Here is a 72,089-nt window from a genome sequence, read left to right on the forward strand (position 1 = left end):
CAGTCCCTAAAGAAAGTGAACATACACAGGGACTAGCAGGAGTGTCCCAGTCCCCGTCACTTGCCTGCTCTTGCCTTGATTCAGCCCCATCTGGCCCGATTGTTTCACCAGCAATTTTGCAGGCAATCCCCAAGAAACGCCAGTCTGGCTGCATTTACAAAGAGAGAAAATAAACTGCTGGATCCCAAATGTTGCTTGGATAGGGTATGAGATTGCAAAACACTGTGTGTGTTTGCATATGGCATGGGTGTATAGGGTGATTTTGTTTGTGTGTGGGGATTTCTGTGGGTGTGAGCAGCCGCACCGGACATAACTGACTCACCAGTCCAGGGACAAACTTAAAGCCCAGGCGGAGTAGAATGGAGTGATGTGGAGATGTGATGTTTGATGCAATGCACTGCTACACGCCTCTGAGCTATGCAGCACAATATTAAGCAGGTGGGCAGACCAGGGGAGATCGCTTCCTGTTTACCAGGTGCATCTTCAAAGGAGAACTGATCAGACAAACCCCTCCAGAGCCAACAGGCTGACTGGGATGTCTCAGTTAGGGTTAGATACAGCGAGTCACGTTGTGGTCTACTCCAAATATACAGCGGAGGTGCTAGTTCACATGTATCGTAAAGCTTGATTTTAGGGATCTTTAAAAGAATGCACAGTACAGTTTAGATGGCATACCACTCTCAGCAATAGCTTTCCAGGTTTGTGGAAATAGCTGGATGGGTTTGCTGATCCAGACCACAGCGCACAAATTCTGAATAGACAGATGTGATAATGCACACCCGGATTATATTACCACTCACACAGACCTACTACGCCCTGCTCACGCCCTGAATCACTTTCTACACACACGCACACGCACACACACGAAAACGTCCAGCTGCATGAGAAGAGTTTAACTCAGCCAGTCAGAAAAGGGGTGTGGTGAAGGAGACTGAGAAGGAGGGATAGAGAGAGAGGGGGCAAAGGAGAGAGGCCATATGAAACCAGCAGAGCATAAACCACGCTTTATCCTGCCAGTCTGTCCCGCTCTGCGAGGAAACACGCGACACCCCCAGCCCTCACTCACTCATTCATCACGCTCTTTCACACACTTCTACAGACACACACACACAGCGGCTCACAAAGGACTGGAGGATGGCTGTGTCCATGAGAAGAATGAATGGGTCCTGGAGAGGGATGGCTCTAACCCTGGTTCTCTGTACTCTGCTCCTACACAGTGAGTACTACACCTCTTAAAGCCTCCCCACCTGGCTCTGTGTCTTACATGCTCAGTCTTAAACTATGGTTGAGTCAGTAAGCGAACTCTTGTAGTCCTTTGTCTTCTCTTTGAATCTGAGAAGCTAGGAGAGAGTTAGAAGGTGGCCAAGGCAGAGTACAGGGGAGAGAGTTTGTGAGCAAGCAGGATGACGCAACATGAACTCGTAACTTAAACTTTATGCCAAGATGTGAATGTGCCAATCAAATGTACCATGATGTAATTCCCAGCACCTTATATAGCATGTGAGTTTTCTCACAAGTGTGTTCAGCAATGCTTGTGTTATTATGTGACATGAAGCAGTTTGGAGAGTTATGGGGCTGGTGAAAAGTTCTAGCGGTGGCCAGCTGACAAAGGGGCCTCATGCAACTGCTCTGGAGTGGAAAGCTGCCGTTGAGAATAATTGGAGACTACATCCTGAGAAGGGTTTGTGTGTGTGTGTGAACATAAAGATGTTTCATTGTCCCATGCACCGGATAGGCGCAGTGAAATGTGTTGTTTTACAGGGTCAGACAGAGTAGTACTGCGCCCCTGGAGCAAATTAGCGATAAATGCCTTTCTCAAGTGCACATTGACAGCTTTTTCACCTTTGTCGGCTCGAGTATTTCGAACCAATGCTCTAACCGCTGGTTTAACTGCCGTGTGTGTGTGCGTGTGCGTGTGCGTGTGCGTGTGTGTGTGCGTGTGCGTGTGCGTGTATGAGTGGAGAGCAAGCTTTTTCCAAAACAGGCTCCGCTCATTTCTGAAACATGGAGGTCCATTAAGGATATTTTATTCAGACGTAATCTTTTTTTTAAATAGGGAAATATACTTCTGGGAGTTCAATCGGCATCTCTGCAGTGTGTTTTGGGGGTCTTTCCATCTGCGTCCAGAAGTTTAATCGGAGAAGGAAGCTGATTTCCTGCTTGTCCTCTGAAGATGCAGGATGTGTGTGAGATGGGGAAATGCCCGTATCTGTTGATTCAGGTGTAAAGATAGGTCCCTTAAGGGGTTGGTGGCAACCGTCAAACTGTATGTGTGGTGGGGATTTCTGTTTGAACCGGGACCTCTTTTTCCCTCATGTTGGGAAGGTGATGGTAGAAGGTTCAGCAGTCTGGTCCAAATCACACCGTTAAGTCTGTTAATATAGATGATAATTGCAGAGTGTTGTGGCTTGGAGAGTTTAGTACCGGCTCATCTGGGCACAGGGACAGTAAAACATTAATTCTCTGGCACATTGTGAACACTATGTCAGGCCAACCAGGAGGAGGAAAATAACTGGTGTAGGGCTTAATGTTACCCCGAAGTGGACCAGAACGCGTCCCGAAAGAACACGCTCTATACGCACGGCACATTGGAAAGGCGCATGTGTCACGAACCGGCTCGAAGTTCGTAACAAAAAGGGAGACGACATGGAGATAAGGAATAACACAATGTATTTATTAACTAAAGTACACTAAACACAATTAACAATGGTGTGTGTAGTCAGTAATCAGCAGTGCGAGTGAGTGGTTGCGTGTATAAATGTGATAATGAGAGCTGTTGAAAGGTGCCAACGCAAACAAACAAACAAACAAACAAACAAACAAACAGGCCACAACCAAACTCTATCAGTGTGTCTGCATGGAGAGAGTCTCCTCAATGAATGGGGACGAGGTGTATTCATCCCGGGACACACCTGTGCCCAGGTGTGTCTGCATGGAGAGAGTCTCCTCAAAGAATGGGGAAGAGGTGCATTTATCCCGAGACACACCCGGGCCCAGGTGTGTCTGCATGGAGAGAGTCTCCTCAAAGAATGGGGAAGAGGTCCATTTAACCCGGGACACACCCGGGCTCAGGTGTGTCTGCATGGAGAGAGTCTCCTCAAAGAATGGGGAAGAGGTGCATTTATCCCGGGACACACCCGGGCCCAGGTGTGTCCCATGGCGCCGACATCCTAATAAGGAAAACAAGAGCAAAGAGGTAGAATATGTCAGACAGAGTGGGAGGGAGTGGGAGGGTCGTCACCCGAACAAATGGTTAGATGTTCAACTTAACTATCAACTATTTAGGTTTATATAGTGTTCTGGTTGAATCAGAACACTACTGTACGTCAGTAAAATGTTACCATTCCCGTTGCAGCTTTTTCAGCTCTTGCTTTTCAATAGCACAGGGGTGTTGCCACAAGTCCTCCCTATCTCCTCCCCCATTCCAGACACAGCCAACCACGCTCCACTGGTCACACTCACCTGCAACATAGTTGACACTTGTGCCAAAGGCACCGCTATGTGAATTTGCCAATGAATGCTCAGCATTTGGAACATATTTGAAAAACCTCTGCCAAACCCAGAACATAACCCGCTGTAGATTGTTGCCAGGGTGATTCAGTTCTGTGTGTATGGCCGAGGTCATTGGCATGTTTTGTAGAAGCTGGTGGTACTGCTTTTGAAATGTAAAGATATTCACACCCCTGAGGAGTCTCTAGAGAGGCCATGTGTTCCATATCAGCCCCCTGTTATTGACACTTTTCTGTCCCTCTTCTAAACTACATGAAGAGGTTGGATGTTAAGTTCCACGAAAATGACATATTGTCAAAGAGAAATACTATTTTAATGTTTCACAGTGAATTAACATTGTATCTATATTGAGGAGGGTTTTTATCATGTCTTGGTAAGTTGATGAATCCAGCATCAGTCCAGAGGACAGTTGTGGTCTTGTTCTTGAAGGGTATTTGCTGTGGATAAGGTTTAATCAATGACACAGTGGAATTAGGGCCAGTGATGTAATCAACCCTGGGAGGAGAGGCAGCTGATTCCAGAGTTCTATTAAATAACCTTGTTTGTGCTTCTACTCAAAAGAGCCAAACATGAGCCATTACAGTACAGGCCTCTGGCTATATCTGGAAACTAATAAACTCATACCCCAAGGGCCACTGGGCTTATCTTTCATACAAACATGCATGTTTGTGGATAGTCTGATGGCAGCATAGCATGGAAAGCCTCTGGGGAGATATCATTGAGGTCAACCACATGACCCCCCCCGCCAGGACACTGGAGCTCCACTGTGGTGAGTTACAGTTGGAAGCTACAGTTAGTTGGACCGTCATCTGCACCAGTTGCAGCGTGGCTATGGTGACTCAAGGTTTATCGTGGGTAACTGAGATGGGAGTCCTCTGTAACTGTAGTCATTAGGGCTCCTAAGCACCTGACCACAGAAGGCCATGCATTCCAGTGGTAGATGCAGGGCTCAGATGTTACAGCAGGAATGCCAATGCAAACCTTTTTAGAGGTGTCAACCACTGAGACCAACAACCCAACCAACCAAAATTGGTTGTGTGAAAGTTCACACAACTTTCATTAGGTCGCGGCAAGTGTTTTTTTTGTAACTGTCCAGTTGTGCTGATGATAATATAATTTTTGTACCAAATATTTGCCTGATGTTCTAAGAATGTTCCTAGAAAACATTTAATCTGTTCTTTTAAGGTTCCCAGAATGTTTCATTAAGTTGTGGGAAAAAATATGTTCCCAAAACACAAAATCTGTCCAGTTGTGTGGATGATTCTAAAATGTTTATTTTCGGGGTGCAAAAAACATTCACCTGATGTTACAAGAACGTTAGCAGAACGCATTTAGTCTGTTCTGTAAAGGTTCCCAGAACGTTTCTTTAGCTTGTTGGAACATTGTGGGGATATGACGAAAGAAAGTTTTTATTTTTTTATACACACTAATAATTCGATAATCATAATAGTCCAAATGGAATACGGCGACTTTAAAACATCTGATTTTCTGAGCAGTCTTTCAGATGATCAGGACAAGTAAATGGTTTAATCGTGTTCCCGCGGTGTATTTGAACTACGCAGGTGCCAGCACCAGCAGCACCAGCCCCCCTCTTATGCGCGAGTGAAGTGAGCTCAAAATATACGTCTTTAAAATAGTTTTCACACACAAACTTCATATGTCCGTTTTTTGGGGGAATAGGCTTCTCAAAAATAGCATTGGTTGCCGTGGTGGAACGTTTTTCCTGCATTTATCAAAGTCCTATCAGGTAGTCTGAGTTCAGATGTGTCCATATACACAGGGTTATTAGTGAAAGCGTTCGTCTTACAAAACATTCAAATATTTAAATAAAACTATATTAATCTGAATATTCACAATTATCATTTTATTGTGTGCATGTAACCAGTGGCGGCCTGTCATCCAGGGCAGGTGGGGCTCCGCCCTTACTGTTTTGAGACCCACATTTTTAGCAAAGAAATATACTTTGGGGGGGGGGCTTGCCTGTTTTGCATGTTATTTTGGCATTAATACATGTCACATCAGTTTGCAAACAATGTCAAAAATATACATTACATTACATTTAAGTCATTTAGCAGACGCTCTTATCCAGAGCGACTTACAAATTGGTGCATTCACCTTATGACATCCAGTGGAACAGCCACTTTACAATAGTGCATCTAAATATTTTAAGGGGGGAGGGGGTGAGAAGGATTACTTTATCCTATCCTAAGTATTCCTTAAAGAGGTGGGGTTTCAGATGTCTCCGGAAGGTGGTGATTGACTCCGCTGTCCTGGCGTCGTGAGGGAGTTTGTTCCACCATTGGGGAGCCAGAGCAGCGAACAGTTTTGACTGGGCTGAGCGGGAACTGTACTTCCTCAGTGGTAGGGAGACGAGCAGGCCAGAGGTGGATGAACGCAGTGCCCTTATTTGGGTGTAGGGCCTGATCAGAGCCTGGAGGTACTGAGGTGCCGTTCCCCTCACAGCTCCGTAGGCAAGCACCATGGTCTTGTAGCGGATGCGAGCTTCAACTGGAAGCCAGTGGAGAGAGCGGAGGAGCGGGGTGACGTGAGAGAACTTGGGAAGGTTGAACACTAGATGGGCTGCGGCGTTCTGGATGAGTTGTAGGGGTTTAATGGCACAGGCAGGGAGCCCAGCCAACAGCGAGTTGCAGTAATCCAGACGGGAGATGACAAGTGCCTGGATTAGGACCTGCGCCGCTTCCTGTGTGAGGCAGGGTCGTACTCTGCGGATGTTGTAGAGCATGAACCTACAGGAACGTGCCACCGTCTTGATGTTAGTTGAGAACGACAGGGTGTTGTCCAGGATCACACCAAGGTTCTTAGCGCTCTGGGAGGAGGACACAATGGAGTTGTCAACCGTGATGGCGAGATCATGGAACGGGCAGTCCTTCCCCGGGAGGAAGAGCAGCTCCGTCTTGCCGAAGTTCAGCTTGAGGTGGTGATCCGTCATCCACACTGATATGTCTGCCAGACATGCAGAGATGCGATTCGCCACCTGGTCATCAGAAGGGGGAAAGGAGAAGATTAATTGTGTGTCGTCTGCATAGCAATGATAGGAGAGACCATGTGAGGTTATGACAGAGCCAAGTGACTTGGTGTATAGCGAGAATAGGAGAGGGCCTAGAACAGAGCCCTGGGGGACACCAGTGGTGAGAGCGCGTGGTGAGGAGACAGATTCTCGCCACGCCACCTGGTAGGAGCGACCTGTCAGGTAGGACGCAATCCAAGCGTGGGCCGCGCCAGAGATGCCCAACTCGGAGAGGGTGGAGAGGAGGATCTGATGGTTCACAGTATCGAAGGCAGCCGATAGGTCTAGAAGGATGAGAGCAGAGGAGAGAGAGTTAGCTTTAGCGGTGCGGAGCGCCTCCGTGATACAGAGAAGAGCAGTCTCAGTTGAATGACTAGTCTTGAAACCTGACTGATTTGGATCAAGAAGGTCATTCTGAGAGAGATAGCGGGAGAGCTGACCAAGGACGGCACGTTCAAGAGTTTTGGAGAGAAAAGAAAGAAGGGATACTGGTCTGTAGTTGTTAACATCGGAGGGATCGAGTGTAGGTTTTTTCAGAAGGGGTGCAACTCTCGCTCTCTTGAAGACGGAAGGGACGTAGCCAGCGGTCAGGGATAAGTTGATGAGCGAGGTGAGGTAAGGGAGAAGGTCTCCGGAAATGGTCTGGAGAAGAGAGGAGGGGATAGGGTCGAGCGGGCAGGTTGTTGGGCGGCCGGCCGTCACAAGACGCGAGATTTCATCTGGAGAGAGAGGGGAGAAAGAGGTCAGAGCACAGGGTAGGGCAGTGTGAGCAGAACCAGCAGTGTCGTTTGACTTAGCAAACGAGGATCGGATGTCGTCGACCTTCTTTTCAAAATGGTTGACGAAGTCATCTGCAGAGAGGGAGGAGGGGGGGGGGAGGAGGATTCAGGAGGGAGGAGAAGGTGGCAAAGAGCTTCCTAGGGTTAGAGGCAGATGCTTGAAATTTAGAGTGGTAGAAAGTGGTTTTAGCAGCAGAGACAGACGAGGAAAATGTAGAGAGGAGGGAGCGAAAGGATGCCAGGTCCGCAGGGAGGCGAGTTTTCCTCCATTTCCGCTCGGCTGCCCGGAGCCCTGTTCTGTGAGCTCGCAATGAGTCGTCAAGCCACGGAGCGGGAGGGGAGGACCGAGCCGGCCTGGAAGATAGGGGACATAGAGAGTCAAAGGATGCAGAAAGGGAGGAGAGGAGCGTTGAGGAGGCAGAATCAGGAGATAGGTTGGAGAAGGTTTGAGCAGAGGGAAGAGATGATAGGATGGAAGAGGAGAGAGTAGCGGGGAGAGAGAGCGAAGGTTGGGACGGCGCGATACCATCCGAGTAGGGGCAGTGTGGGAAGTGTTGGATGAGAGCGAGAGGGAAAAGGATACAAGGTAGTGGTCGGAGACTTGGAGGGGAGTTGCAATGAGGTTAGTGGAAGAACAGCATCTAGTAAAGATGAGGTCGAGCGTATTGCCTGCCTGGTGAGTAGGGGGGGAAGGTGAGAGGGTGAGGTCAAAAGAGGAGAGGAGTGGAAAGAAGGAGGCAGAGAGGAATGAGTCAAAGGTAGACGTGGGGAGGTTAAAGTCGCCCAGAACTGTGAGAGGTGAGCCGTCCTCAGGAAAGGAGCTTATCAATGCATCAAGCTCATTGATGAACTCTCCGAGGGGACCTGGAGGGCGATAATATATAATATATAATATATGATATATACATCATTGAGTTAATAAAGCCGCATACAAACATGGTCTCTTTTGTTTTCTGGAGTAAGGCAGCTCCAAAATGCAGGGTTTTCAGCCGAGCTCAGGGCTTTCTGTGGTGGTGGGGCAAGCCAGCAGAAAATAGGAGCGATTGGCTTAATGTTCTGTCACTCATGGGGACACTATGTCACCACCAAGTGTAAGTCCTTGGTAAGGGTAGACATTGAAAGTTCAAGCCCTCTGGGTCAGGCATAGTTACATTAGTAGTGCCCTTCCAAGAAGGCTCAAGGTCATCGGCCACAGATAAAATTACATCAAATCACGTTATATGTACAGTAGCTTTGATTGGACTGATGTCAACATCTTGGCTAGCAGTCATCATGAATCAAGTCGACAATCTACTGTCAAATCCTTTTAAAATTATAGATAAAATATATTGGTGCTCATCGGCCATTGGACATAAACATTACACAACAAGTCACGAACTCAACAATGAGTGGTTTGAAAGGAATCGGTGACAGTGGCTAACGAGCTCCGACTGGGAAAATCAGTGATGAACAGTCATCCAACTCGGAATTGTAAATCCGGCCTCTTTCTCTTTCGTTGATGAAATGAAGGACCGACGCACATTTCCATTTAAAAAAAAATGTAACCTTTATTTAACTAGGCAAGTCAGTTAGGAACAAATTGTTATTTACAATGACAGCCTACCCCGGCCAAACCCTCCCCTACCCCGGCCAAAGCCAGACGACTGTGCACCGCTCTATAAGACTCCCAATCACGGCCGGATGTGAGCCAGCCTGGATTCGAGCCAGAGACTGTAGTGAGGCCTCTTGCACTGAGATGCAGAGCCATAGACCACTGCGCCACTTGTCAAAAATGTCTTATATGCTGCTGCATAAATGATGTGATATGCCAGGGAGATATGTATACGGTAGCTAAGAAAGTAATACTAAGTGTATGTTGTGTAGTAAGCTGGGTTAGGCTTAGTTATTGACTACGTCCATCCTGGCTCGCTCATTAATGTCTTAATCGAAATTATGGATTGCCTCTTATCCGCTTGTCGTCCCCTTATACCATAGTTTGTACATCTCAATTGTCAGTAGAAACCATATTTTGTTTAAGCAAGTCAGCCATAGCAGCTATGGTTTTTTTAAAGGCCGTAAATGAGGCTGAATGAACTGTTTCGCTGCCAGACAAGGCTCTGCTGATAGCAGTGGTAAGATGTTGGGACTGCTGTTGGGACAGCTTTATATATTCCCTAACAGTTTATGGGCACCGTTTGTCTAGTGTTGTGGCTTTGCTGGCATGCATCACACGTTGTTTGTTTTTTGCCTCACCATGACATACATGCTCAAATCGCCACTGCATGTAACCGTACTCTGAATCAACTCAATGGTGTGTTTAATAAGCTAACCCGACGTTCTCTTCATATCCAAGCCTGCTGTTTAAACTACGCACTTTCCTCACAAACACTGAAATCGTTTCTTTCCGTTTCCCACTGCTTCGATTCAGCATCTAGACAGTGTCAAATATGCATCACCGAAACGGACTGGGTCATAAATGCTGCATGATGTCATATCAACGCCTCTTGGAATACATGAACGCGAGGAGCCGTGGCGTCTGTAGAGAGGGGGGAATCTAGCTCTTACCTTTACAGCTATATGGAGAAGAGAAAATTACACTTGAACGTGTTTTAATTTCACGGTTGGGTTGGTACTCCAGTAGCTGCTAAATGTGTCACTAACTCAGTGCTTGTGGCACAGTGGAGTGAGCCATTGCATTCCAAAGTATTTGCATCCATTCCGAACGGCTGAAGTGGGACAGACACAATGTGCATTCCTATCATTTGGGGGAATTCCAATCCTGTGCTCTCCTCACACCACCGTCCTTTTACACGTCTGACTATTTTGTCTCTATGACAACCGCTTGATTGATGTTTTGACAGCCCGGCTAGACATTCAGGGTGGCGTGAAGCATAAAGTCTGGACAGAAATATGGACACCCAAAGCAGTAGAGTGAAGACCAACACAAAGAGGAGTGATGGCTCTATGTTTGAGCCGGTTGGACGCCAGAGTACCCGTAGTTGGAGTGGGATCGGTTCTGAATCTCGTTTCTGTGATATAAACTAACGGACGAAATACAAAGTTCAGTTTAAGGAGAGGCATTCCATTACCAATGAGGAGATAAGATTGTGCCCTTCAAGTCTCCATGCTTTGACTCTGCAATGCTCTCAGACAACATCTCCAGCCAACATAAACAAGGGCAGAATATTGGCACATTTTCTCATGGCCCTCGGATATTGACTAGCATTCCATCAGTCCCAAGTCAGAATGGTTAACGTTGGACTCACGTCATCCAGAGTGGGGTGTGGGGCTTTTTTATGTAACCGGCTGGCAGATAACAGTCTTATGACCGAGTGAGAGCAGGGTGTTGGGTGTGTGTCCTCTTTGGACTAGAGCTGGATGACAGTTAACTGGCAGTTTCCTCAGTGGTTTTGTAAAGACAAATATGTACCAGTCAAAATGAAATTGAAATCATCTTGTTTGTCGGTGTCATTTCTGGCTCGAGGGCCCGACAGGAAATTTTCTCACAAACAAACACAAACGCTCCCCTTTGTCCAGTCGATCACCTCGAACTCTGGACTATATCAACACACGCGCGCCATATCAAAGACCTCCTCCAATAACAAAGAGCCGTTCTCTTCAACAGAAAATCTCCATTTGGCTTCTATCAAAACTTAAACGAAGGCAACAAACCCAAGGTTAAGCACAATCACTACTGCCGACAATTGCCTTTGTAGGGCAAGGGACTGGACAAAGACAAAAGACTGTAGACTCTAGCAACAATATTTACCCAGCTAAACAGTCTTAATGAATTAGAGACGGTGTGTTACCATTCAAATATTGCTCTCATCATTATGACTGTTTCTAGCAATCTTTTTTGTTCCTTATTCCCCTGGCACAGTTTTACAACTGTTGTGGCTTTAACAAAATCTGCATCCCAAATACCACCCTCTTCTCAACATGGTGCACAACTTTTTAACAGAGCCCTATGGACCCTGGTCAAAATGATTACACTCCACTAGGGAATTACGGTGCCATTTGGGATTATACCAAGGAGCAACAACATTCAACTCCTCTCCGCCACATTCTCTTTCATTTCAACTCACCACCGCAACCTGCCAGAGAGCAGAAACCTTTTGGGAGCTTCTAGACAACACTCCTCCAGACTAAAGTCAGTGAATCTAATGAACAACCATGAAATTAGGGGACATTTCAAAACACCGACATGGACTCACGCTGTGTCTGTGTGTCTTTCTCCAATGCTTACATGAGCTCAGCCTCTGTGTTGAAACCTTATCACAAATTTAACTCGTGGTCATTTGACGTCACAGATTGTACGAATAGAAAACCACCGTGGGTTTACAAGAACAGTAAGTGTATGGCAAGTGTACATCGAAGGCAAGACATGCTTGTCAATAGAAGGCAGAGTGAGGCACGGCTCTCACGGGTGTTTAGTTTAGCCTGGGGAACAAAGGATTTTTAATGAGGGTTGGCTGAGGCCCTTTCACTGCTAGAGTAATTGCTCCTGGTAATTAATGTTCAGCTAGAAACTCGTTGGGGCCCTTTATGCTGCTGGCTAATTTGAAAACATAAGATTACATCCTGTTCCTGCTTTTAATGGAACTTTCTCTCTCTGTGTGTGTGTGTGTTTCTGTGTCTGTGTCTGTGTCTGTGTCTGGGTCTGTGTGTGTGTAGGGGCCCTGGTGTCTGGGAAGGTCTCAATGTGCGGGGTAATCAGGGCGTTTAACCAGTCAGTCTTTTATTCTTCACTCCCTAAACCACTGCATAAAGCCATCCAGTGGAGGAGGACTATAAATGTAGATATCCTAAACACAGCCTCTCCCCATTCTCTTCCCACTCTGATGTCAAAAAGCTGTGGGAACTCATCCAGCAAAATCTGCACTCAGCAACAGTAACAGCCCAGGCAGCTTTGGTTCTGACAGTGGGAGCTGTGAGGCGAGGAACAGGCCTGTCAGAGCAGCTGGTATTTGGTCTGTATCCCAAATCGCTCCCTATTCCCTACATAATGCACTACTTTTGACTGGAGCTCTATGGGCCTTGGTAAAAAGTAGTACACTATGTAGGGAATAGGTTGCCACTTGGGATGCAACTTTGGTGTAGAGGAGCGAGGAGCCGGCCCAGTCCTATCCTTCAGTAATGAGATGAATGGACTATTTAGGAAACAGAGGCTTAAGTTACGGAGGGGCTGCCTGCCCAAACTATTTTGATGAGAGCGTTGTTAGTGCTGGAAAAATACCATGCCCATTTATTAAGCTTATAACAAAGCCTCATCCACATTCAGGCCTTTATGCCCTAGAATTGATTTCAAAAGCAGACTTATGGAAATCGATTCTTGGCATAGTCCACAACCTAGTTGTGACAGTCACAATATATAGAAATATGCCTGTAGCAGTATAGAACCTTACATGTAGCCTATGTGTGATGGCTCTCTGTCGTTATGAGGTAAATGGTGAACCTGCTGTGTGTGTTTCTATGGGAGGCCTGCTGGGTATTATCGATGGCCCCAGCATACTCACCTCTGAGGCTTAGTGAAGTCTCAGCATGCCGTGTGCCGTGAGAGCCATATCCTGTCCAAGGATGTGCATGGATCATAACATTCCACCGTCGGTCGCGAAAAACACTAAGATGTTGCCACAGTGGATAGCAGCCGTTTTACAGGCTGCTGACCAATTCTGCTATTGGTTTCTTTTGTTGCTGATTTTAACTTGTTCGAGACTATCCTATCAATGGGACGTGAACTGTAATGTTCTTTGTTTCAATGAGTTGTCCACACAGTGACCAGTACAGATGGACTTGGTTGACTTGCTGACTAGTAGGAATGGGATCCCTTTTCAGACTCTGTGGAAATCCACCCTGGCCTGGGTCTGAGGCGGGGGGGGGGGCTCTATTAGGAGAACACGAGACTTCAGTTTTATAGCGCAATTGAAATTGAAAGGGAATTACCAATTGAGCCGACATACAGCATCAGTCAAATGTTTGGATACACCTACTCATTCAAGGTGGACTATTTTCTACATTGTAGAATAATAGTGAAGACATCAACTATGAAATAACACTTATGGAATCTTGTTGTAACCAAATAAGTGTTAAAACAAATCAAAAATATATTTTATATTTGAGATTCTTCAAAGTTGCCAACCTTTGCCTTGACAGTTTTGCACAAAGAATATTCCAAAACATGCATTCTGTTTGCAACGAGGCACTAAAGTAATACTACAAAATTGAAAATAAATTCACTTTTTGTCCTGAATACAAAGTGTTATGTTTGGGGCAAATCCAACACAACATATTACTGAGTACCAATCTCCATATTTTCAAGCATAGTGGTAGCTGCATCATGTTATGGGTATGCTGGTAAATCATTAAGGACTGGAAAAATCTTCAGGATAAAAAAAGAAACAGAATGGAACACAGTCAAAATCCCAGATGAAAACCTGGTTGTCTGCTTTTCACCTTTCACCAGGACAATAACCTTAAACAGAAGGCCAAATCTACACTGGAGTTGCTTACCAAGAAGACAGTGAATGTTCCTGAATGGCCAAGTTATCATTTTAACATACATCTGTTTGTAAATCTATGGCAAGACCTAAAAATGGTTGTCTAGCAATGTTCATCAACCAACTTTGACAACTTGAAGAATTTTGAAAAGAAGTCTGGGCAAATGTTGATCTTAGACTCACTGAGAGACTCACGGCTGTAATCGCTGCCAAAGGTGATTCTAACATGTATTGACTCAGGGTTGAATACTTATCTAATCAATATACCATATATTAATGTGTATTTTTCTTCCCATGTTTTCTTCTCCTTTTGACATTACTATTTTGTGTAGATCATTGACAAAAAAAGTGACAATTAAATACATTTGAATCCCACTGTAACACAATAATGTGGGAAAAGTCAAGAGGTGTGAATACTTTGAAGGCACTGTATATGTACTTATTATCGCTAATAATGCTGTGTGCCTTTAAAAAAAATCTATAACTGTGGTTCCTGTTGTTGCAGGAACTGCCATCTATGTCAGTCTGCTTGTGGAAATGAGTTTGTGGTTAACAAAATGTACCTGTTAGCGTGCATTAAGGCACATCACCCGAGGGAGGGGGAAATTCCCGAGCCCAGAAAATAAATATTGGTTCATAAGCTTAGCCAAGTGTGCCTCCTTTGTGAGTGTCTCCAGAAGCTGACGATGCATTGACAAACGCATTCTGTCCAAGAAGTATTAGTGCACTGTATTGACGAAGTAACTGCTGTGTTAATGAAGTACTGCTAAATAGTCTTGCCGTCCTAAGGAAGTTCTGTTTGTGTATTATTTGAGTCCGCCTCCCCTTCAGTTTGGAGGTGAGCCCGAGGGTGTAGGCCGAGCCTGAGGCCTGTCTGTCTCTGAGTGGCTTCTGACGTCAAGGGGCTCCTGATCGTCTGCCTGAGACTAGGCAGGGCTAGGGAGAGAGACAGACAGGGATTCCCCAGGGAGACTGACATCTGCAGTGCTGAACCCCACCCTGTTGGAGGCCCCCAGGACCCTACCCTGCTACAGGCCAGGCCACATCCACAGCCCTCCCCAGGCCCTAATTACAGAGGGGTTAGAGAGGCCATGCTCTCTGCGTGACCCTTTAATTCAGTGTGGAGATGTTTGTTTTGGTTCAGTCTCTATTCTCCTTCCCCACCCTGCATCTCTTACACTAGGATAACAAAAAGGGTCAGAGATGGCTATCGCAATGGGAAAAGGTTTCGGAAGGAAGAGTAGAGGGAGCGAGGAAGAGACAGGGACATGTTAGAGTAAGTGCGAATAGCAGACATCTTCACAATAAATCATCAAAAACGCGTAATAATATTTACATGACATTTTAGTCATTTTCAGACGTTGTAATACCAAAAGCAAGCATCTACAAAAGAGCCCAGTAAATCATGGTTTAATGGTCTGTAATTGAGGCATTGTGTTGGGCGACGAAAGCAGACAGATACGTGGCATGGCCAGTGGTGCAGAGTAAACATGATGCCACACAGTTTGTTGATCTCTCCACACGACATTCCTCCTGGCTGGGCTGGGGAGTCGGCCGCGTTCAGCTAGATCGTTTACAGCAGCCAAATGGCAAAAGTCACTCAAACCTCAGTCGTGTGCTCCTTAGACCCTCCTGGGGATATGGGGGGGACACTGGGTCATTTTCTAGTGCAAGGTCACACACACGGATACCAAACGCACACATGAAGATTCACTGGGGCTTGAGGTGAGTGGACATGTTCCACTGTTCTCCATGACCTCTTCTATTAGGCGTGCTCATCAAGACGTCTCTCTGTTTCCGTTCAAATCAAATAAAAGTGTACTGGTGGCGTGCACAGTTTAGCTGATGTTATAGCGGGTGCAGAGAAGTGCTTGTTTTACTAGCCCCTAACAGTGCAGTAAAACAAGTACACAAATAATCAACAATAGAAATCAAGAGATGTCAATGAATCCAGTTAACAGCTCGAACACTATCAGTAATCCAAATGCAATCTATGCGTATATACACCAAAAATATATACTAAGATTGGTTCTTGGATGTACACAGAGAGCAACATTAATAATATGCATGTCAATCTCTCCTGGCTCAATGTGGAGGAGAGATTGACTTCATCACTGTATGTGTGAGAGGTATTGACATGTTGAATGCACCGAACTGTCTGTTTGAACTACTGGCACACAGCTCGGACATCCATGCATACCCCACAAGACCTGCCACCGGAGGTCTTTTCACAGTCCCCAAGTCCAGAACAGACGATGGGAGGCACAAAGTACTACATAGAGCCATGACTACATGGAACTCTATTCCACATCAAGTAACTCATGCAAGAAGTACAATTAGATTTAAAAACCAGATAAAAAAATACACCTTATGGAACAGCAGAGACTGTAAAGCAACAAACACAGACACATGCATACACACACATAGCATACACACTATACACACACACATGAACACATGGATTGTGTATGTGTGCCATTCAGCGGGTGAATGGGCAAGACAAAAGATTGAAGTGCCTTTGCACGGGGTATGGTAGTAGGTTGTTTCCTGTGTGTATCATGAATGGCCCAGCACTTGACACTGTGGCATTGGAGTCAACATGGGCCAGCCCCCCTTGTGGAATGCTTTCGGCACCTTGTCGTCCATACCTGACTGAATGGAGACTTTTCTGAGGACAAAAGGGGGTCCAACTCAATATTAGGAAGGTGTTCCTAATGTTTTATTCACTCAGTGTATGTACAGCAGTATATATTTCCGTGAGATATGTCAAGAATCCAGTAGATGAATAAACAGTGTGAAAACAGTATAAAATAAATGGTCCAGTGTTTTAATGTCTTTATATACTGTACACGGGACATCAGCGTACCGGCCTGGTAGACAGCTTGTGATTCCTGTTCAACAGTCTGATGGCCTATCGATAGAAGCTGTTTCAAAGCCTCTTGGTAACAGCTCTGATGCACTTGTACTGTCTGCTAGACTGTAGCAGAGTGAGCAGTCCGTGGCCCGGGTGCCTGAGGTCCTTCATGACTTTCTTGGCCTTCCTTCGACACTGAGTGCTGTAAATATCCTGGAGGGCAGGCAGTGTGCCCCGATAGCGTGCCGGGCTGACCGTACCACCCTCTGAAGAGCCTTGCAGTTCAGGACTGTGCAGTCGTCGTACCAGGTGTTGATGCAGCCAGCTCTCAACTGTGAATCTGTGGACATTTCACTTCTTCAGCCGCCTGAGGTTGAGGCACTGTTGTTCCTTCTTCACCACGGTGTCGATGTGACGGGACCATCGACCACCGTTGGTCCTGCTGTGATCAAACAGTTTTTACCCCGAGCTGTCATCATCTCACCTGGCATGGGTCCTGTCACACTCCCTGTGTGTGTGTTTTCCAAGTGGGTTAGGTATACTGGCTGCCCCGTTCCTGACCCACAGACTCACTACACTGCTCTGCCATGTGCACTAGCAGTGCGGAACAAACAAATTATCCTCTTGCAATCTTTCCCCTCTGCGCTCTTGCAAATCTGGCAACCAAATGTTATGCGTTTCGTTTTGGAGACCCGAGCTGCTCAGGAGCACAATCTGTTCCGCTGGTGCCACGATGACATCAGAGTGAGGAGACCGGAAACACTCTCCACAGAGCTGGATAGGGCCTGGACCCTGTCTGAGAGGAGCTGGCGACACATATACACACACACACACACACACACACTGGACTCCTTTCTGCACAAACACAGACACACCCACAGTCACATCTCAAATACTCACTGTAAGAGTCTGTCCTCAAATGCAACAACTATATCCGCTTGGATTGTCTGATCTTTTGGTTTCATTGTCTGTGTACCGCTGTGCATATGTGCAATGAATTGAACCGTAAAAACAGCAGCCATCAACTATTACGGGCGAATAGATTCATGTGTATAACTCTCTCTAGTCCCCTCGATATGCAACTTTTCAGGGAAGCCAGGAAGCAATACACACAGTCAGTTAGGAAAGCAAAGCTTTTTCAAACAGGAATTTACATCCTGCAGCAATAATTCCAAAACGTGTTGGGAAACTGTAAAGACTATGGAGAATAAGAGCACCTCCTCCCAGCTGCCCACTGCACTGAGAAGGAAACACTGTCACCACTGATAAATCCATGATAATCGAGAATTTCAATAAGCATTTCTCTACGGCTGGCCATGCTTTCCACCTGGCTACCCCAACCCCGGCCAACAGCTCTGCACACCCCGCAACAACTGGCCAAAGCCCCCCTGCTTCTCCTTCACCCAAATCCAGACAGCTGATGTTCTGAAAGAGAGGCAAAATCTGGATCCCTACAAATCAGTTGTGCTAGAAAATCTGGACCCTTTCTTCCTACAATTATCCACCGTCATTGTTGCAACCCCTATTAGTAGTCTGTTCAACCTCTCTTTCGTATCGTCTGAGATTCGTAAAGATTGGAAAGCTGCCACGGTCATCCCCTCTTCAAAGGGGGAGACACGCTTGACCCAGACTGTTACAGACCGATATCCATCCTGCACTGCCTTTCTAAAGTATTCGAAAGCCAAGTGATCAAAGGGATCTCTGACCATTTCTAATCCCACTGTACCTTCTCCACTATGCAATCTGGTTTCTGAGCTGATCTCGTATGCACCTCAGCCATGCTCAAGGTCCTAAACGTTATCATAACCGCCAATCGATAAAAGATAGTACTATGCAGCAGTCTTCATCGACCTGGCCAAGGCTTTCGACTCTGTTAATCACCGTATTCTTATCGCTAGACTCAACAGCCTTGGTTTCTCTAATGACTGCCTCGCCTGGTTCACCAACTACTTCTCAGATCGATTTGACACACTGAACTCTGAAGCCCTGTTGTCCGAACCTCTGGCATTCTCTATGGGGGTGCCACAGGGTTCAATTCTCAGGCCAACTCTTTTCTCTGTATATATCAATGATGTCGCTCTTGCTGAGGGTGATTCTTTGATCCACCTCTACGCAGACGACACCATTCTGTATACATCTGGTCCTTCTTTGGACACTGTGTAAACAAACCTCCAAACAAGCTTCAACGCCATACAACACTCCTTCTGTGGCCTCCAACTGCTCTTAAATGCTAGTAAAACAAATTGCATGCCCTTCAACCGATCACTGTCCACACCCGCCCACCCGAACGGGAAATCGCTACTCTGGACGGTTCTGACCTAGAATATGTGGTCAACTATAAATACCTAGGTGTCTGGTTAGACTGTAAACTCTCCTTCAAGACGCACATTAAGCATCTCCAATCCAAAGTTAAACCTAGTATCGGCTTCCTAGTTTGCAACAAAGCCTCCTTCACTCATGCTGCCAAGCATACCCTCGTAAATCTGACCATCCTACCGATCCTTGACTTCGACGATGTCATTTACAAAATAGCCTCCAACACTCTACTCATCAAATTGGATGCAGTCTATCACAGTGCCATCTGTTTTGTCACCAAAGCCCCATATACTACCCACCACTGCGACCTGTGTGCTCTCATTGGCTGGTCCTCGCTAAATATTCAACGGCAAACCCACTGGCTCCAGGTCATCTATAAGTCTTTGCTAGGTAAAGCTCCGCCTTATCTCTGCTCACTGGTCACCATAGCAACTCCCACCCGTAGCACCTCCTTTGGCCGCCTTTCCTTCCAGTTATCTGCTGCCAATGACTGGAACGAATTGCAAAAAATCACTGAAGTTGGAGACTTTTATCTCCCTCACTAACTTCAAGCGTCAGCTTGAAGAGCAGCTTACCAATCGCTGCAGCTGTACACAGCCCATCTGTGAATAGCCCATCCAACCAACTACCTACCTCATCCCCATATTTGTTTTTGTTATTCTGCACACCAGTATCTTTACTTGCACATCCTCATCTGCACATATATCACTCCAGTGTAAATTGCTCAATTGTAATTATTTCGGGACTATTTCACTATTGGCCAATTTATTGCCTACATTCTTACTTCATTTGCACACACTGTATGTTTGTTTATTCCATGTGTAACTCTGTGTTGTTTCTGTCGCACTGCTTTGCTTTATCTCGGGCAGGTCGAAGTTGTAAATGAGAACTTGTTCTCAACTGGCCAACCTGGTTAAATAAAATAAAATAGTCCAGACACAATCCCCCAAACTCAATCGCTCAGCATATGCGTGTCAGGATTAGTGTAAAGGGGAGGGCCCATATATCTCAGATTTAACTAGAAGGACCAAATGGAGGTTGCCTGGCTGGTTGGGAAGCAAAAACAACTGTGGGATCTGGCTTTCATACAGACATCAACACACATAAATTAATGATAAGAGACATCTTCCCTCCCGCTCATAATCCTCTCCCTCCACTCCTCCGTGGTTGATTTACCCAGAGCAGCAATGGGAGGACTTGGTCTCTCTCCAGGCCAGGAGCAGAGCCCATGGGGCTTCTAACATCTGCTATGGTAACCTTGTTTGCTATGGCAACAGGACCAATAAAGAGAACAACTCTCACTGTTTTTCAGTGAGTGTTGTATCAGCTCCAACAGGGGAGCTACATGGGAGAAGAACCTATTATGTGTTCGTGGGGCTTATGAATGTACCATAAGTTTTTAGGTCTGCACATTTGGGTGTGTGCGTTCATAGTGATAGTGGTGGTGGCTCATCGTTAAAATGACCTGCGATTTATAAATACAATTTATTTCTTGTGACCTCCCTTGAACTCTCAATATAAAAAAACAAACGATTGTGTACGGTCGTGAAATACACACTTTTGGGGATAGTACACACGTATTTATGGATATGTAGATACTATAGACAGTCACGTTGTACATATGTCAAGTATGTCAAGTCAGTGACCTCATCCAGTGACATACACCGCTCCCCTAAGACAATATAACCATGGAGTCAACCTCCTCATCAGCCCATCAGAAATATCTACAGACATGTCTCTGCAGTCTGTCAGGCAGACCCATGGCTGTCCTCTCCTCTTACTTGGCCATAGAACCTTACTACTAACTACTGTATCATGGGCTAACAGTGTAATTGCGGTTGATGGGTCAGGCCACAGCCACGCTGTAGAGGCAGACCACAGGGACCAGGCCCCTGTCACGGCCACACTGCAACCCATGATTTAGTGGCCTATGGCGGCCATGCCTCATCATCGCACTGTGATACATGCTAAAAACAGACAGGGTAGCATTGGCTGTGGATGGCTGAGTGTATTGAAGAGATTGTGGCCAACGCCTCACACTAGGTCAATGGTTTGACTTTCACTGGTGTTCAGGCTCAATGCTCCAAGACCTCCAAATCAAAACATACTCATACTGGAAAGAAGAAAATGTGTGTGTTTATGTGGAGTGTGATTTTTTTTAGCGCACTTGTGTGTGTGTGGGGGCTGAGAACAAGCTCTTGTGGTGGTCTGACACGGTAGTGGAGTGTGGGGCTAACGGAAGGGCTTGGCTGTGGGGTAGGTAAGATTTCTCAATCAGACCTCAGCTGTGCAGTGTCCACTGAAGCCTCGCTCCTAGACGTGCTTACACATTCCATGCTCGCTTCAAGGCAGACGATACTGAGCCATCCAGGAACGCTCCGGACGACCAGGTGTTTTCGCTCTCCGAGGCCGACTTGAGGAAAACTCTCAAAATAATAACTACTCACAAAGCCACCAGCCCAGATGGCCCCTTGCGTGTGCTCTGACCAGCTGATGGGCGTCTTCTCAGAAGGTTTCAACCTGCCCCAGGCTGCTGTCCCCACTTTTTTCAAGGAGACCACCATCGTCCCAGCGCCCAAGAAGACCAAGGTGACATGTCCAAGGTGACTAACCCCGGGAGATCCATTTCCATCGCTATTCACACGGCCCTAACACATCTGGGCAAGAAGAACACCTATGTGAGAATGCTGTTCATTGACTACAGTTAATTATTCCAAAATTCCATCCCACCAAAACAGGCTGAAATTTCAAGCAGTCTTTTCAAACAGCTCTTACACTAAAAGGGCATTGTCAATTTCACGGTATTATTCCAACCTCAGTGTGTAAATGTGTATATAAAACACAGGAAATTCACATTTTTGACTGCACTGAGCCTTTTTAAACATTGCGTTCATTCCCAGCTAAGCCAATTAAAATGTATAACCTGCTCTGCACAATGTCAAGATTGAATTGTAGCACATTTTACAGGGCTTAGTGTGCAGTTCTGTACACACGCTATCACTGTGGCTACTTGGCAACTATTAGCCAAGGAAAATATTGAGGTAATGCTTTAAACTTGTTGACAATGCTAGCTAACTAGAACTAGCTAACTTTCTAAACCTTTACAAAGAGGTTGGCTAACATCCTCATCTGTGGTTGGCAGTATGTTCAATTCTTAAATTCATCATCGCAATAGAAGAAAAAGGAAGTTATTAAGATAAATAACATGTTGTGGTGTGCTCATAAACTCTGATTATGCCGCAGCTTTGGGTAGATAACTGTTCCAGTTATAGATAGGGCTTTACAAACCACACTTGTTTCCACCCACATCAGGAAGTGTTTAAACTGTTAACTTGCAGTATAAAGTTAGTGCCGGTTAGCCATACACAGATGTTTTTATTTATTTGATTTTATGTGTGTTTTACAAAACAGTGTTTTGCTAACTTTTTAAAGGGTTGTGGCCAGAGAAATGTATGTGACATATGCTAAGTTTACCTCTTTGAGCCAGTGCCCAGAAAACAGTGGTTATCTTCATGTACTGTACCATATCTCAGTAAACCTGCTTTTAACAACTTGTACACACGGCGACAAGCACAAGGCCTCCGCTGTGTTAGGGTAGAAGAATACGTGTGCCTTTGTAAATGTAACTAGATATCCCAGCTGAGGGGTATTGACGGTTGTGGAGCACGGCCAGTCCTTTCAGATGGAGCGTTAGCCTGCATTCTGGAGCCTGGGTAACGATGAGTTTGTACTCTAGAATACCAGCTCACACACTAGCCTGTTTGTGATCCCTCCGTGCGCCAATCTCTTTAGCGGGGTCAATTTGACAACACCCAGTGAAACTGCAGAGTGCCAAATTCAAACTACAGAAATATCCACATTCATGATAACTGAAAATATAAGTGTAATAGATCAAAATAAAGCTTCATTTCTTGTTAATCCAGCCACAGTGTCAGATTTCAAAAAGGCTTTACGGCGAAAGCAGACCATGCAATTATCTGAGGACAATGCCCCGCACAAAAATACATGAAAATAATTTTCAACCAGGCAGGTGGTAACACAAAAGTCAGAAATAACGATATAATAAATGCCTTACCTTTGAAGATCTTCTTCTGTTGGCACTCCAAAATATCCCAAAAACATCACAAATGGCCCTTTTGTTTGATAATGTCCTTCTTTATGTCCCCAAAATGTCTATTTATTTGGCACATTTCATTCAGAAATACACCGGTTCCAACTCGCACAACATGACTACAAAGTATCTAATAAGTTACCTGTAAAATTGGTCCAAACATTTCAAACAACGTTCCTAATCCAACCTAACGTATCCTAAAATGTCAATAATCGATACAATTTAAGATGGGATATACTGTGTTCAATACCGGATAAAAATAACTTGAAGCGCGTTCCAGTTCACGCGCACCAAACAGAGTCACTTGGCTTGACACTCACAAAGAACAGCAGTACTTCTTCATTTCTCAAAAGACAAACATCAACCAATTTCTAAAGACTGGTGACATCTAGTGGAAGCCCTAGGAACTGCAACCCCCCCCCCCCCGGATGGTCTGCCCTCAGGGTTTCGCCTGCCAAATCAGTTCTGTTATACTCACAGACATTATGTTAGCAGTTTCAGAAACTTTAGAGTGTTTTCTATCCAAATCTACTTATTATATGCATATCCTAGCTTCTGGGCCTGAATAACAGGCGGTTTACTTTGGGAACGCTTTTCATCCGGACGTGAAAATACTGCCCCCTATCTCCAAGAAGCTAGCTCATCTGCCCATTGTAACAATGCTGAAATTGCTCAACATTTGGACAGATAAATAATATCAAATGATTTTCAAAATGTACTTGCTCGTTATGAATCAGCATTCTAGGGTAGGCTTAAAGCAACATTTGTCAGTTATCTTGTAAATGTCCACTCTGGCCCCAATAGCAAGTGTAGAACCAATAAGCCTATAGCAACCGTAGACTCCAACAATAACAAAACATGATGAAATAGGCCTAAATAAATTGACCTCATATAAACTCACATGGATAAAAAAATTATACAGTTTCACTTGACTTTACCAACATCCAGGCTTGCCTGCAACAGCTAACTAATCTTATTTTATAAATGTGATTTTTCCCTGATGATCGGTGTAGAGTCAGGGGTCCTGAGTTTAGAGGGTAGGGTTTGTTTGTGCAGTCTGTAGAGGCTAGTACCACACACTTTGACCATTAACTACCTAGGGTTACTGAGCAAACAGCCAAAATCAGTCCACTGTTGGGGCGGTCAGTGGGCTGAGGCGCAGGGTGGCAATCACAGGGGGCCAGGCTGGGTTAATCTGCCTTCCACCCCTGGACCACATTCACACAAACACACCACCCACGTGCTAAAAAAGTAAACTCACAAATTAGCCATCTGAATCTTGGTGTATATAGCTGTGTTAGCATTAAGTGGTGACACATAGACCTACACCTACAACTGGGCTACCACAGTAAGTAAGTTACCACAGACAATTTTTTTGAGAGTGCCGAGCTACTTTATGAAAGGAAAGTAACACTAAATAAAAAGTGTTTGAGCTCTCCCTTCTGTGAGGTATACAAAGGCCTTGGATCAAGGCTACATACACTATATACACACCAGTATGTGGATACCCTTTCAAATGAGTGGATTTGACTATTTCAGCCACATCCATTGCTGACAGATGTATAAAATCAAGCACACGTCCATGCAATCTCCATAGACAAACTTTGGCAGTATAATGGCCTTACTGAAGAGCTCTGTCACCTTCAACATGGCACTGTCATAGGATGCCACCTTTCCAACAAGTCAGTTCGTTCAATTTCTACCCTGCTAGAGCGGCCCCGGTAAACTGTAAGTGCTGCTATTGTGATGTGGAAACATCTAGGAGCAACAAAGGCTCAACCGAAAGGTGGTAGGCTACTCAAGCTCACAGAATGTCACCCCCGACTGCTGAAGCGCGTTGCGCGTAGAAATTGTCTGTCCTCTGGACTCTGGAGCAGTGGAAAAGCGTACTCTGGAGTGATGAATCACACTACCTGCTCCAATGCATAGTACCATCTTTAAAGTTTGGTGGAGGAGGGATAATGGCCTGGGGTTGTTATTCTAATGAAGGGAAACCTTAACGCTACAGCATACAATGACATTCTAGATGATCCTGTGCTTCTAACTTTGTGGCAACATTTTGGGAAATGCCCTTTCCTGTTTCAGCATGACAATGCCCCCAGGCACAAAGCGAGATCCATACAGAACTGGTTTGTCGAGATCGGTGTGGAAGAACTTAACTGGCCTGCACAGATCCCCGACCTCAACCCCATCAAACACCTGCGTTATTAATTGGAATGCTGACTGCGAGCCATGCCCAATTGCCCAACATCAGTGCCCGACCTCACTTATGCTCTTTTGGCTGAATGGAAGCAAGTCCCCACAGCAATGTTCCAACATCTAGTGGAAAGCCTTCCCAGAAGACTGGAGACTGTTGTAGCAGCAAAGAGAGGACCAGCTCCATATTAATGCCCTTAATATTGGAATGAGATGTTCAACAAGCAGGTGTCCACATACTTCTGGTCATATAGTTTATCTTAGCAATGGTATCAGGTCTGCATGTTGATTCATGTTGGTTTCTCTCACCCAGATGAAGTTCACTGTCAAGATTCCACTGATACACCTTATACATCCGATGCCAAAGATGCCCCGGGTGCTGCACCCACAGACGCCCCGGGTGCTGCACCCACAGACGCCCCAGGTGCTGCACCCACAGACGCCCCAGGTGCTGCACCCACAGACGCCCCAGGTGCTGCACCCACAGCCGCCCCAGGTGCTGCACCCACAGACACCCCGGGGGCTGCACCCACAGACGCCCTGGGTACTGCACCCACAGACGCCCTGGGTACTGCACCCACAGATGCAACAGGTAAGATCCCTGACCAAAGTCCACATCAATCCTTTGAAGTCAGTAGTTAGGCCTATAAGCTATGGAGGATCCAAGAAGATGACAAAGGATCATGATTTTAAGATGGGCTTTTACTGCGCATATTAAAATGATAGGAACATAATATTGATAGAAGTAGAGACTTTGTATAGCTCTGGATAATGACTATAGGGTAGAGAAATGAGTATAATACCTTTCCATTAACCAATGGTCAATCATCTATAAGTGAATTACATTCCACCCATTCGTAATGCATTTAATGACATTTATAACCTCAGCAGAGCTACTAGGCCTAGTGCTCAGAGTTCTAACGATCACACTGCTCTGCCGGTTTAGGAGTCGCAGCCCATGCAGACGACACTCAAGGTACTGATGTTTATTATTATTTTATCTGATAGTCCTCTTACTTTTTGTTCTTCATTTCCTTCTCTATTTAAAGAACATCGAACTAGATACGAATTGTGTTGACAAAGAAAGATGTCGCTAAAACCGAACACAACTCGTCCCCAATAACAGTCTTCCTCCCAAATGAACTTCAATCCACTTGACCATTCGTTTGGTCACCTCCCTTTCACAACTGTCGGTTTGTTATTATACGTTGTCCTGTCCACCTGTCCAGTAAGTTTGTCTCTACCAGTACCTGTTGCATGTTTGTTTGTTTACTTCTTCCCTTCCATCAGGTGACTGGGTTAGGATAGGTCAAAAACTAGGGTTGTGATGGGGCATGTGGGTGGGATTGTGAGGATTCCGGAGAGTGGTCAAGGGGACTGGGTATTCAGAACTGTATGTTTTCAATTTTAAAAAACGTTTAAAAAAACAGGTACTGATGCCACTATCGAACCCCAAGCCCCTGTAGACGACAAGGCCACAACTGTCGCTAACTCCACAGCTGACAACACTTCTGGGACCAGTACTCCAGTACCAGACCAGGACACTACCTTCACTCCAGTACCAGACCAGGACACTGCCTTCACCTCCATGGTGCCAGATCATGACCCCTTAGCCACCTCTGGCACCACAGCTGGACCTGGTGTCGACACACAGGGCACTGAAGCTACTGATGACCTGGGTGCACCTGTTGTGCATCAGGCCCCTGTTTTTGTTCTTGTGAGTAATACCCAACTACATCATGGTGGGGAATGCCTACAATGCATTTAGATGCTGTATCATATTAACGTGCTAAAAGAAGGCTCAAGACAGTACATTTCTTTCAAATTTCCTATATCATTATTCAATGTAAAGGGGCTGCTGCCAATATACATAGACTTGAAATCACTGGCCACTTTAATAAATGGAACACTAGTCTCTTTAATAATGTTTACGTATCTAGCATTGCTCATCTCATATGTACTGTATATACAGTATTCTATACTATTCTACTGTATCTTAGTCTATTGCTCAGATATACCATATATTTATATATTCTTAATTTCATTCCATTGTGTGTATTGGGTGAATGTTGTGAAATTGTTAGATATGACTGCACTGTCGCAGCTAGAAACACAAGCACTTCGCTACACCCAATAACGTCTGCTAAACACCTGTGACCAATCAAATTTGATTTGATTTGAGGGAATGTAGCAGATGATTAGTGAATGGAGAGATACGTTTACAAAACTGATGTCAATTACTGAGTTGAAAGCTGCCGTCTCTGTCTCTGCAGCCCACTGTTGAGTGTGTGGACAAGGAGGCAGTGAAGGACAAAGACACAGTCAAGGTGGAGCTTTCTTCAGAAACTAGCTGTGTGAGTATCGACATGTTTTACTGTTGTTATGAAATACATCCTATTAGCCTCTATGGTGTACCACATGACCAGGTCTCATCTGTTACAGTACAGTATAGTCTAAGCCATTAACAAGGGTATCTCTGGTACAGTTACCCTCCCCCGTCCTCTAACAGTGTATACTGTGCTGTACTCTTTTCCCAACCACAACACTAACAGAGATATCAACCTGTACCAACCAGCTACCTGTGAGACCGACATAGACAGAGATACAGACAGGAGGAAAAAGTTGTGGCCCCTTACCCCTCAATCCTGGTGCCACATTCCTTTATACCCTGGCCCTTATCTGGCTCCCAGCACCTTGGCCCGGGAGGAAGTCTCTGTTTCATTCCACTTAGCCACGGGAAGATTAATACGTCTCAAACTGCTCATTGGAAATATGGGGCCTGATAAAGGCAGATGTTTTCTCAGATATTCTTTAGGAGTTCTAAATCATCCGTCCATCTGTCGTCATAGGAGATAAATGAGGAGGGGGACTGGTGTCTCCTCCCTGGACGCCTCTGTGGGCTTTAGGGGTCTAAGGTCAGTGGAAGAATAGTAGGGGTGTAGCATGAGTCGCTGGCAACTGACTAGGTATTCCCCTTTCCCTTTCCATTAAACGAGATCCATTCCAAAGAAGAGGAAAATCTCTCAATGAGAAAAGTCATGTAATGTAATCTAAAAAAAATGTGCCCTGTACATTCCCATGAGAAGCAGTCCCTTTTTCTGAAGAATCAGTCAACACTCCCTATAAATAGCAGCACAGAATAATAACACAATTGTTATAAAGAACAGACACATTAGTCTCACTCAAATGTCAATAGAAAACAGCACTGGCAGACCTAGAAATAGAAATGCAGACATGGAGTCGTGGTTTAAGAGTGAGGTGCGACGGAGAAGGGTGACATCTTATGAGTTCCTACCCGACTTAGCTATTTAGTGACTTTTTTGTGTTTTATCTATACTTTTTTGTACAGAAAGTTCATACTATAATTACATATGTCAAAGCACTACTTCTAGACATCAGATTACCAACCTCGATTTCGACTTCAAATCCGACTTCAACTTCTACTAAGCTGTTCCCTTGTTCATGTATGGCCTTAGCCCAAATGACAGGTGATTGGCTAAAGAGTATGGATGACAGGAAATTAGTGGGTACAGTGTTGTTAGACGTTAGTGTTTCTTTCGATGTAATTGATCATGTGCTATTGACAGGTAAACTCAAGTGTTATGGATTCACATCCACTTCTCTATCCTGGATGGAAAGCTATCTATCCAGAAGAACACAGATTTCTATGAATAGAAGTTTCTCATACAGTATACACCTAAACTGTGGGATTCCGCAAGACAGCTGTCTAGGCCCCTTCTGCTACATTTTTACAAATGATTTACCATTTGTAATTTAAAAAGCAAGTGTGGTAATGTATGCTGATGACTACTATGTATAGACAAGAAAATGCATTTACTTTGTCAGGTGATTCAATCTTTGGTCCTGTCACACCTAGAGTAGTGTCCATTAATATGGTCATCTGCAGTAAATATATATCCAGTACCAGTCAAAAGTTTGGACACACCTACTCATTGGTTTTTTCTTTATTTTTTACTATTTTCTACATTGTAGAATAATAGTGAAGACAAACTATAAAATAACACATATGGAATCATATTTCAATACTATTATACATATTTATTACCCTGGTGTTACTATTTTTAGTATACATTTTTTTACTCTGCCTTGTTGGGAAGGGTTCGTAAGCAGGCATTTCACAGTAAAGTCTACACCCGTTGTATTCAGCGCATGTGACAAATAACATTTTATTTGAGAGGCCCACTGTGATGAACATAGAGATCCGGAACCCTGCTTTAAAAAGTCACTGGTGAATGAGTGAGTCTCCTCCATTACGCAAAGGCATATGGCGTGGTGAACGCACAGACATAACAGCCTACTGTAATGAACACGATGGAAGACAGAGAGCTAGTTTCAAGTGCAGGGCGCAGCAGGTGTTTATTGTAAAGGACCACAGGAGGAGGCAGGTAGCTGGACAGAAGGTCATATACAGGGGATCCAAAAAGACAACAGTACAGGCAGGGAAAAGGCTAGTAATGTCGTCCAGGAGATCAGGCAGGAGGTCAATAACAGGAAATACAGGCAAAAGGCATCGTTAGTGAGGCATCATACATGGGTGTAAATGACAGGAAACCCAGTGCTCCGAATAGAAGTGTGTCACAAAACAAACAATACCTCACAATGACGGGGTGCAAAGAACTGAACTAAATAGTGTGTGATAATGACATACAGGTGTGTGAACAGGTGATCAGAATTCAGGCGATTGGGATCTGGAGAGTCAGCTGCGTTCAGGGGATCTATGTGTTTGAGAGTGTGAGCTGTAAGGTGGGTTGGAAAGTGAGCTGCGATCAGGAGATCTACGTATTTGAGAGTGTGAGTTGGAAGCAGACGTTACACCTACAGTAACCTTTAACACGCTGCAAGTCTAATGTGAAGCACCTGAGAGGTATCAACACGACAGAGAGGGAGAGAATCCCGAGAGAGAGCATAGTGTACATTTGTGGGAAAGCAGCAGACGGCTGAAATACTGGCGTCATTGTGTGTTTGGTGTGGTGATGTTCAGATGAGGATTGACATGCCCTGCTTAGGACACCACCAACACAGTCTGAGCAGACAAGTTCCTTATACTCACTGTACAACAGGGCATGCCAAAAGACTGTAGGGAACCCCGCCTGTCTGTGAGAACAAACAGATTAGAAATCAGTGTTGGGGTTTTAACACATTATAAATAATTGTATGTTTTATAGTTCAAATAGTGAGCAAAACGATATGATCGTTAATCTGTAATGTTTTTCCCATAGTCAGTGACCAAGAGAATCATGGAGGATTCAGCCTGGTGCACAGGAGACTGCAACCTTAAACTGTTCCAGGAGGAGAACTCTAACACACTGGTTTTGACACGCTCTAATGGTAGATTTACCTGTATTGTCTGACGTACTATAATGTGTTCGATTCATTTTTTATTTTATTTTTTGGGGGGGCTTTGAATATTTGAATGATAAGACTATTTGATTATTGGAAATTGAAAGGTGCCTTTATCACAACTGCCATTTGTCTCTCCCCTAACAGGTGGAGTCAAAGATTTGTCAGAGAGGTTGAACAGCCAAGACATCAAGGGCCAGGTATGATCCCTGTTAGCACTGGAGATGGAGTATTCAATACTGTATTTATTCATGTTATACTATGTTTTCTACACGACTCTGAATGTACTGTGACACGAGTGCCATGACGGCTTTAGTTAGTTGTTTCATAGCAACCGCGATAGCAATTTGTTTATAGGAGAGACACAGCGAGTATAAAGAACCAAACGGGGAAGGGAAACACAAGGCCCGACTTACAAATCACTTGGATTTAATATAAAACCCGGGAGTGAACAGTCCCGTCACCAGGGTGAGGAATCTCCCCCAGCTTCCCAGAGTCCTTTTCACCCCAATGACGCCTCTACCAACTGACACAGCTCTGTGATCACAACGCTGGCGAGAGTCCCTCCTCCCCACCATCTCTCTGTGATGTTGTCTTGTCCTGAGTATCCCAGTCTAGGTTACAAACTCTACCTTGGTCCCCTCCTAGATACAGTTATTGAGCCCATTCACTTTAATCACTTGAACAGCCATATTGAAATGTGCCTGAACTAATCATGTCAACTTCTTGCCACTCATTGTCATGCCAATGAGTGAGGCTAAGGTTAAGACGGTTGGTGCTATCATTATTGTCATGCCAATGAGTGAGGCTAAGGTTAAGACGGTTGGTGCTATCATTATTGTCATGCCATGTTTCCAATTGGCTCATTCATCCCCCCTTCTCTCCCCTGTAACTATTTCCCAGGTCGTTGCTGTGAATGAGAATGTGTTCAGTCAACTTACCTGGTAAAATAAGGGTTAAAAAAATAATACAATCAGCAATGGAGTTCAATTGGCAATAGATCTGGTGGGATCTAGGTTAGCACATTGGCTAGCAACAATCCTAGATTCATGAGCAGAGTAGCTAGCTGCATGTCTTTTATTTTTTGAATGTATTTGCTGCATTGCCACTGGCTAGCAAGGTCACCAATTAATTGCCACTGGCTAGCAAGGTCACCAATTCATTGCCACTGGCTAGCAAGGTCACCAATTCATTGCCACTGGCTAGCAAGGTCACCAATTAATTGCCACTGGCTACCACGGTCACCAATTCATTGCCACTGGCTACCAAGGTCACCAATTCATTGCCACTGGCTAGCAAGGTCACCAATTCATTGCCACTGGCTAGCAAGGTCACCAATTTGAAAACTGTTAATGTCTTCATAATTGACACTTTACTGAATTCACAATTAGTTTAGCTTTACATATACACTGCTGATGACAAGAAGCTAACGTCTCTGCAAGCCAGCAAAAAATCTACCGTCTATGTCGTAAATGTCTCCTTCTTTGACTGCTTTCAGCATCTGTCATCTGCCAATCTTTTTTAGTTAGCTAGCTAAACTTTTGGTGGCACATTTTGCCCATTTCTGGTCCATCTACCCACCACTCTATGAAAGGCAACTTTCCCTGCGAAATCCAATATGTCTGCCAACTGATGAAAGCCTTTTCATCTGTTTAGATGTTCTGTGTTTTTTGTATGTTTGAAAGTCTAATTGCCTGAGAAATGTTAAATATAACATATTTGCAGTAGGGTCACTATGATTATATAACTCAGTATTAACCAGTATTAACCAGTCATCTCTGTCTCTCTTATTTATTTATCGTTTGTTCATTCTCTCACTTTCTCTTGTTTGTTCGTTCTCTCAATGTATTTTTTGCTCTGTAGCTGGGTGTGGTGAATGCAGCTCCTCAGTGGGGTAAACACTCTTCCACCGTGCTGGTGTCTCTGCTCATCAGTGGCCTGCTGCTGGCTGCTGCCCTCATCGGAGGCTACTGTCTGAAGAAACACTGCAGACACAACGCCAAGGGCATGAGGCTGGTCAGTCATCGTTGTTAGGCTATTTACTTAGTCAAATCAAATCAAAGTTGCCACGTGTGCCGACTACAACAGGTGTAGACCTTACAGTGAAATGCTTACTTACAGGCTCTAACCAATAGTGCAAAAAAAATGTGTTAGGTGAACAATAGGTAAGTAAAGAAATAAAATAACAGTAAAAAGACAGGCTATATACAGACACCGGTCAGTCAGGCTGATTGAGGTAGTACAGTATGTACACGTAGGGCTATTCACCGGTTTACTGTTGTGGTTGACCGTTGTTTCAATGCATCTAGATTCTAGTTGCAATATGTAGGCTACCCTAGATCTCATTGGTGTATGACCTTAGGGTGGTACCCATTAGTTGTACTGTATTGTATTGCAGCACTGATTAACCTTGAGCATGGGCCAGATGTGCCCTATCCCCTTAGCTGAAGCTCCACCGGGTTAAATGGTCAATGGCTTAATGGAGTTTTTAGCATTGTGTGATTTCAAACAATGTTTTCACTGACCTGTGTTCCATTAATTCAACATGCAAAGCTCGGTGCTTTCAATAAAATTGTACATTCCCCAAAAATAATACACACATTTTTGCAGGCAGGTTTTTCTGTTTCATAATATTTCTAACACTCATACAAATCAAAATGGGGAAATAATCAAAACACTTTATTTTAGAGGAATTGTTGCCAGCCTTGTCATTTGGAATGTTCTGGCAAATTGTCACAGAGGAACTTTTATTAATATTTTCATTTAAAAAAAATGTAACCTTGATTTATCTAGGCAAGTCAGTTAAGAACAAATTAGCATTTACAATGACGGCCTACACCGGCCAAACCTGGACAATGCTGGGCCAATTGTGTGCTGCTCTGTGGGACTCCCAAACACAGCCGATTGTGATAGAGCCTGGGTGTCTGTAGTGACTCCTTTAGCACTAAGACGCAGTGTCTTAGACCAATGCACCACTCGGGAGAACTTACAGTAACACTGTGAGTTCCAGCAGCACACACCCTATATAATGAGATCTATACAGCTGTGTGTGTGGGTGCAACGGTTTCATCTACTTTCCAAAGAGCTACAGCTGTTTTTTTCCAAGACCACTGAGGTCACATGATAAAAATCCTCACCAGGTATGTATGTGCCTTAGAGAGAAACCCAGAGAGTAGAGCCATATTGCGGACGTCACTACTGTAGCTCAAACCCAACTGCAGCTCCACTCCTCAAAGGGTTTTTGATACTTTCAATCGATTCCAGTGATTATTAGATTAACATTCCAAATCGGTGGTGTGTACTGTATACAGTAGCACATTCTTAAATATATCCATCCACCTTTGTTTGTAATAGTCCAGCAGCATGTTGATGTTATGTTGATCGTGTTTGTGTTTGCCCAGGCTGAAGATGCATACCCAGTGGATGAGGAGAACCAGGGGAACACCCTGGTGTCTGTGGCGCCTCTCAACCTCCTTGAGACCCGGGAGAAGCCCGCTAACGGGGATTCCCAAGAGGCCGCCAAGACCCAGCCCCCTCCCACCAACGGCCACTCCACCGCCAACTTGGCAGACACAGAGCTGTGAAGACCCCACTAGAACCCCTGGAGAAGAATGAAACTTACCCCTCTATCCCTCCAACACCAAACCTTCCCCTCAGAACACAGCAGAACTCCATCGACCCCCATCCTACAGTGGACATCAAGGACAAAAACTGCCCCTCATAACCCCAATAACCCCCACATAAACACTCCTTCAGACTCTCCATGTCCCCCACTTCGGCTACATACAACTCCATGGTAAAGACAGATAAGATTGATGATAAGGCTTGATACTAATGTGAATGATGATGATGATGATAATAATAATGAGGCCGAGGGCTGTATCCCTGTCCCTTGGATGCTTTCGTCATTCAGGCCTGGAGGTTGGGCCGAGGCAGGACTGGGTGGGGAGGGTTTTACGTTGTTAATCACCACTGGCTCCAAGACGGTGGCTGGGGTCCCCTCAACCACGCCATGTGCCCTGCCTGCACGTCAGCAGGTTTAAAGCTTCCTTCCAAAAGTCTGTTAACCATAAATAGAAGCAAAGCTTCACATTCAATTCAAATTGGTCCTTAGACCTTAGTTGATCGCAAAAAAATAGCAAAAAAAAGTAACATCCTTAAATCTGTTTACAAAGTTCTGAGTGGAATAAAGGAACGCTCTGAGCTTGTTTGTTCATCTTTGTGCATGCTTGTGTGTTTGTGCTTGTTTTTTTATGTATGGGTGTGTATTTGAGCTAGCAATTTTGTGTGTGCAAGACTGTCTGCGTGCATGTTTTTGCGTGTGTACACCAGCTATACATTTTTTTTTCTTTCTCAATTTTGTGAAATGTGTAGACAAGGTGATGGCTTAGGGAGTTAGGTCCCCAGTAGTGGTGAGGAGAGGGGTCCTCTTTTGGCGCTTAATCTCACTGCCAATCTGTAGGAGACGAAGCAGGAAATAGTCTCCCCTTCATTACTGCAAGCTGAACCCAGATCAGCCAATGGTCTGACAGGAGGTAGAAAAAGAAGATCCACACCGTGTCACCATGGCAACTGCTGAAAACCACCCCAGACTGATTTGTATAATGTCTGGGTCACAGTGTAGTGTGTATATAAAGAGGTCAGGTGTGCCAATCCTTTCAAATAAGTCAGTATTATGATATTTTCAATACCTTTTGTAATGGTATCGAATTAGACACTTAATACATACATTATTATATTGAACAATGTTATATAATATGCTTCTGTTTTATGTTTTTGTGACTCTTGTGTACTCACACTTGCTTTGTTTTAAGCCACAGAACTCATTTTCACCAGCTTGCTATGCAGACATTCTGTATAGGAAGGAGTGATCATACACAGACATCATTTTCACCAGCTTGCCATGCAGACATTCTGTATAGGAAGGAGTGATCATACACAGAAAGTACTTGTAGCTTCTTTTCATTTTTCATTTTATGTCATATGAATTCTGAGGTTAAGGTATTGTTTGGGTCTCTTTTAGTGTGTCTGAAACATGTCTTTAGCCTAGTTGACCGTATACGCAGGTAGCCTAGTGATGAGTGTTGGACTAGTAACCGAAAGTTTGCTAGATCGAATCCTCGAGCTGACAAGGTAAAAAAATGTTGTTCTGCCCCTGAACAAGGCAGTTTAGCCACTGTTCCTAGGCAGTCATTGTAAATAAGAAATTTGTTCTTAACCGAGTTGCCTAGTTAAAAAATATACATGTTGCGCAAATGCTTGGCAATACATTTTAGCAGAACTGCATTTAAAACACAGCCCAATCTATTGTTTAAAAGTACACTCGACATGCATAGCAGGGTGATTTCTTGTTTATAGACCTCTACAAGTAGATTAATTCATATAGTCTCCCCTTAAAATCAGGAACTAAGAGGAATGTTACAATTTCCATTATGCATAACATTACATCACTGTTTTTGTTTGATCTAACTGGAGGAATTTGCCATTTAAAAAAAACAACATTTGAGCACATAAGTGTTACCTTACTTTAATTTCTACTTTTCAGAAATGTTCTATATTTTTAACATCCCAAAATTACTGTTAATTCTACTAGCATCATACATTTCAAGAATGGAAATTGGAAAATAAAAGAATGTTTTTATAAAGTTGACATTTTGATCTAATTCCCAGTGTAATGAAAAGTTGTAGGCCTCTTAACCATAACTACATGTATCCACTGGTTACCCCCAGTTGCCTTCACTCGGTCTGTCATCTGCTGTGTTGGAGGGAATGTTGTCGTCTGCAGTGTTGGAGGGAATGTTGTCGTCTGCAGTGTTGTCGTCTGCAGTGTTGGAGGGAATGTTGTCGTCTGCAGTGTTGGAGGGAATGTTGTCGTCTGCAGTGTTGGAGGGAATGTTGTCGTCTACAGTGTTGGAGGGAATGTTGTCGTCTGCAGTGTTGGAGGGAATGTTGTCGTCTGCAGTGTCGGAGGGAATGTTGTCGTCTGCAGTGTTGGAGGGAATGTTGTCGTCTGCAGTGTTGGAGGGAATGTTGTCGTCTACAGTGTTGGAGGGAATGTTGTCGTCTGCAGTGTTGGAGGGAATGTTGTCGTCTGCAGTGTCGGAGGGAATGTTGTCGTCTGCAGTGTCGGAGGGAATGTTGTCGTCTGCAGTGTTGGAGGGAATGTTGTCGTCTGCAGTGTTGGAGGGAATGTTGTCGTCTGCAGTGTTGGAGGGAATGTTGTCGTCTCTGTTTACATTTACATTTAAGTCATTTAGCAGACGCTCTTATACAGAGCGACTTACAAATTGGTGGTGGAGGGAATGTTGTCGTCTGCAGTGTTGGATGGAATGTTGTCGTCTGCTGTGTTGGATGGAATGTTGTCGTCTGCAGTGCCGGAGGGAATGTTGTCGTCTGCAGTGTTGGAGGGAATGTTGTCGTCTGCAGTGTTGGAGGGAATGTTGTCGTCTGCAGTGTTGGAGGGAATGTTGTCGTCTGCGGTGTTTACATTTACATTTAAGTCATTTAGCAGACGCTCTTATACAGAGCGACTTACAAATTGGTGTTGGAGGGAATGTTGTCGTCTGCAGTGTTGGATGGAATGTTGTCGTCTACTGTGTTGGATTGGAATGTTGTCGTCTGCTGTGTTGGATGGAATGTTGTCGTCTGCAGTGTTGTCGTCTGCTGTGATGGAGGGAATGTTGTCGTCTGCGGTGTTGGAGGGAATGTTGTCGTCTGCGGTGTTGGAGGGAATGTTGTCGTCTGCGGTGTTGGAGGGAATGTTGTCGTCTGCGGTGTTGGAGGGAATGTTGTCGTCTGCGGTGTTGGAGGGAATGTTGTCGTCTGCGGTGTTGGAGAGAATGTTGTCGTCTGCGGTGGAATGTTGTCGTCTGCGGTGTTGGAGGGAAGTGTTGGAGGGAATGTTTCGTCTGCGGTGTTGCGGAATGTTGTCGTCTGCGGTGTTGGAGGAATGTTGTCGTCTGCGGTGTTGGAGGGAATGTTGTCGTCTGCGGTGTTGGAGGGAATGTTGTCGTCTGCGGTGTTGGAGGGAATGTTGTCGTCTGCGGTGTTGGAGGGAATGTTGTCGTCTGCGGTGTTGGAGGGAATGTTGTCGTCTGCGGTGTTGGAGGGAATGTTGTCGTCTGCGGTGTTGGAGGGAATGTTGTCGTCTGCGGTGTTGGAGGGAATGTTGTCGTCTGCGGTGTTGGAGGGAATGTTGTCGTCTGCGGTGTTGGAGGGAATGTTGTCGTCTGCGGTGTTGGAGGAATGTTGTCGTCTGCGGTGTTGAATGTTGTCGTTGCGGTGTTGGAGGGAATGGAGGGAATGTTGTCGTCTGCGGTGTTGGAGGGAATGTTGTCGTCTGCGGTGTTGGAGGGAATGTTGTCGTCTGCGGTGTTGGAGGAATGTTGTCGTCTGCGGTGTTGGAGGGAATGTTGTCGTCTGCGGTGTTGGAGGAATGTTGTACGGTGTTGGAGGGAATGTTGTCGTCTGCGGTGTTGGAGGAATGTTGTCGTCTGCGGTGTTGGAGGGAATGTTGTCGTCTGCGGTGTTGGAGGAATGTTGTCGTCTGCGGTGTTGGAGGGAATGTTGTCGTCTGCGGTGTTGGAGGGAATGTTTGTCGTCTGCGGTGTTGGAGGGAAGTCTGCGGTGTTGGACGGAATGTTGTCGTCTGCGGTGTTGGAGGGAATGTTGTCGTCTGCGGTGTTGGAGGGAATGTTGTCGTCTGCGGTGTTGGAGGAATGTTGTCGTCTGCGGTGTTGGAGGGAATGTTGTCGTCTGCGGTGTTGGAGGGAATGTTGTCGTCTGCGGTGTTGGAGGGAATGTTGTCGTCTGCGGTGTTGGAGGGAATGTTGTCGTCTGTGTTGGAGGGAATGTTGTCGTCTGCGGTGTTGGAGGGAATGTTGTCGTCTGCGGTGTTGGAGGGAATGTTGTCGTCTGCGGTGTTGGAGGGAATGTTGTCGTCTGCGGTGTTGGAGGGAATGTTGTCGTCTGCGGTGTTGGAGGGAATGTTGTCGTCTGCGGTGTTGGAGGGAATGTTGTCGTCTGCGGTGTTGGAGGGAATGTTGTCGTCTGCGGTGTTGGAGGGAATGTTGTCGTCTGCGGTGTTGGAGGAATGTTGTCGTGCGGTGTTGGAGGAATGTTGTCGTCTGCGGTGTTGGAGGGAATGTTGTCGTCTGCGGTGTTGGAGGGAATGTTGTCGTCTGCGGTGTTGGAGGGAATGTTGTCGTCTGCGGTGTTGGAGGGAATGTTGTGTCTGCGGTGTTGGAGGGAATGTTGTCGTCTGCGGTGTTGGAGGGAATGTTGTCGTCTGCGGTGTTGGAGGGAATGTTGGAATGTTGTCGTCTGCGGTGTTGGAGGGAATGTTGTCGTCTGCGGTGTTGGAGGGAATGTTGTCGTCTGCGGTGTTGGAGGGAATGTTGTCGTCTGCAGGGAATGTTGTCGTCTGCGGTGTTGGGGAATGTTGTCGTCTGCAGTGTTGGAGGGAATGTTGTCGTCTGAAGGGAATGTTGTCGTCTGCAGTGTTGGAGGGAATGTTGTCGTCTGCAGTGTTGGAGGGAATGTTGTCGTCTGCAGTGTTGGAGGGAATGTTGTCGTCTGCTGTGTTGGAGGGAATGTTGTCGTCTGCAGTGTTGGAGGGAATGTTGTCGTCTGCAGTGTTGGAGGGAATGTTGTCGTCTGCAGTGTTGGAGGGAATGTTGTCGTCTGCTGTGTTGGATGGAATGTTGTCGTCTGCAGTGTTGTTGTCTGCTGTGTTGGAGGGAATGTTGTGTTGTTGTCTGCTGTGTTGGAGGGAATGTTGTCGTCTGCTGTGTTGGAGGGAATGTTGTCGTCTGCTGTGTTGGAGGGAATGTTGTCGTCTGCTGTGTTGGAGGGAATGTTGTCGTCTGCTGTGTTGGAGGGAATGTTGTCGTCTGGTGTGTTGGATGGGAATGTTGTCGTCTGCTGTGATGGATGGGAATGTTGTCATCTGCTGTGATGGATGGGAATGTTGTCGTCTGCTGTGTTGGATGGAATGTTGTCGTCTGCTGTGTTGGAGGGAATGTTGTCGTCTGCAGTGTTGTCATCTGCTGTGTTGGAGGGAATGTTGTCGTCTGCAGTGTTGGAGGGAATGTTGTCGTCTGCAGTGTTGGAGGGAATGTTGTCGTCTGCAGTGTTGGAGGGAATGTTGTCGTCTGCAGTGTTGGAGGGAATGTTGTCGTCTGCTGTGTTGAAGGGAATGTTGTCGTCTGCTGTGTTGGAGGGAATGTTGTCGTCTGCTGTGTTGGAGGGAATGTTGTCGTCTGCAGTGTTGGAGGAATGTTGTCGTGTTGGAGGGAATGTTGTCTGTGATGGATGGGAATCTGCTGTGTTGGAGGGAATGTTGTCGTCTGCTGTGTTGGAGGAATGTTGTCGTCTGCTGTGTTGTGTTGGTCTGCGGTGTTGGAGGGAATGTTGTCGTCTGCGGTGTTGTGGTCGTCTGCGGTGTTGGAGGGAATGTTTCGTCTGCGGTGTTGGAGGGAATGTTGTCGTCTGCGGTGTTGGAGGGAATGTTGTCGTCTGGTGTTGGAGGTGTTGGAGGGAATGTTGTCTGCGGTGTTGGAGGGAATGTTGTCGTCTGCGGTGTTGGAGGGAATGTTGTCGTCTGCGGTGTTGGAGGGAATGTTGTCGTCTGCGGTGTTGGAGGGAATGTTGTCGTCTGCGGTGTTGGAGGGAATGTTGTCGTCTGCGGTGTTGGAGGGAATGTTGTCGTCTGCGGTGTTGGAGGGAATGTTGTCGTCTGCGGTGTTGGAGGGAATGTTGTCGTCTGCGGTGTTGGAGGAATGTTGTCGTGCGGTGTTGGAGGGATGTTGTCGTCTGCGGTGTTGGGAATGTTGTCGTCTGCGGTGTTGGAGGGAATGTTGTCGTCTGCGGTGTTGGAGGGAATGTTGTCGTCTGCGGTGTTGGAGGGAATGTTGTCGTCTGCGGTGGAGGAATGTTGTCGTCTGCGGTGTTGGAGGGAATGTTGTCTGCTGCTGAATGTTGGTCTGCGGTGTTGGAGGGAATGTTGTCGTCTGCGGTGTTGGAGGGAATGTTGTGTCTGTGTTGGAGGAATGTTGTCGTCTGCAGTGTTGGAGGGAATGTTGTCGTCTGCAGTGTTGGAGGGAATGTTGTCGTCTGCGGTGTTGGAGGGAATGTTGTCGTCTGCAGTGTTGGAGGGAATGTTGTCGTCTGCAGTGTTGGAGGGAATGTTGTCGTCTGCTGTGTTGGATGGAATGTTGTCGTCTGCAGTGTTGGAGGGAATGTTGTCGTCTGCAGTGTTGGAGGGAATGTTGTCGTCTGCAGTGTTGGAGGGAATGTTGTCGTCTGCAGTGTTGTTGTCTGCTGTGTTGGAGGGAATGTTGTCGTCTGCTGTGTTGGAGGGAATGTTGTCGTCTGCTGTGTTGGAGGGAATGTTGTCGTCTGCTGTGTTGGAGGGAATGTTGTCGTCTGCTGTGTCGTCTGCTTGGGGAATGTTGTCGTCTGCTGTGTTGGATGGGAATGTTGTCGTCTGCTGTGATGGATGGGAATGTTGTCGTCTGCTGTGTTGGAGGGATGTTGTTGCTGTGTTGGATGGAATGTTGTCGTCTGCTGTGTTGGAGGGAATGTTGTCGTCTGCAGTGTTGTCATCTGCTGTGTTGGAGGGAATGTTGTCGTCTGCAGTGTTGGAGGGAATGTTGTCGTCTGCAGTGTTGGAGGGAATGTTGTCGTCTGCAGTGTTGGAGGGAATGTTGTCGTCTGCAGTGTTGGAGGGAATGTTGTCGTCTGCTGTGTTGGAGGGAATGTTGTCGTCTGCTGTGTTGGAGGGAATGTTGTCGTCTGCAGTGTTGGAGGGAATGTTGTCGTCTGCAGTGTTGGAGGGAATGTTGTCGTCTGAGGTGTTGGAGAGAATGTTGTCTGCTGTGTTGGAGGGAATGTTGTCATCTGCTGTGATGGATGGGAATGTTGTCGTCTGCTGTGTCGAAGTGAATATACAGTCGTGGCCAAAGGTTTTGAAAATGACAAATATTAATAATGACAAACTGCTGCCTCAGTTTGTATGATGGCTATTTACATATACTCCAGAATGTTATGAATAGTGATCAGATGAATTGCAATTAATTTCAGTCCCTCTTTGCCATGCAAATGAACTAAATCCCCCCAAAAACATTTCCACTGCATTTCAGCCCTGCCACAAAAAGGACCAGCTGACATGTCAGTGATTCTCTCGTTAACACAGGTGTGAGTGTTGACGAGGACAAGGCTGGAGATCACACTGCCATGTTGATTGAGTTTGAATAACAGACTGGAAGCTTGAAATGGAGGGTGGTGTTTGGAATCATTGTTCTTCCTCTGTCAACCATGGTTACATGCAAGGAAACACGTGCCGTCATCATTGCTTTGCACAAAAAGGGCTTCACAGGCAAGGATATTGCTGTCGGTAAGATTGCACCTAAATCAACCATTTATCGGATCATCAAGAACTTCAAAGAGAGCGGTTCAATTGTTGTGAAGAAGGCTTCACGGCCCCCAAGAAAGTCCAGAAACCGCCAGGACCGTCTCCTAAAGTTGATTCTGCTGCGTGATCGGGGCACCACCAGTACAGAGCTTGCTCAGGAATGGCAGCAGGCAGGTGTGAGGGCATCTGCACGCACAGTGAGGCGGAGACTTTGAGGATGGCCTGGTGTCAAGAAGGGCATCCAAGAAGCCACTTATCTCCAGGAAAAACATCAGGGAATGACTGATATCCTGCAAAAGGTACAGGGATTGGACTGCTGAGGACTGGGGTAAAGTCATTTTCTCTGATGAATCCCCTTTCCGATTGTTTGGGGCATTCGGAAAAAAGCTTGTCCGGAGAAGACAAGGTGAGTGCTACCATCAGTCCTGTGTCATGCCAATAGTAAAGCATCCTGAGACCATTCATGTGTGGGGTTGCTTCTCAGCCAAGGGAGTGGGCTCACTCACTTCATTTTTTGCCAAAGAACACAGCCATGAATAAAGAATGGTACCAACACATCCTCCGAGAACAACTTCTTCCAACCATCCAGGAACAGTTTGGTGATGAACGATGCCTTTCCCAGCATGTTGGAGCAACTTGCCATAAGGCAAAAGTGATAACTAAGTGGCTCGTGAAACAAAACATTGATATTTTGTGTTCAAGGCCAGGAAACTCCCCTGACCTTAATCCCATTGAGAACCTGTGGTCAAACCTCAAGAGGCAGGTGAACAAATAAAAACCCACAAATTCTGACAAGCTCCAAGCATTGATTATGCAAGAATGAGCTGCCATCAGTGTTGCCCAGAAGCTAATTGAAAGCATGAAAAAGAAGGGTCAACACTGCAAATATTGACTCTTTGCATCAAATGAATGTAATGTCAATAAAAGCCTTTGACACTTATGAAATGCTTGTAATTATACTTCAGTATTCCAGAGTAACATCTGACAAAAAAATCTAAAGACCCTGAGGCAGCAGACTTTGTGAAAATGAATATTTGTGTCATTCTCAAACTTTTGGCCACGACTGTACACAGACAAGGTTATGGCTGGGTGATTATTTATTTTTTAAAGCTCAACACCGCTGTAAATCCCATACAGCCAATAAGGTCACACAGCTGGTTTGCATAAGCAGTAGTAATGACATCACTTTCACTGTTTGGGTGGGGCAAAGAAAGCATCCCACAGCTGTCTCTCTGTGTTGGTTGTGATAACCAAGTGCCCGACAGGTTAAGATTGATAGGGAAACCGACAAGTTTATTATTTGCTGTCTCTTTATAGACAGTTTGTAAGATAAGAGAGTAAAATATTGCTCAGCCCACCGTGATATCTACACACCCAAGCTATATTCAGCCTGTACTTTTGGATATAGCACTTTCTGTCAATTTATCTACACGGTTGGTCAACAGATATCTGCCACCATTTACACACCCCTCCCAGTAATCACAAGACACCCATGTGACCCCCCAACAGGAAAATATTCATCCAAGGCTGTTAGTAAGATTATGAATGTGCCCTCATACCAAGAGCCAATGTGTCACAGACACTAGACAAAAGCAGGGCAATGCCCGGGGACAGTCTCATCACCAACTGACTTTATACAGATATGCCTTTGTCCAGAACAGGAGTATAAACAGTATATTTTTTTTTTAATTTTATTTCACCTTTATTTAACCAGGTAGGCTAGTTGAGAACAAGTTCTCATTTGCAACTGCGACCTGGCCAAGATAAAGCATAGCAGTGTGAACAGACAACCCAGAGTTACACATGGAGTAAACAATTAACAAGTCAATAACACAGTAGAAAAAAATGGGCAGTCTATATACAATGTGTGCAAAAGGCATGAGGAGGTAGGCGAATAATACAATTTTTCAGATTAACACTGGAGTGATAAATGATCAGATGGTCATGTACAGGTAGAGATATTGGTGTGCAAAAGAGCAGAAAGTAAATAAATAAAAAACAGTATAAAAACAGTATGGGAATGAGGTAGGTGGAAATGGGTGGGCTATTTACCAATAGACTATGTACAGCTGCAGCGATCGGTTAGCTGCTCGGATAGCTGATGTTTGAAGTTGGTGAGGGAGATAAAAGTCTCCAACTTCAGCGATTTTTGCAGTTCGTTCCAGTCACAGGCAGCAGAGTACTGGAACGAAAGGCGGCCAAATGAGGTGCTGGCTTTAGGGATGATCAGTGAGATACACCTGCTGGAGCGCGTGCTACGGATGGGTGTTGCCATCGTGACCAGTGAACTGAGATAAGGCGGAACTTTACCTATGACAGTAAAGAGGCAGTATTACAATCACAGTACACAGTAGAGCCATAGCTTATTAGAATGACAGTATTCTCAGGCACCATAGCTTAAAACACAAAAGCATGAACATTCTGTCTGTAAATCCATCTCTCTACTGTTATCTTTTGTATCATCAATAATATTGTCAGGAATCTTGCTCCATATTGACAAATTGCTGCATGATTTAAACGTGATTTCACCAGGTCATTTTTCTGTAGAGGTGAGGCAATGTTCGGAGAGAAGCCATCTATATTTTACCGGACAGATGTGTCTGGGCTGGGGTGGAGCTGAGTTTTGTATTTATTGTGTGGGAGGACCAGAGGAACCCACCCATGTGAGACAAACGAACGACTGCCCACTCTCGGAAGTTCAAGGCCGACTGCGGTACTGCAGGCATTGTTAACAGAAAGCAGTAATGGGGAAAAAATGTTCATCTTCATTGTTCATCTTCGTGTAAATAAATTAAACATTCAAAGACAATCATGTTACCAATAGTTATTTCTAATAAACCAGATGCATGTCCTTGAACCGATTATTTTAAAATCGCACACAGAAGTAGTTATAAGGATAATTTAGTTGCTAATGGCAGCCTGCAGTACCCCGGTATGCCTTCAACGCGAGTTAACCAATGAGAGGCAGCAGCACTGAGTTAGCCTGCAACGTTACGGCCACTTCAAGCCATTCACTCCTCCCTACCACTCCATCCCTCTAACCCGGCCCTGTGTGTGACTAGGGTAGTCAGAGATTATGAACACATCTCAACTGGCTGTTTTCATGGCGGGCGGGTCTCCCTTGGTGTAGACACAGCTGTGCTGCACGTCATGTTTTTCCTCTTCCTGCCAAGACGCGCCCCTGACACCCCATCTCCCCTCACTGATGGTAAAATAATATCCGGCAGGAATGGAGGGAGAGGGGAGAGGACAGGCCCGTAGCAGGTAAATCTGTCCCATAGGATTAGTGTCGCCAACACGTAATGGCAGAGAAGACTAATGATTCAAACTGTCAAGTAAAAATGAACTAAATCATTCCCTAATCCCACTGATATTTTTTTTAGGACTATGTAATGTTATGGTAGTTACATACTACACACAGACTAAGGCATAGTTTCTCAAGGAATAGTGTGGCAGCACAAGTATGTCTCGTGCGTTCAATACTCACCAGTAGTCATTGAAGGGGGAGTCATGGCAACAAAAACTGGAAAATAATCAAAATAGCTCCTATTTTAGATACGGGTGTGGTCGTAAATGCAATCTAGAGTGCCAGAGTGCGCTCTGGGCATGCGTAAAATCAGAGCTTTGTCAGATTGTCCATTCATAAATGCAGAGCGTTGTTCAGAGCGCACACTGGATGCTGTGGCGGAGGAGTAGGGTTGACCCTCACCACGGCAGTCAAGCACCCAACGCTAACGTGGGCTAGCTTGCTAGCTACTTCCATACACAATTTGTACTCGCCCTTGCAGAGCTGGTTAGGGTGTTTTCATGTTATCTAGCGCGTTGGTGACTGTAACTGCTGCTGGCAACAATTTAATTACGCCTTTTGCCGACTTCACTGACACCGGCCATATTCAATTGGTGTTGAGCGTTCGTAAATGAATCAGTTATCCTGCACTCTGGCTCTGAAATCGTAGTAGATAGTCAGAGTGAATTTACGAAAGCACCCTACTTCTTGAAATTTATCTCAGCATCAAACACCCTCTTCATTTGCCGGACGTATTGCGTTCCATCCCGTGCTTATTTTTGAGCCGGATCCACCTCTCAGGTTTGGAATGTTTCGTTCCGGAACCTATTTGCCATATCCGGTATGTCTCCTGACATGAAACATAATTTTCACTGTTTCTAATCCGAGTTGCCTCCTCTGTAATTCTGATACCCCTTAAAAAATATGTAGACTAATGTGAAAACGTTCATTTTCAGCCTGCGCCTGATATTCTAAGAATTGTTATATTTTGGGCCAGCCCAGGTTTATGATTTGCGCAACATTGTAGCCTAGAGACCAACTCGCGGCAGTTGCTGTTGTGTGAGGGAGAAGCCTGCCTGTATCACTCATAGAACCAGAATGAGATTAACTTTCTCTCCCTTTATCTACTCTGATAGACATGAACCTGCAACTCTCATCTCTCCAGCGTTGCACTTCATCATGTATTTCATTGTAGAATCATAGCCATGGGAAGGGTACTTCATCGTGTATTTCATTGTAGAATCATAGCCATGGGAAGGGTACTTCATCATGTATTTCATTGTAGAATCATAGCCATGGGAAGGGTACTTCATCATGTATTTCATTGTAGAATCATAGCCATGGGAAGGGTACTTCATCATGTATTTCATTGTAGAATCATAGCCATGGGAAGGGAAGGGTAGAATCTTCATCATGTATTTCATTGTAGAATCATAGCCATGGGAAGGGTACTTCATCATGTATTTCATTGTAGAATCATAGCCATGGGAAGGGTACTTCATCATGTATTTCATTGTAGAATCATAGTTATTTCCATGGGAAGGGTACTTCATCATGTATTTCATTGTAGAATCATAGCCATGGGAAGGGTACTTCATCATGTATTTCATTGTAGAATCATAGCCATAGGGAAGGGTACTTCATCAGTTATTTCATTGTAGAATCATAGCCATGGAAAGGGTACTTCATCAGTTATTTCATTGTAGAATTGTAGAATCATAGTATTTCATTGTAGAATCATGGGAAGGGTACTTCATCATGTATTTCATTGTAGAATCATAGCCATGGGAAGGGTACTTCATCGTGTATTTCATTGTAGAATCATAGCCATGGAAAGGGTACTTCATCAGTTATTTCATTGTAGAATCATAGCCATGGGAAGGGTACTTCATCATGTATTTCATTGTAGAATCATAGCCATGGGAAGGGTACTTCATCAGTTATTTCATTGTAGAATCATAGCCATGGAAAGGGTACTTCATCAGTTATTTCATTGTAGAATCATAGCCATGGGAAGGGTACTTCATCAGTTATTTCATTGTAGAATCATAGCCATGGGAAGGGTACTTCATCAGTTATTTCATTGTGGTACTTCATCAGTTATTTCAGAATCATAGCCATGGAAAGGGTACTTCATCAGTTATTTCATTGTAGAATCATAGCCATGGGAAGGGTACTTCATCAGTTATTTCATTGTAGAATCATAGCCATGGAAAGGGTACTTCATCAGTTATTTCATTGTAGAATCATAGCAATGGAAAGAGTACTTCATCAGTTATTTCGTTGTAGAATCATAGCCATGTGAAGGGTGCTGGACAAGTGCTGCAGCACCCCTGATAAATTGGAATACATTTGCCAAAGTTCAAATCAAAATCGAATAACATTTTATTGGTCACATACACATGTTTAGCAGAAGTTATTGCGGGTGTAGCGAAATTATTGTGTTTCTAGCTCCAACAGTGCAACAATATCTAACAAGTAATATCTAACAATTTCACAACAATACACACAACACACACACAATTTTAAAGTAAAGGAATGGATACAGAATATATAAATATTTGGACTAGCAATGTCAGAGCGGCATAGACTAAAATAGAGTAGGATAGAATAGAATACAGTATATACATATGAGATGAGTAGTGCAAAATATGTAAACATTATTAAAGTGAGCTTGGAGGGTACTATGGTGTTGAATGCTGAGTAATAGTCAAAAAGTGACTAGTGTTCTATTATTACAGTGGCCAGTGATTTCATGTCTATGTATATAGGCAGCAGCCTCTAAGGTGCTTGAGATAGAAGCTGTTTTTCAGTCTCTCGGTCCCAGCTTTGATGCATCTGTACTGACCTTGCATTCTGGATGATAGCGGTGTGAACAGACAGTGGCTCAGGTGGTTGATGTCCTTGATGAAAAAGTTTGGCCTCCCTATGACATCGGGTGCTGTAGGTGTCCTGGTGGGCAGGTAGTTTCCTCCCGGTGATGCGTTGGGCAGACCGCACCACCCTCTGGAGATATGCATTTGCGGGCGGTGCAGTTGCCGTACCAGGCGGTGATACAGCCCGACAGGATGCTCTCAATTGTGTATCTGTAAAAGTTTGTGACTATTTCAGGTGCCAAGACAAATTTATTCTGCCTCCTGAGGTTGAAGAGGTGCTGTTGCACCACCTTCACCACACTGTCTGTGTTGGTGGACCATTCCAGTTTGTCATTGATATGTATGCCGAGGAACTTGAACTTTCCACCTTCTCCACTGTGGTCCCGTCGATGTACTCCCTCTGCTGTTTCCTGAAGTCCACGATCATCTCCTTCATTTTGTTGGCTTTAGGTGAGAGGTTATTTTCCTGGCATCACACTCCCCGGGCCCTCACCTCCTCCCTGTAGGCTGTCTCGTCATTGTTGGTAATCAGGCCTACTACTGTTGTGTCATCTGCAAACTTGGTCATTGAGTTGGAGGCGTGCGTGGCCACGAAGTCATGGGTGAACAAGGAGTACAGGAAGGGGCTGAACACGCACCCTTGTGGGGCCCCCCATGTTGAGGATCAGCAAAGTGGAGGTGTTGTTTCCTACATTCACCACCTGGGGGTCGGCCCATCAGGATGTCTAGGACCCAGTTGCACAGGGCAGGGTTCAGACCCTGGGCCCCAAGCTTAATGATGAGCTTGGAGGGTACTATGGTGTTGAATGCTGAGTTATAGTCAATGAACAGAATTCTTCCATGGGTATTCCTCTTGTCCAGATGGAATAGGACAGCATGATGGCAATTGCATTGTCTGTGGACCTATTTTTAAAAAAAATGTATTTTCTATTTAACCTTTATTTAACTAGGCAAGTCAGTTAAGAACAAATTCTTACTTACAATGATGGCCTAGGAACAGTAGAGAAGGAGAAGGAGAGACCACAGTCCTTGGTAGCTGGCCGCATAGCACAGTGTTATCCTCAAAGCGAGTGAAAAAGATGTTTAGCTTATCCGGGAGCAAGACGTCGGTGTCCTCGACGTGTCAGGTTTTCCCTTTGTAATCCGTGATGGTCTGTAGTCCCTGCCACATAAGTCTTGTCTCTGAGCCGTTGAATTGCTACTCCACTTTGTCTCTGTAATGACATCTTGACTGTTTGATTGCCTTATGGAGAGAATAACTACACTGTTTGTATTCTGCCATATTCCCAGTCACCTTGCCATGGTAAATGTGGTGGTTCGCACTTTCAGTTTTGCGCAAATCCTGCCATCTATCCACGGTTTATGAATTGGGTATGTTTCAATATTCACAGTGGGTACAACATCTCCTATACATTTCCTGATAAACTCAGTCACCCGTATCTGTGTATTCATCGATATTATTGTCAGAGGTTACCCGGAACATATCCCAATCCGCATGATCAAAACAATCTTGAAGCATGGATTCCGATTGGTGTTATAGAATTACTGCCGTATGTTCATAAATAAATGAAATAATTCAGAGTAAAACATCAGGGGTAGATCTATAATTTACCCGAAGAGGATCAATAGTCTATTTGTTCTAAAATAGCCTAGCTATGGATTGTGTGTAGACCAATCACAAGGCATTGCCTACAGTCGGGAACACTTGGAAAACCTGTCAGTGAACAAACAGCATGCGGCCAAAATGACATGGAATTGCATGAAATGCGTTGATTAAAGCGCCTCTACTCTAATGCGCTAGTCTAGACCCCTATTCACATGGGACAATATGCATGCAATGCTTTAATATGAAGGGGATTTTCCGGTCCCTCAGAGCTCCCAGGTCACCCCCCTCTCGCGCTCACTCTTTGTTCTGGCACCTCCAGATTTACAAATTAAGTACTGTTTACATCATGGCCACCCATGCTCAGGAGTGTCCCATTAGGAAGGAATGTTTACCAACTTCCTGTTTCTCTGAGACGGTGTTCCCTGTTGGCCTGTTGATGTTGACTCAGAGCTTATCTCTCAGCAGTGTAGACTCAACATCTGGCCTGACAGAGCAGGGCAGGATAACCTCTGGCAAGAACCCTTTCCACGGCTACAGAACAGATGTCCACATAGTGTCTATCTGAGACCCTCCCCTGGTACCCTGTATGGAAATGGGAGAGGGATTTATTTTTACCTAGGAGTTGATGGAGAACTTGAAATTCTTTCTAGAGGAAATTGGCATTTCGCTGGTTATTGGATAGTGGTAATGTAGTACAACAGATAAGGATATGTTTTATCCTTTATGAACATTTTAGTTGATACATGGCACTGCTTTATGATAATAACGATTGGCTCAGGAGACAAAGATGAAATCATTTAAATGGTAATGTCATTCCCTCCCTTGACTATACAATAACAGTCACCATATGGACACATCTGAACCTTTAATGACAGTAGAGATGCATATAATGATTGAAATCAATGGGGAAATCCATAGAGTTCTCTCAAGCTCCAAAGAAATGTTACACTGTAGTCATGAGGCCAAACAATACGGTGTAGAACAGAATCCCAATCGGCCAATCTCCGTTTTCTAAATCCTGGAGTCAATGAGGCGGGAACAACGGCTGCTAACGTGCAGGCGGGATATCTGCAGAGTCAGGGGATTCTAGAACGGTCTGGCTGTGTTCTCACTCTGTTTAGCCCTGAGAAAGCAACCTCTCAGACCCTCAGTCTGTTTCAACAAATCTGTAGTTGCAGTGTGGAGGGCGGAGAAGAGAACAGATTATAAAAGAGTTCTTTCATCAGGAACACAATATAGGCTGTCAGTTTGCCAGCCTAGGATCAGGTGCTTTTATAACCGAAGGAAATGTCTCATTTTGACAGGGCCTTTCTTTTTTGGGGAAATACCATTCCAAATTGGCACAGAGAGTTTTACTGTAATGAGCTACAATATGAACCAACATCAGCATAGAGCTGTAGGAACGCTTGTATCAGCTGGCCATTGAGAAGAGAAAAGCACATCAAGGTCTCATTTCAGAGGGGGGAAAGTAGACATACATTTTTAGGCAAGTCAGTTAAGAACAAATTCTTATTTTCAAAGACAGCCTAGGAACAGTGGGTTAACTGCCTTGTTCAGGGGCAGAACAACAGATTCTTACCTTGTCGGCTCAGGGATTTGATCTCGCAACCTTTCAGTTATTAGTCCAACACTCTAACCACTAGGCTACCTGCTGCCCCTACATCTTAACCAGAAGGTCAGCTAAGGACAAAATAACTGCAAATAGATGTCTGATTATACACGGTGTGATGCCATGATGCCTAATATATGTGGAACTTAATCTGACCGCTACCCTGACATGGTTAACCTTTAGTTGGGAATGGGGATCAATGTGTCCAACCCAGCCCCCACCGCCTGCACCCACCCAGACATTGGACAGTTAATTTGCAGATGTTATCACAGGTGCAGCAAAATGCTTTTGTTTCTAGCTCCAATAGTACAGTAATACCTAACAACACAAAACAATACACATTAATCCCAAAAATATAAAGAGTCCGGAATAGAAATATACTCTTGAGTGTATAAAACATTAGAAACACCTTCCTAATATTGAGTTGCACCCCTTTTCCCGCTCAGAACAGCCTCAGTTCATCGGGACACGGAATCTAAAAGGTGTCGAAAAGCGATCCACAGGGACGCTGGCCCATGTTGACGCCAATGCTTCCCACAGTTGTGTCAAGTTGGCTGGTTGTCCTTTGGGTGGTGGACTATTCTTGATACACATGGGAAACCGTTGAGTGTGAAAACCTCAGCAGCGTTGCAGTTCTTGACACCCTCAAACCCGTGTGCTGGGCACCTACTACCGTACCCCGTTCAAAGGCACTTAAATCTTTTGTCTTGCCCATTCACCTTCCGAATGGCACACATACACAATCCATGTCTCTATTTTCTCAAGGCTTAAAAATCCTTCACTTTACCTACACTGATTGAAGTGGATTTAACAAGTAATAGCAAGAAAGGATCATAGCTTTCACTTGGATTCACCTGGTCGGTGGTGAAAAGAGCAGGTGTTCCTAATGTTTGAACACTCAGAATTAATATACATGATGGCGTGTATAGACAGTATATGCATAGAAAAGGTGTGTGCAGCAGTAGTTAGGATGAGCCTTGACTAGATACAGTATATGCATAGAAAAGGTGTGTGCAGCAGTAGTTAGGATGAGCCTTGACTAGATACAGTATATGCATAGAAAAGGTGTGCGCAGCAGTAGTTAGGATGAGCCTTGACTAGATACAGTATATACATAGAAAAGGTGTGTGCAGCAGTAGTTAGGATGAGCCTTGACTAGATACAGTATATGCAGTGCCTTCAGAAAGGATTTATTTTGTCCACATTTTGTTGTGTTACAACTTGAATAAGACGTGCATGACTGAACTATACACACAACACCCCATAATGTCAAAGGGATTTCACCACGAGGCCAATGGTTACAGAGTTGAATGGTTGTGATATGAGAACTGAGGATGCACAGACAACATTGACCACATTGACGTGTGTACAGTATTCCGCATAGTAGCTCATATCCCGTTTAAGGTCTTATTCTGGATAAGCAGTTTACATGCACCTTTTTTTTCCTTCTCATGAGTATCATTGTATCCATGAATAAACAGAATATTCCTAATTTAATTATGGATTAAATGGAACAGTAATGGAAATATAGACAATGCCAGTAGGCCTATAACTTCTCACATGTAGAGTAATATAATATTAACTCCTGCAGAATTAGGCTATGTATTTCCTGCAGTGAAATGATAAAATAATGACTATTTTTTATCTCAGTAACAGGAATGGAGAAATATGATTGATTTATTTCAGCGTGCGAATGAGTGTGTAATGTGTTGTCTTTGACACTGTTATGCAAGCAGACAGTATTTCAACCACATAAATTACAGTATGTACCTGAAGACAAACTGAAGTCTTATCAGAAACGCGTTTGGTTTTCTCAGCTTTAATTTCCTTCAAATGGGTCAAACTGATGACATTTGGACATTTTGCACAGGACCAACCTTTCCACTGTTTTGGAGTTTTCTCCCCGGTCTTAAAGGAAACAGACAACTTTACCGCTGTTAACTAGATTACTAATGCATTCATTCTATCCATGATGACATTATTCTGGTGAGCACTACTTCATTTATGCTTCTAGGTTCATTAACAAGTTATGACAGAAGAGAAGCTGCATGTATCAAACTATAGTGGACAAACAAATGGCCAGTAGTAAATGATAGTAAATTCATTATAGTCGGCTAAATCATTATGGAATTATTGTGGTGGAGCGAACTGCAAATCAAATCAATCAAATCAAATATATTTATATAGCCCTTCGTACATCAGCTGATATCTCAAAGTGCTGTGCAGAAACCCAGCCTAAATCTCCAAACAGCAAGCAATGCAGGTGTAGAAGCAATTGACATTATGGGGTGTTGTGTGTATAGTTCAGTCATACATGTTTTATTCAAGTTGTAACACAACATGTATCCTACTTTATGAAGTGATTTGCTTGACAACCAGATGGAAACATCATCACACAACAAACATGGTATGTGAAACAGTCTGTGCAGACCACAAAAACAACAGTAAACAGGATAAGATGTTTCATGCCAGTGGGTGGGGTAAGACGTGTGGGTGGGTGGGGTTATATCCTTCCTGTTTGGCCCTGTCCGGGGGTGTCCTCAGATGGGGCCACAGTGTCTCCTGACCCCTCCTGTCTCAGCCTCCAGTATTTATGCTGCAGTAGTTTGTGTCGGGGGGCTAGGGTCAGTTTGTTTATCTGGAGTACTTCTCCTGTCCTATTCGGTGTCCTGTGTAAATCTAAGTGTGCGTTCTCTAATTCTCTCCTTCTCTCTTTCTTTCTCTCTCTCTCGGAGGACCTGAGCCCTAGAACCATGCCCCAGGACTACCTGACATGATGACTCCTTGCTGTCCCCAGTCCACCTGGCCATGCTGCTGCTCCAGTTTCAACTGGCCTGGGCCCTAGGACCATGTCCCAGGACTACCTGACATGAGGACTCCTTGCTGTCCCCAGTCCACCTGGCCATGCTCCTGCTCCAGTTTCAACTGTTCTGCCTTACTATTATTCAACCATGCTGGTCATTTATGAACATTTGAACATCTTGGCCACGTTCTGTTATAATCTCCACCCGGCACAGCCAGAAGAGGACTGGCCACCCCACATATGCTCTCTCTAATTCTCTCTTTCTTTCTCTCTCTCGGAGGACCTGAGCCCTAGGACCGTGCCCCAGGACTACCTGACATGATGGCTCCTTGCTGTCCCCAGTCCACCTGACTGTGCTGCTGCTCCAGTTTCAACTGTTCTGCCTTATTATTATTTGACCATGCTGGTCATTTATGAACATTTGAACATCTTGGTCATGTTCTGTTATAATCTCTACCCGGCACAGCCAGAAGAGGACTGGCCACCCCACATAGCCCGGTTCCTCTCTAGGTTTCTTCCTAGGTTTTGGCCTTTCTAGGGAGTTTTTCCTAGCCACCGTGCTTTTACACCTGCATTGTTTGCTGTTTGGGGTTTTAGGCTGGGTTTCTGTACAGCACTTTGAGATATCAGCTGATGTACGAAGGGCTATATAAATAAATTTGATTTGATTTGATTTGACAGTATCCCATCTTAGATCAGCTTATCCCAAGGACCTTATCCGGGTTCCTCATAACCGGGATACAAGCTATTTTGGGTTATTGTAAACAGGATATGATGTGTATATGCGTCAAATCAAAAACAGAATACTTATCCTGAAGTATAGTATCCTGAATAATAACGGTATATTGGTGTGCATGTAAACGTGGTCTTTGTAGTTACTCCGCAATATTAATCTAAATGAAAAGAAGAAAGCCTGTACAGAATAAAAAATATTATTAAAAAATGCATCCTGTTTGCAACAAGGCACTTAAGTAAAACATGTGGCAAAGAAATTACATTTTTATCCTGAATAGAAAGTTTGATGTTTGGGGCACAACCAACACAACATATTACTGAGTACCACTCTTCATATTTTCAAGCATGGTGGTGGCTGCATCATGTTATGGGTATGCTTGTCATCGGCAAGGACAAGGGAGTTTTTTAGGATAAAAAAAAACGGAATACAGCTATAAACAAAGGCAAAATCCTAGAGGAAAATCTGTTTCAGTCTGCTTTCCAACAGACATTGGGAGACGAATTCACATTTCAGCAGGACAATAACCTAAAACATAGAATCAAATCTACACTGGAGTTGCTAACCAAGACGACGTTGAACATTCCTGAGTGGCCTAGTTGCAGTTTTGACTTAAATCACCTTGAAAATCTATGGAAATACTTGAAAATGTATGTTTAACAATGATCGACAATCAACTTGACTGAGCTTGAAGAAATTATGAAAGACTAATGGGCAAATATTGAACTATCCAGCTGTGCAAAGCTCTAAGAGACTTACCCAAAACTACTCACATCTGTAATTGCAGCCAAAGGTGCTTCTTATATAAATGAGACATTTCTGTATTTCCTTTTCAATGAATATACAAACATTTCTAAAAACATGTTTTCATTTTGTCATTATTATTGTGAATAGATGGGTGAGAAAAAAAAATAGATTCAATCCATTTTTAATTCAGGCTGTAACACAACAAAATATGGAATAAGTCAAGGGGTATGAATAGTTTCTCAAGGCACTGTACATATAAAGTGTGTCACGCCCTGGCCATAGAGAGGCTTTTTATTCTCTATTTTGGTTAGGGCAGTGTGTGACTAAGGAGTAGGAAAACCTGGTGGACGCGGAGGACGGCTGTGACCTCCTGATCAAAGCTAAGTTCCAGCTGGAGGCCAGGGTCAAAGAAATGATGGAGAGGCTGGAGGACGAGGAGGGGATGAACGCCTGCGTGCTCGCCAAGAAACGCAAGCTAGAGGACAATTGTGCTGAGCTGAAGAAAGACATTGATGACATAGAGATCACCATCACCAAGGTGGGAAGTTGACTTTGTTTAGGGCACATAGCCTTTAGCTTCACGGTTTGTTTTGTAGTGTTTATCGTTTTGTTCCGCGTCTTTTTAAATAAAGAGAAAATGTACGCTCATCACGCTGCACCTTGGTCTAGGTCTTTCGACGGCCTTGACAGAACTTCCCACCACCAAGGGACCAAGCAGCGTGGTAAGGAGGAGCAGCGTGTTCAGGACTCCTGGACATGGGAAGAGATCCTGGACGGTAAAGGACCCTGGAGGCAGGCTGGGGAGTATCGGCGTCCACGGGAGGAACTGGAAGCAGCCAAAGCTGAGAGGCGACGTTATGAGGGAACACGGCGGGCAAGGAAGCCTGAGAGGCAGCCCCCCCAAAAATGGGGAGATGGGGAGTGTGGCAGAGTCAGGTTGGAGACCCGAGCCAACTCCCCGTGCTTACCGTGGCGGGCGTCGTACTGGTCAGGCACCGTGTTATGTGGTGGAGTGCGAGGTGTCTCCAGTACGCGTTCTTAGCCTGGTGCGCTACATCCCAGCTCCCCGCATCTGCCGGGCTCAGGTGAGCATCCAGCCAGGACGGATTGTGCCAGCCCTGCTCTCCAGACCTCCAGTACGTCTCTACGGCCCAGGATATCCTGCGCCGCCTCTGCGCACTGTGTCTCCAGTGCGTCTGCACAGCCCAGTGCGTCCTGTGCCTGCGCTCCGCATGTGCTGGACCAAAGTCACCATCCAGCCAGGACGGGTTGTGCAGGCTCTTAGCTCGAGACCTCCAGTGCGCCTCCACGGCCCAGTGTATCCGGTGCCTTGGCCAAGGACAAGGCCTCCTGTATGTCTCCCCAGCCTGGTGAGTCCTGTGCCTGCTCCCAGAGCCAGGCCTCCTATGTGTCTCTCCACTCCAGTGATGATCCATGGCAAGAAGCCTCCAGTGATGACCCATGGCACGAAGCCTCCAGTGATAATCCATGGCACGAAGCCTCCAGTGATGATCCATGGCAAGAAGCCTCCAGTGATGATCCATGGCAAGAAGCCTCCAGTGATGATCCATGGCACGAAGCCTCCAGTGATGATCCATGGCAAGAAGCCTCCAGTGATGATCCATGGCAAGAAGCCTCCAGTGATGATCCATGGCACAAAGCCTCCAGTGATGATCCATGGCAAGAAGCCTCCAGTGATGATCCATGGCACAAAGCCTCCAGTGATGATCCATGGCACGAAGCTTCCAGTGATGATCCATGGCACAAAGCCTTCAGTGATGATCCATGGCACGAAGCTTCCAGTGATGATCTATGGCATGAAGCCTCCAGTGATGATCCATGGCAAGAAGCTTCCAGTGATGATCCATGGCAAGAAGCCTCCAGTGGTGAGACATGGCACGAAGTCTCTAGTGAGGAGTCATGGCACGAAGTCTCCAGTGAGGAGTCATGGCACGAAGCCTCCAGAAACGGCCTCCAGTCCGGAGCCTCCAGAGACGGCCTCCAGTCCGGAGCCTCCAGAGACGGCCTACAGTCCGGAGCCTCCAGCGATGTTCTCCAGTCCAGAGCCTCCAGCGACGTTCTCCAGTCCGGAGCCTCCAGCGACGTTCTCCAGTCCGGAGCCTCCAGCGATGTTCTCCAGTCCAGAACCCCCAGCGACGGTCACCAGTCCGGAGCCCCCAGAGACGGTCTCCAGTCCTGGACCCGCAACGACCCGCAACTGTAGCTCAGTTGGTAGAGCATGGCGCTTGTAACGCCAGGGTAGTGGGTTCGATCCCCGGGACCACCCATACGTAGAATGTATGCACACATGACTGTAAGTCGCTTTGGATAAAAGCGTCTGCTAAATGGCATATATTAACGAAGTTCCCCAGTCCGGGGCCCGCAACGAGGGTGCCCAGTACAGGGCCCGCAACGAGGGTGCCCAGTCCAGGGTCGGCGGCGAGTGTCCCCGCACCAGAGGCGCCACAAAAGTGAGGGGAGCCAGAGGCGGGGGGGGGGGTTTACATCCCACACCAGGGCCGCCGCCGTATAGGAAGCCCACCCAGACCCTCCCCTTTAGAGTCAGGTTTTGCGGCCGGAGTCTGCACCTTGTTCTAGTTCTTTCGATGGCCGTGACAAAGTGTGTAAAACAGTATGCAAACATTATTTAAGTGACCAATGTTCAATGGCTATGTACATAGGGCAGCAGTCTCTAAGGTGCAGAGTAGAGTACCGGGTGGTGGCCAGCTAGTAACAGTGACTAAGTTCAGGGCAGGGTACTGGGCGGAGGCCACAATCAGCTCCTTGGTTTTGTTGACGTTTAGAGAGAGGTTATTGTCCCGGCACAACCACCAGGGCCCCCACCTCCTCCTTGTAGGCTGCCTTGTCGTTGTTGGTTATCAGGCCTACCACTGTTGTGTCGTCTGCAAACTTGATGACTGATATGGAGATGTGAATGGTCATACAGTCATGGGTGAACAGGGAGTACAGGAGGGGGCAGAGCACGCACCCTTGTGGGGCCCTGTTGAGGATCAGAGTAGCGTAGGTGCTGTTGCCACCTGGGGTCGACCCGTCAGGATGTCCAGGACCCAGTTACACAGGGTGGCGTTCAGACCCGGGGCCCGAGCTTAGTGATGAACTTGGTGTTGAAGGCTGAGCTGTCGTCGATGAACATCATTCTTACATTGGTATTCCTTTTGTCCCGATGAGATGGGGAGTGTGCAGTGCTATGGCGATTGCGTCATCCGTCGATCTGTTGGGGCGGTATGCAAATTGTAGTGGGCCTAGGGTGTTGGGTAAGGTGGAGGTGATATGATCCTAAACTAGCCTCTCAAAGCAGTTCATGATGACAGTGAGTGCTATGGGGTGATAGTCATTTAGTTCAGTTACCTTCGCTTTCTTGGGTATAGGACGTCTTGAAGCATATGGGGACAACAGACTGGGATAGGGAGAGATTGAATATCTCCAGCCAGCTGGTCTGCACATGCTCTGAGGATGCGGCTAGGGATGCCGTCTTGGCCGGCTGCCCTGCGAGGGTTAACACGTTTAAATGTCTAACGTCTGTCACAAAGAAGGAGAGCTCACAGTCCTCGTGAGCGGCGGTGGCCAGCGTCGGCGGTCCTGTGTTTACCTCGAAGAGGGCAAAGAAGGTGTTTAGCTTGACCAGGAACAAGGCATTGGTGCCCACGACGTGGCTGCTTTTCCCTTTATAATCCTTGATTCTCTGGAGTCCCTGCCACATACGTCTCATTAGGACCGTTAGTGGTCATTTTTGCAAGGAGATGCCAGTAGTGGAGCATGCGCTAGAAAGCTTGATCCAAAGATCTAGGCAGAGACTACTTAAGGTACAGTAAATATTTAATACAAGCAGCTGTAGGGGAGATCTGTCTCTCTGATCACAGATCAGGGAAGGACTCGGTGGGGAGATGGTTGGATGTCCCTCGTATAGAGGGAGGTGATAATACAATCATATCGGTTACACAACAGTTATTTTTATACAAGCACCAGTTCCAGAACCCAATGGCCTTGTGTTAGGGTGCAACAGTCTATGAAATGCAGTTCGTCACAGTTCACCACAGCACAGAGCATAAACCTTGAGAAGTTACAACAGCTCACCCCAAATTCCACCACCACAATGCCTTTCCAAACCTGAGAGGGTTAATGAAATGGAGAGATACGCTGTAGCTAGCTGGCTCACATTCACATCATTTGACCCCTGTGACAGGGCTGGAATGTCCCACTGTACATCATACTGTGTATGTTTAAAACACACAGGCACACCTCACACATAAATACATATACACACACATGCACACTTACACACACTCAACAATATCCAACAGAAACACAGTTGTGACATAGTAAGATATCCGCCAAACTAAACACAGCATGGCAGATTTTCTCAATAGATATCCACCGCCCAATGGTGAGGATGAGATCCATTAAAAGGGTGGGAGCGACATAAAGAAGCCAGTCTGGGTCCCCAGTGACTGGTCTGAGCACATGAGGGACGGGCCAGACACATCCACCCCAACCCCAGCCAAACACTGTCCTATCCTGTCAACTCTCTCTCTCTCTCTCTCTCTCTCTCTCTCTCTCTCTCTCTCTCTCTCTCTCTCTCTCTCTCTCTCTCTCTCTCTCTCACACACACACATACACGGGGGTGCAACATTAATCTGTTAATGTGTTTAATGTGAAACTATCTATTTGACCTAGACCGTTCGTGTATTGATATGTTGGCTACTACATAAATGTATGTAGTTCTGTCTTTGAGCTGTTCTGTATTATGTAATGTTTCATGTTTTGTTTCATGTTTTGTGTGGAGTAGCTGCTATTATTGCAACAGCTAATGGGGATCCTAATAAAATACCAAACACCAAAATAGTGGCTGTTTGGTTTTATTAGTAACACAGAGAGAGATTTTACAGAAGGAGCTCTCTCTCCACATACCACTGGAGGCCACAGTGAGGGGCGGGATAACTGGACAAACCGTTTTCACGAGTTCGGTTTCGGAAAGGGTAGTAGTTGGTATTCACTAACATTGGACCTTCTGATCTTTCTACCATTTTACCCGCCTTCACATAGGAGACAGACTGAACTGCCCTGGTTTTGGCAACATCCATCTCTTTCACCATATTTGTACATTACAAGAATGTTGCCTCATGCTTTCCACCACAGTTTCATCACTTTATTAATTTGCCACTCTCTTCTGTTAAACAGTCTCCATCATGGTGACTTTCCCTGACACACCCCACATCTCGGCTCCTGTCTGTAGACACTTTCTACATGTCCAAACATTTGACATCGCTTACACTGCAAAGTCCTGGATACGAAGGGTCTGAATGGATAGTACACGTATCCCAGCTGCAGTAGGGTTGGTAGGGACTCAATAAACACAAGGACAGACAAACTCTTCTTCTTCTTTCCATTAAACACACGATTCATCCATTGCACATCGACCACTGCAGGAATTACGTTTAGCAATACAATGTCAACTTCTTCGAAGCTCAAAACAATGGCTCTTTAAATAGGTGCCCTGCGCCGTAGCTCAAAGCACAACACCTCATAATCTCCAAGTCGAGTGCGTTCCAACCCCCCCCCCCCCCCAATCGTCAGAAACAAGCCCACTTCTCGTCATTTTCACCCATTTTACTTTACCCAACGCTTTCTCCGCCACTGTGGATGTTTCCACTGGGATCACAAAGTGGGGCGTACATAATCCCAGAAAACGTACCCCTTCCAGATACGATGGGGAATTATAAACAGTAGCTATTTTCTTTCTCAGATAAGATGACAATGAGCTATGTAGCATAAATATCCGGTGTAATGTTTGTTGTACACTGTCCCTGTCAAGTTAAAATACATGTAATTGTATTGTTTGCATTAGACATCACATCCAAGTGACGAGTGTTGGGTTGCATAAGTGATACAAACATATGTTTCACACAAAGCAGAAGTCCTCGGATGTGAATGAAAATCTATGAGGAAGCTCCCTGTTAAAGCACATCCGTTGTGAGGAACAAGAAATCATCTGGAAAACGTTGTCTCTTTCTCTCCAATGTGATTCAATGTTACACTCAACCAAGTTAATTTCCTTTAGCCCTTTAGTCAAACACTGGTCCATGATACACTGTCTGAGGCGCCACACATTCATTTATCTCCACATTTCATTTAATAATAATAATAATATATGCCATTTAGCAGACGCTTTTATCCAAAGCGACTTACAGTCATGTGTGCATACATTCTACGTATGGGTGGTACCGGGGATCGAACCCACTACCCTGGCGTTACAAGCGCCATGCTCTACCAACTGAGCTACAGAAGGACCATTTCTGCCTAATTGTTGTAATGTAGCCTAATATTGACATGAATTTTTAAGAAGTATTTTCTTAGACACTACCTTCACCACGTCAATCAAGTAAAACTGTGAAAGACTGCGTCAGCGCATTAGTATAGGCCAAAAGCCATGAAAGATATGGCAACACAGCGAGAGAGAACAGCACTGTTCACTGTTCCACAAGCAATAGAATGCCCTTCAAACCAGGATTTCTATCCTTGGGAGAGTACGCCCCCTTCTGTACTAATGGCCGTTCTACCTTTTTGTAAGGGTTTCAATAGGTTATTATTGAAAGGGAAAACTGAAAGAAACTAGTTAATTTCATAAGCGTAATGGCACATTGTAATTATTATTTAATCAGAGGTGTAGTTTATGGACAGGTAGAACTATTGTTTTATTGGGCAGTAGGCCTAGGCCAATGATAGGCTACTACTCTAATTGCGCTTCACCATCATCGTACAAATAAATAAAAAAACACCGTGTACAGTACAGACTGGTAAAATGGCTACATTTTAACGTGTGACAGTTCCAAACGTATTTAAACATGCGTCAAAAGCATGTGATTCCAGACGACGCGCCATTACGTTTTTGTACAGCAGCCAATCCAAAAGCAGGGGTGTGTGAGAAGGCGTGGTTTGAATGGGGCGCTCTGGAAAATTCGATGGATTAACTGGTTTTAAAAGGAAACGTCTTGAAATAAAGGATCCAGGGACCAATGCCAGGATCATGTATTGTTGTCCAGAATGTCTACAGGACTTGCTATATGTGCGACATAGGTGAGTCCTTTCTGGCCAAGAGGAATGAAGCATGGATCATCATCACACACCACCATGGCTGCAGCCTACTGTCATCGTCAACGTCCCAGGTTATCACAGGTGACATTTTTTAAAATGTTTACATGTAGATAATCAGGAAATAATTGCTCACATTTGTATTGCGCACTCCAAAATGTCTGGGTAACTCTTCTATAGTCTCCAAGCAGTTCCTGTTTCTAATATTTTATTCACGTTCATAGACGAGTCAGTATTGACGTGTAGGCTATGGGGTTATGAAACAATTGTTACGAAATATTTTTACAGTACGAATAAGCTACTGCGTACAAATGTATGATCGCATAGTAAACATGTGGGTTTTTACAAGGGACTAGTTCAATAAACGAATTGAAGACAGGATGGTGGGGAGGGTACCGTAACAGTAAAAAAAAAGGATGCTGCGAGAGAAGGGATAAGGGCTTGGCGCCTTGGAGAATGTTGCGTAGTTCTATTAACCTGCATGGTCCGTATTTCTTTGAGCATCTTATGATGCTGCTTCTCAATGCTGAGTGGCATAGCAAGTTGCGTTATATTTTGGATTGAGGTCAATTTACACCGTTTATATTATAAGGAATGTATACTATACAAAGAGATCTGCAGAACTTCAAAACAGATGTAGATATTAATAATGTTATTATTAATGTTCATTGAAAGTACGTGAGATGCGCACTTATTATTTCTGATTTAAACAACAACAACACAAACATTACTCTTGTTGGACGATGGGTGTCGCTGTTCTGCAGCTTAGATGAACATACATAATCATTATTTTTTCAATACTGAACGTGGACAATGAACGGTATCGACTCATCGTCAATGTATCTGATTTTTCCACTTTAAATTATTTTACCTTTACATGGAAATCGCTTGACTAGTGAAACATTTACAGCAGTATTTCAATTGGAGTTCAATAAAATCAGTGATATTCCTTTTCCCCCCAGAGCAGCGTTTCCCAAACATGTTCCTGGGGCCTTCCAGGGGTGCATGTTTTGGTTTTTGCACAGCTGATTCAAATTATCAAAGCTTGATGATGAGTTGATTATTTGAATCAGCTGTGTAGGGCTAGGGAAAAATCCAAAATGCAGGCCTTGGGGCTGAGTTTGGGAAACCCTGGTCCAGAGGTCAGGTTTATGAGGCTGGCTGGCACATCCATCTGCTGTGTGTGCGGGTGTGTGTGCGGGTGTGTGTGCGCACGCTCACATGTGTGGGAGATAATGACGACGGCTCTCGTGACATCAAGGCCTCAAATCCTCAAGAGTAAAAAGTGACGTCAGTGGATGCCAGCCCACGCAATGTTGATCTTATTATCTCCACTATACAGAGATCTCTTTTTAATGGTGTGCAGATGTGGGTGGATTAAATCAATTACCTTTATCAAAGTCAGGATCGGAGTCAGGATTCAATGGATTAAGATAACGGCTGTGATGATCATGCTATCAAAACACTGATATGGATACAAAGGGGGTCGAAAAGGTAACAAGCGGAGCTCCAAGTATCATCGCTATGTAGGCATGGGCTAGATCATCAATCTACTCCTGTTATTATCGGATGCACGGGGAGCGTGTGTTTACTGTGCAAGAATGTACACGTGTATAGAGCTGCGTAGGCCATATCCTGACATGAAGTGTTGAATGCAGTTTCATTGCGTACATATTCATCCACATACCATTACATTTCTTATCTTTCAGTAGACCAAAGGTGACACGGCGTGGGCAGTCCAAATGATAGGTAAGTATACACACAACATGATAATGATAAATACCAGTTTTCTGAGTGTGCCAACTGCTGAGCCATATGATGTTATATTTCAGGGATGGATGGCGAAGGCTGTTTCCCATACAGCAACTACAACAGCAGCCATCCAGACCAGGGCACGTACCTTCCCTGGGAGGGAGATTAGGGTTTAGGAAGTGGAGCAGGCCTTTGAGATGACATGGCTAAAATGAACCCCGTGCCTAGTGAATGCATGGTATAAATAGCTGACGGGAAGATCTCCAGGTTGCATGCATCATTCGTGACTGCACGTTACTATAAACACTGTCAACAAACATTGCCCGGCCATTGTAAACATGACACAGATTGGGATTTTTCTTGATATGATGACTAGTAGTGGTGTACTAGTAAACTATGTCATGCTTACTGGGCTTTCGATGTACACAAAGATTTACAGTAAAGGCAACAATATGAAGCATATTTGAATCGGATTGGTCTTATAGATATTTTTGAAACAGTATTTATGTCTACTGAAGTGTTGATCTTGGTATAGTATCTTGTAGCACATGTATCAGGGGCGGATCCTGGCTTTAACCCAGTCCACTGGTAAACCCTCACACCATGAGCCTACTGCTTCTGTTCCACATGTCTTATGTTGTGCTGGGTTGTTTAGTCTGGGGATCTACTGACTGAGAGGAGACCAGATCGCCACCTCTCTTGTCAATGCTCCTGCATGTACCATATCTCCTCAGAGAACACACGCTTTAATCAGACAGATCCCTTACATCTCCTTGCTGCTGGCAGAGAGAGAAGCGGTGCGGAGATAAACGCTGATTATTTTACCGATAAGACTCCTTCCCACCATGGTAAGATGAACCCAAGGAGTGAATGCTGAAGTGAACACTCTCCCTCTCTTTCTCTCTATCTGAACCTGAAATGGGTCAATGCAACATACTGTCCTTACAATATGTAATTGACTGTATCGTTAAACTGTTCCTTAAGCTGTTCCTTGACATCCATTTTATTATCACGTTATTACGGTATCGTCGTCATCCAAGTCAAAAAGTTGCCTATTCAATGTTCAGTCCAGTTGTGTCGGATGGGGTCAAACGGGAAAGAAATCAAGTTACTTTACTCTTAGTGGTCTCTAAAACAAACGCTTCCTTTACAGCCCAGATAACAAAAGTTAGTTTCTAGTCCGCGAGAGCTGTAAGACAGACATGTTGTGGTAAGCCTTGTGGTGCGTAGCTAAACCTAACGACGGTTCTCCAGCCCTGCCTATGTCTGCTGGTTAGGGCTTCTCATTGTAATTCTCCAGCCATAGCGAACACCAGACACTTCCCACAATAACAGAAAGTGTGATCGTCACCACAGGCGAAATTGGACGATGATTACAGGACTTTCTTTCAAACGGTACACGTTGAACATCACATTTCCTCGGTCGTCTTCTGCTGCACCAATTGATCCCGTGATGGCATTAGGTCTGTTTTTGAATATTGATATTATAATATCTTGGATGGTTCCTTGGCCCCCTCCACTCCTAAAAACAAGATGCTCCTGTATTTAAGAGGCTTTTATGTACCTCTCTGTTCTTTTTTTCTTTTTTTTTTTGCTTGATGTGCCTTTTAAAACAAGTGGCTAGTCAGGTGACCAAGGAGAGGAGGCTCGTCTCTGTCAGCTTAGCTCTCAGCTGAGAGAGAGAGAGAGAGAGACCCAAATTGAAAGGGGACACGGGGGAAAATGGGGACACAGGACACAGGATCCGTTACAGTCAGAGAGAAATGGGTGGATAGAGTGGGAGGTGGCAACAAGGTCTCTTTAACTGCAGCCCCAGCTAGCTGTGCTCAGCTGTCTGCTTGGCAGTCAGCAGTGTGCTGCTGGGTTGAGTTCTTCAAGAAGCTGCTGCCTGCGTTGGTGCGTGTAGCCACAATAGTAGCAGCCGAGAGAGCCCTGAAAATGAGTGCTGCGTCACACCGATCAAGGAAGAGAAATAGAGAGTGATTGTAAACCGGTGTGGCGTGCTGTTTGTGTGTGTGGTCTGATCTGTTGGTGCATATCTGTGTCCGTGCAAAACTAGCTGTCGGGAAGAGCAATTCTGCTGTTGCCACAAGATGAAAATAGAGTGTGCGTGTGTGTCTGAGGGAGGCAGGGAGAGAAGGCTGAAGAGAGGGGGGGAGAGAGGGAGTGACTGGGGGGGGGGGGAGTCAGAGAGCGAGAGATTTTGGATTAGTTGCTACGTCACTTTTTCACGTCGAGGGGGAGAAACAGAAGCTAAGATAATAGAAGCCCGCAGTCATCCAGTTTTCTACCTGAGAGTTGGACGCAATGGTTACGGCGAGAACCCCTGCCTCCTCAGCCTCATCCGTAGTGCTTGTTACCAGCTTCTCCCTCAGCCACTACATCTGTGTAGTAGTTAGGCAGGGATCGTCAGAGAAGACTTCCAACATGGATGCTGAAGATGTGACAGTTAGTTTGTGTGGGTGTTTGGTGTTTTGATGGCATTGTGAGGTCGGAGTAGGGGGTGGGAAGGGGTGAGGCGCAGGGGTTATCGAAAGAACGTTCTGGAAGGTTCGTAATGTCAAGACGATGCACGTTGGGGAGCATGTTCAGAGAATTATCGAGGTAATCGAATATTGCTATTATATGATTACATATATACTAATACATGATTACATACATTATTACGTAGATATAGATATGTGTGATGTGTTGTCTGCCCTTATACAAAACCACATAGTAACCGGTATGGAGCTAATCTGCAATCATTTTCTTCCATAGTACCTCCTATAAGGTACGAACCAGGCGATACAGTTTGTTTGTATTGCTATTCAGCATATTTGTGTGTTTTTACCTTCAACTTGTTGTGATTAACTATTCATAGGGTCGAAGGCAGGAAGGAGGATGAGTGAACCGGGAATCAAGTAAACCCGGAATCAAGTAAACCTGGGCTTATTTTGTTATTAGGGAATCCAACAGGAAACCTATTTGGACCTTTATTTTGTGGCAGACCAATATTTTCTTGTGATTTGTTTTCAGTCTCTAGGGCCACTGGCTGGGATTTAGTGGAAACCCTCCCTGAGGCATTTGTTTCTGCGTAGTTAGTGGAGACCGAAACAGAGGTGGTGACGCAGTCCTCCACTGAGCTGTACCTCTATGACAGCATGGCTGGACTTGTGTTTTTCTCTCCCCCAAGTAGCTCTCCCTCTTGTTCTTTCTCTCTCTCTCTCCCTCTTGTTCTCTCTATCTCTGGGAGGGGGAGGGAGGGAGGGGGAGGGAGGGCAGCAAATAGGGTCTAAATGTCATGGCTCGAGTTCAGAGAGAGAAAGAGAGAGAGAAAGAGAGGGAGAGAAAGAGGGAGGGAGACAGAGACAGTGAGAAGGAGAAATGTTTTACCTTGCTCTCTTGGTAACTCTGCACTGGCAGCTCTCCAGTTCACATTGACTAGACTTCCTGAAGCTGCTGCATCACAGGCCCCAGTGCCAGAGCTGGCCTCCCATTGGGTGGGAGGAGCTCCCTAGACACTGCTGGTAGCACAATGCTATTGGACGGGCACAAGGGAGCAGGTGGAGGACAGCTTCTGATTGATGGAGAAGTAGTGTTATTGTGTATGGAGTTTTCTTTCTTTTTTTAAAAGATGTTGTATAAGTTCTATAGGGGTTCTAATGAAATGTGTACAGTTACAGTATATGGTTTTGTTTTTACATTATTGTTTCTATTCGGCGGCACATGTGGCTGTATCGTTTGTTCTATTCTGAAAGGAGTGGAAACATTATGTGCACTGTAGGTACACACATGAGTGTGTATCTGTTTGCTAGTTTCCAGTAATGTCTTGTTTAAATCTGTTCTCACAGTCTGATTGGTTTGTGTTCTGTGTTGCTGACATTGATCAGCTCCTGTCTGTTTCCTGTGACACTGGGGGCCAACCACAGTCCACTTCCTGCTCTGTCCAGCTTCCCCTTCCCTTCCCAGATGAGCCAGCTTCTCAAGTCTCTTAATAGTGTTTGTTTGGTTGCTGTAGTACGGTTACAGTCCCTGAGACTGAGGGTTCTCTGAGCTGGCATTCTGTGATGTCACAAACCTGCCACATTGGCCATTTCTAAATTGATGGAAGAACAACTGTTTGCCAAGGGTCTGCATTGCAGCTGCTGCTGCTGCAGTTGGCACCACTCTTTCGCTCTCAGGAACACTCAAGCGTGCACACACACTCGGTTTTTACGAAACGAAGGCAATACACACGCTCAAACACACACACTGAGTCTCTTACGCAGACGGCCCTCATCTCGGGGGTTGAGGGTGCTACATCCCGGTGGCACCCCATGGGGAATCATTTCTGATGAATGAGGATGCAACAGGAGAGGGTTAGCCTGCCAGTGTGTGATAGGGGCACACACAGAAAGTAATTAAAAGGGCACAGGGAGGACACCCATACTTGTGTGTGTCCCCAGCACACGCTGGCGTGTGTGTGTGTGTGTGTTGCGTGTGTGTTATGTGCATGCGTGGCACTTTCTTTTCACATTAATAGGTCACGTGATGCTTCTTTTTTAATTGATATCTATTATCACTTAGTCATGGTAGAATGATTTGATCCTGAATGGGTTAATAGTCACTTCAGGGTGTAATATAATATTACTCCTACGCATGTGTTCAAACCCCCTGTAATGGGCTGTTTGGATCGGGTCTACACAGATTAAGACCACCTTAGTGAGAAAATAATAACATTGGTTTAGGCTTTAGGCTATATTCTGTACATCTGGCTTATACTTTGGGTTTAATTTAGTTTTGAAGGGTGTTTCTTGATCAGGGTGAACTGGCTAGATTGATTATATTGAATATAATGCTGTTGAAAATGTATTTAAGCAAATATACCCCCCCCCCCAAAAGTCAAGTCCATCTCGGCAGGCCAGTGCTGTCTGTGTTGTTTTGGACTGCACATGGAAAGGCTCCTGTCCCTTTAACTCTTTTATGAACATTACACAACAGGTCCAGAGAACACAGGCAACAAACAACCCAAAAAAGAAATCTGCCTGCCAGGGTAGGGTTGAGCCAGGGAGGAACCAGACACCCTGACCTGTCACGGTGGCCAATGAAAATAAACACTGAGTTCCCTTGACTCACTTGACTCTCCAGTCTGTCTATAGGTCAGGTTGATAAGAGCTCTAGGGTGCCAGGGTCTTTGCTCTTCCTCTCATTGTGGAAATCAAAGTAAATATGCATATTTGAAATTGAAAGAAAAAAACAGGTAGGGAATATTTTGGCAGGAGCCTTACATCCCCGACCCTCTTTTAATCAGATAAAGTACAAGGAGTGTTTGTGGGGGGAAAATAAGGGGGGTTAGGACGGAGGAGGGATGAAAACGAGGGAAAATAAAAACAGATTAAGATGGGGGGTAGGACCGAGGAGGGATGATGGAGCTGAGAGAATAGAACAGAGAGAGTTAGACGTTGAATTACATAGAGTGTTGAAGGGGATTTGGGGAGAGAGGTTAGGCAGTTTTGTATTTCGCCGAGCTAATCATTTGGCACCACTCTAAGTCAGTGAGTTGGCCACTGCCTAATACCACGCCCTTACATTGTGCCTGCGTCATGGTTCTCTCCCTGACCGAATCTACCTGAACACTTCCTCAGTGTTCTCCATAATGGCAGTAGTAGAGAGCTGTGAGTGTGAATACCACACCACTGTGAGGAAAGGCGAGGGGACCGAAGTCAAACGTCCAGCCAGCATCTGTCTCTGTCTTCAGGGCTGCAGGTAAAACTGTAGATTTTAAAAAATATATATATATGTTGACTTGGTATGTGTTGTGGAGTGTTGCTCCGCTCCAAGCATGACTGCTTTGTTTGGATCAAGTTTCAGGTTTGCTAGGAGGGAGTATGTGTGGTGTTCTCGCAATGGTTTTACATGTCTCTCTCTTTCTATCTGTTAGTGATGGGAGAAAAAAAATCGATACAGTTTCATATCGGAATATTGTTTTTTGACCATACTGTATTCCGTATCATTTTGACAATATCGCAATATTATTTTTGCGCTAGTTGGCTGTACCTGCACCAAAACTCCAGTATTTTTCCTTCTTCACTTGTTCTCCATCTTCTTTTTAAATAGGAGCAAATTCGTTATCAGCACTTTTATTTCCATGATCAAAAAATGTGTTTTCTCGTGGCTCTCTCTTGTCCCTCTGCAGCAGACATATGGTGAGCAATATGAGCAATGTTTGGAACATCAAATCACAATAAAATCACAGTATCGAATCGCAATACGTATAGAATTAGTAGGTGTACCCAAACCTTTGACTGGTACTATATATATATATATATATATATATATATATATATACTGCTCAAAAAAATAAAGGGAACACTAAAATAACACATTCTAGATCTGAATGAATGAAATATTCTTATTAAATACTTTTTTCTTTACATAGTTGAATGTGCTGACAACAAAATCGCACAAAAATTATCAATGGAAATCAAATTTATCAACCCATGGAGGTCTGGATTTGGAGTCACACTCACAATTAAGGTGGAAAACCACACTACAGGCTGATCCAACTTTGATGCAATGTCCTTAAAACAAGTCAAAATGAGGCTCAGTAGTGTGTGTGGCCTCCACGTGCCTGTATGACCTCCCTACAACACCTGGGTATGCTCCTGATGAGGTGGCGGATGGTCTCCTGAGGGATCTCCTCCCAGACCTGGACTAAAGCATCCGCCAACTTCTGGACAGTCTGTGGTGCAATGTGGCGTTGGTGGATGGAGTGAGACATGATGTCCAAGATGTGCTCAATTGGATTCAGGTCTGGGGAATGGGCGGGCCAGTCCATAGCATCAATGCCTTCCTCTTGCAGGAACTGCTGACACACTCCAGCCACATGAGGTCTAGCATTGTCTTGCATTAGGAGGAACCCAGGGCCAACCGCACCAGCATATGGTCTCACAAGGGGTCTGAGGATCTCATCTCGGTGCCTAATGGCAGTCAGGCTACCTCCAAAGAAATGCCACCCCACACCATGACTGACCCACCGCCAAACCGGTCATGCTGGAGGATGTTGCAGGCAGCAGAACATTCTCCACGGCGTCTCCAGACTCTGGCACGTCTATCACGTGCTCAGTGTGAACCTGCTTTCATCTGTGAAGAGCACAAGGGCGCCAGTGGCGAATTTGCCAATCTTGGTGTTCTCTGGCAAATGCCAAACGTCCTGCATGGTGTTGGGCTGTTAGCACAACCCCCATCTGTGGACGTCGGGCCCTCATATACCACCCTCATTGAGTCTGTTTCTGGCCGTTTGAGCAGACACATGCACATTTGTGGCCTGCTGGAGGTCATTTTGCAGGGCTCTGGCAGTGCTCCTCCTTGCACAAAGGCGGAGGTAGCAGTCTTGCTGCTGGGCTGTTGCCCTACTACGGCCTCCACGTCTCCTGATGTACTGGCCTGTCTCCTGGTAGTGCCTCCATGCTCTGGACACTACGCTGACAGACACAGCAAACCTTCTTGCCACAGCTCGCATTGATGTGCCATCCTGGATGAGCTGCACTACCTGAGCCACT

At 45.2% G+C, this 72,089-nt stretch overlaps 1 protein-coding gene and 1 long non-coding RNA gene across 5 annotated transcripts; both read left to right on the forward strand.

Annotated features, from left to right (window-relative positions):
- The first annotated feature begins 940 nt into the window (after positions 1-940).
- LOC124045986 (mucin-5AC-like) lies at positions 941-36,294 on the forward strand. 4 transcript variants are annotated; one of them, XM_046365869.1, is made up of 9 exons: positions 941-1,216; positions 25,584-25,862; positions 26,217-26,246; positions 26,728-26,987; positions 27,544-27,624; positions 30,511-30,619; positions 30,779-30,831; positions 32,495-32,647; positions 34,033-36,294. In XM_046365869.1, exons 1-9 carry the CDS (start codon positions 1,135-1,137, stop codon positions 34,213-34,215), a joined length of 1,230 nt encoding a protein of 409 aa, XP_046221825.1. In that variant the 5' UTR covers positions 941-1,134; the 3' UTR covers positions 34,216-36,294. The 4 variants fall into 4 exon arrangements, with proteins under 4 accessions (XP_046221825.1, XP_046221827.1, XP_046221826.1 ...); XM_046365871.1 differs by having other exon boundaries at positions 26,770-26,987; XM_046365867.1 differs by having other exon boundaries at positions 942-1,216; positions 26,701-26,987.
- A 26,340-nt stretch (positions 36,295-62,634) lies between these two features.
- On the forward strand, positions 62,635-65,028 carry LOC124045134. The gene is made up of 3 exons (XR_006840793.1): positions 62,635-62,898; positions 64,524-64,563; positions 64,647-65,028. It is a non-coding gene; the product is annotated as an uncharacterized LOC124045134 (long non-coding RNA).
- Positions 65,029-72,089: the final 7,061 nt, after the last annotated feature.

Source organism: Oncorhynchus gorbuscha, linkage group LG10 (assembly GCF_021184085.1).
Source record: "Oncorhynchus gorbuscha isolate QuinsamMale2020 ecotype Even-year linkage group LG10, OgorEven_v1.0, whole genome shotgun sequence".
In the NCBI taxonomy this organism is placed as follows: Eukaryota; Metazoa; Chordata; class Actinopteri; order Salmoniformes; family Salmonidae; genus Oncorhynchus; species Oncorhynchus gorbuscha.

Coding starts and splice junctions, on each gene's coding strand:
- LOC124045986 (XM_046365867.1), top strand. CDS start 1,135: ATGGCTGTGTCCATGAGAAGAATGAATGGGTCCTGGAGAGGGATGGCT. Junction 27,625..30,510: donor TTTCTTCAGAAACTAGCTGT/GTGAGTATCGAC, acceptor TTTTTCCCATAG/TCAGTGACCAAGAGAATCAT. Junction 30,832..32,494: donor GCCAAGACATCAAGGGCCAG/GTATGATCCCTG, acceptor TTTGCTCTGTAG/CTGGGTGTGGTGAATGCAGC.